Here is a 72089-nt window from a genome sequence, read left to right on the forward strand (position 1 = left end):
TGGGAAAGATATTAGAGATCAACACAAAAGGTTTCCTCTTTCAATATGTATTATGCAGAGAAGTTGGGACAGAATACCACACCAAGCACACACAGCAATGCATCCCCCAAAATTGATTGTTTATTACTTTGTTTCTACAATTCAATTGGTTCGGGAATCAAGAGCATGTTCAAAGAGATCGTTGAAGGAAAGGTGGGGTTACATTCCTATGTATGCAATGAATAAGGATAGTTATTTCTGGAAAATGCCAATTCATTGAATCTATGATATGGACAATACAAATTCACTGTAAAAAATCATGATTGAGAACATTTGACACTTAAGCTTAGTCTGAACCTTCATAACATACTTTCTGTTTACAAGAAGACTTAATGGTTCAAGACTAATACAGTTCCTGGAACCTAGAGACCTCTCTAGCAACTGATTTCCTTGTACTGCACATAAGCTAGTATAATCTACATTTTCATAGAAACATGAACTAAAGAGATGAATTTACATTACCAAAATTGAAGGTGCCACCTTGCAGAGTTGGTTAAAGTTGGTGAGTGTTGATAACGCGAACTGGGTTCAAAATGATCCCATAGCAAAACTCCAGCGTTTTTGTTATTGTAAAGTTATATAATATTTGTAGTTCTCTCAAAATGACTGTCAACCGCATCCTTGATTTCACCAGCATCCCTTCGCTGCATGAAGAATGAACAAAATGTAAGTCTTTCGAACTCAATTAATGAATACGAACTCAAAAATGCAGCATGAATAACAGCAACAAGAGAAGGAACTAATTCGAAACTACATCAAAGTGAGCAATGCATGCACTGACAAGCATGATTAGTAACACAGCCTCTCATAAGAAGTGGGGCTAAGAAAAACAGGCATCTAGAGAGGAGTGGTGCAATTATAATTTTAAGATAAAAAGGAGAAACCTAATGCCAAATGAAGAAGAAAATAAAGAATGCTTAAACATTAAATTGAGAGAAAAGTTCATAGATTATCCTCTTCGCTCATCACCACCTTCTATTTGCATTAATCTTCAGTAACTTCTTCACCTCACCTTTCTTCTTTTGCTATTCACAAGCAAGACTAAAAAAAATATCTTTTAACCAGGAAAAAAAAAACAAGAAAGGAAAAAACCCATATCACCACTTTACTTCACAAGCTCTGAAACCACCTAACATACATTACCAAAATGGCAATCAGGATTTCCAAATTATAGAACAGCAAGAAATAAGTTGAGAAAGAGAGAGGCCTATAGAATCTAGACTCTGAACTAGTCCATCATCTCTTCTTCCCCTCCTCAAATTGATCCGATAAACTATTTGAATTAGCTTTGATTCTTATATACTTCTACTCCATGCAATTATGCATAGAGCTAAGTCCAGTATCTTATTATTTTTCAATTAAACCTCAAAGTTCTATATTTTATTTAAGCCTGCAGTATCTATTCAAGAATCTGATTTCTGAATATCACACCAGCATTTCCCAACATGGTTTCGGCCCCTACAGAATATATCAAAGCCCTAGAGCGGTGACCATGTCGCACATTGTCTGGCAGCTACATCACCCATAATCTAGTGGCCACACCACTTTCCATCTGGCATTTGGAAAGCACTATCTATACAACATGTATGTCGTGACATACATAAATCATCAAAGTAGGATAGCAATAACATTTCTACACCAACTTCCATGTTTAACAAACAACAGATTATTAGAAAAAGATACAGAAGATTCACAACAGATGACATAGAAAGGATAGACATCTACAAGCATGGAGAATATGTACGAATTCATGTTTCATTAAACTATAAAGCAGATTATTAGATCTGTCAGAGATATTTTCACAGGGATCACATGAGTTAACACAGTTTGAAAATATGAAGCTTACCATTCGTTTGCTAATGTAAGGTTGTATCTTGATTGGAGTCTCAGAGATATTGTCAACCTTGGGCAATTTTTGTTTCTCCATCTCAAACTCTTTCCTAGATTCCTTTCGACTGCCTGACTGCCAAACTCTACCAAAATTAGGGAGCCAGTTTGCATCACAATTAGTGACAACCTCTCCTCTCTTCTCCATCTCCAGCTCCATCTTTCTCTTTTCTGCCCAAGCAGCTCCCACCCGTTTTGGGTTCAATTTCTGAGACTTCCCTGACTTATTTGAGGAAGGAACAATGCCATTCACATGTAATCCTGTGCTCACTTGAAAATTTAGTTGATTTTCACCATTCATTTCAAACCAGGGTGGAGGAGCTCCAGAATGTACATTTGCTTTAGGTTCTTCAAGAAACAAAGGTGAAATGTGAGTGAAACTCTGCAACACTAAACATGATCAAACAAACGTGAGATTAACCTGATTGATGACAATGAAAGTGCAAATAAATACAATCGCATCACAGTATTTCAGAACCATGCTACCCAGACACCCGGAAATGAGTACATACAACATACTGTGTCCAAAAGTTCTTCATGTAACTGCCCTTTCATGATGTGATCATGAGAGGTATCTAAATACATAGATTCAGGTGAGAATAAAAGTAACAATAAACTGAAGTGCAAGAGCAGAAGAATACCCTGATTACTGCTCTCTCCATTACTCAATCTTCCAACCTGATATACATGGCAAGCCCAAGAGTGTTACATATTGCAAGTAGATGTAAAATCTATGCATAAATAAACAAACAAACAAAAACCCTTGGCCAAACCTTCAATGTAATTAAACCTTGAACAAAACAACATATCATGCAGGTATACAATAACTGGTAGTATAACTGCAAGCGAAAGCAAGTACTAATAAAGAGTACAAATACATCCTAGAGGGAGCACTGCAAATAAAGAGTATAAGCACAGCCTAGAGGGAGAACTTTTTTAAATAGAGAGCACTCATTATAACATTCTAGGAATTAAGGGAGAAAACAAAATAGAAAAGTGAGGCTTAATGTGAATCTCAAGAAAATCCTGCACGTTGCTCGTGCTCTAGGTAACAATTTAAGGAAATTAAGACAACTGCAGAAGCCATCTATCAGACATTGCAAGAGGAGATGTTGGGAATGCTCTAACAGAATACTTCAAAGAAGCACCAGAACTTAACTCTTTATCATGGTCACCACACAATACTATTAAAGCACATCACTAGGAGAAAATTAATCCAAGCATGCACAGGCAATGCAGTGATACTATATCAACTCACCTGAACCTCTACATGCAAGTATTTTTATCTTATTTTATTTTTTCATAGGTAAAGGGGTTAGTGGTTAGCAAGATGAAGGTGGATTCAAGGAGATTTGAACCTTTACATGCAAGTATTTTAACACAGCAACAGTTTAATCTGAGAACAAATAGGGTAAATATTTGGCCTAATTGGTAGCATGAGTCCCCCCCATAGATTTCTGATTGTAGTTGTAACACCCCATTTTTGCACTCACTTAATCTATCAACTCAGCACCTGACACCCTGTTGCGGAAAATTCCCAATGATGAGAGATCAATCAATAATCAAAGAAAACATAAAGAAAACATAGAGATCGATGCAAAAGAACCACCTTTTTTTATGTCTATTCTTCTCTTTGAGGGAATAGGTTGCAACAACCATTGTTTCTCCCCTCTAGGTAGAATTTTCTCATCTTCTATACTGTTTAGGCCATTAATTTAACGATGTAGACAAGTGATGGTATAGTAAAGACCTAGTTTTGATGAGTGGGATTGTAGCCTAACACCTTCCAATCTCATAATATGATCATTGAATCTGTATATGAATTATAGACCATACCCTTTTCCATGGTTAAGACGATTTTCGATTCCTAGACCGTACAATCCGCGAACGTAGAATGTGATATTGATAGTGGCACCACCTAGTTTTATGCATTCTATGAATCAAAAGTCATTCAACTCAACGATGGAATAGGGCATGGTCTACAATTCAAATTCAGATTCGAAGATCAAGCTATGAGATTAGAACGTATTAGGCACCAATCTCACCTGGCAAAAGTCAGTAATCAAGATGTTACCTAAACTGGAAAAATAGTGTTGGTTGAAATTGATTCCCTCAACGAAAAGAACATACACAAAAAAACAAGATTCCTCATAGTGATATCTAAGTTTTCTTCAATTTTTTATCGATGCTTAAGCTTTAAGGATGAATAATTTCTAACATTTCAACTCTTCACCTTTAATCACTCTGTATTCACTCATCATTCTACTTCTATTACTATCATTTTGACTATTTATGTGGATGATATCATTATTACAGGGAGTGACTCAGTTGGCATTGTGCAATTGAAGGCTCACTTGTTTTCACACTAAGGACTTAGGCCTTCTTCGATACTTTCTTGGAATTGAGGTCACTCGCTCCAAGGAAGGATTTACTCTCTTTCAACGGAAGTATGTATTAGATTTACTATCTGAAACGAGGACTTTGGGTCCTTGTCCAATTGACACACCTATGGATTATTCTGTCAAGCTTGATGCCAAACATAGGACAATTTTTTAGGGCATCGGAAGATACAAGCGGTTGGTTGGTAAGTGTATCTATCTCACGGTCACTCACCCAGGCATTGCCTATGTTGATAGACAAAGCGAGTGCAAAAAAGAAGTGTCTACAGCAGTAATAAGACATTAAATTTTAAAGAGCATCACATAAAAAATAAAAAAAACATAAATTTTTGCTAGATGAGATTGGTTCTCTTGCTCAGTTTGTAAAATTAACCAAGGTATTCATCAGGATCACAAACGAATGGAAGATACGTCAAAGTCAGCACCATAGAAAGTCAGGCCCCATTCAGTTACGATAAACCATTCGACAAGATCAAATAGCATGAAAGTAGTAGAAGCAAAAAATGATACAAACTGCAAACCATAATATAAATATCAACTAACGTGTATCAAATATATTGAAATTCCAAATGACTCCCCAGTTCCCTCCAAGGTGTCAATGTTTGCCTGGACAGCTTCATTAGACAAAATTCTTACTATTAACCATCCAAGCAGCAGCAGTTGGTGAATCCAGATCATGTGCGAAAGTGCAGCGGAAAATTCCAACCATCATTTAATTCATCTCCATTTGCCAACCAGGTTTGGGCCCTCCTTTTCTCATTTTGGAGTTGGATCCAAAACAAAAAATTCACTGTCTTTCTTCGAGGATTTTATTAGAGAAGAAATTGACCACATCCAAAATAAACTTTGCATTGCATGATTGGAGGAATTTAACAAAAGAATTCTCAAGTCAATGGAAGAATCAATGATTTTATAGAAAAGATAAACTTGACATTACCAAACATTTTTACAGGTGCAAAACATTGCCAAGTTTTGAGCATCAAATGCTCCGACCTAACCCAGTGGATTAACTAGGCAAACTCTTAAGTGAAAAATTATTAATATTTCGGTTAACACTTAAACCAACAATATAATCAATTAATCACAAAGGTGACACTCACTTTAATGAATCATAAGATGATAGGAAAACAGTAACACTATCGTAACAAGTATGAAAACTAGATAACAGAGGAAAATGTTCAAATCACAATCTAAGTTCAAATCAAGTGAACAAGCTTCATGAAGGAAGTCACATAAACATAAGCAATCTTACCCCTCCAACACTAGGAGACCATCCTACTAAGCTTTTTCTACTGTTTCCAATCAGAGTGCGTTGGTTGTCCTTGTAAGCTGAGTCATGGATAGAAACAAAGAAATATATATCACTAAAGTAATATACATAATGTAACTGTACAAAGAAATCCCAACTAAAATATCAACTAAAAAAATGATTTTTTTTAATTCATCAAAAAAGATATAACCATAATTACGAAAGACATCTGGTTCATGCGCACCATTCAAATCCTTTGTAGTGCTTTCCGTGACATGAATGCACTGTAGATCCATATTACTGTGCGAACACACCGGCAAAGAAGCAACTTCAAGTAGAAGAGGACCAACATTTGCAACTTCAGTGGCTTCTGGAAAAGATACCTGATGCTTCTCATTCGTAAAAGTTTGTAAAGGCACAAAACCATTTGAAAGACATGATGTAAAAGAATGGATTGCATTTTTTTCAAAGTTATCCATATTATCAGAGCTAAGTTCATTGTGGATATCTTTCGAAGGTCCCAAGAGAGGTCCATAAGATCCTTTGCTCGATGGCATAGTTGCACTCTTCAGCGATCTGCACCTTTTATCCCACTGCATTAAAAACAAATGACCATAGCTCAATATTTTGAAAAACTTACAGCTATTTTGAAAAATGATTGTTGCAACAGAGATAAGACATGCATACTTCCATTGCTGGATTCAAATCCAATCAATTTTTAGGGATAGGCAGTTGGATGAAGTTAGCCCTATGGTATTACATGCACAGACTTCACTGATTTACCACTTACATCATCATCCAAATAATGGCATCGGCAACAACAATCCTATTTCACCACTCTACTCAATTTGAATCATTTCTTCAGTGAAAGCATATATTTTGTCAATAGCTCCATCCAGATCATTTCCAGCCTTCTTCCGACTCTTTTATAGCATTTGAGCTGCATCAAAACGCTCCTTGTCACTGGTGGTGGCATTGGTCTTCATGTTAACTAAACCGTCACAATCGATTTGCTTTTATTCTCTCTCTTGCTAGAGTGATTAATATATTCCTTCTAATATACTCATTTCTGAATTTGTATGTTGGGTTCAAATTTATGAAGGATGAGTTGGATTCATGTATACCACTCTAGATGTACAAAGCATGAAAAAAAAAAAAAAAGATTGCATTTTGATGTGAAAAAATAGGTAATTCTTCCCTAATAGCCAGAGGGCCATATCAGTACCAATCTAGAAGATATTAGGGTACCTAGTGGATCAAAAAAACCAGTGTTACATTGGCACTTGGACACTCATGAATGTGGCACGACACTTCTATGCCATGTACGAAAAGACATAAAATGATTTCATCCAAGTATGTCTCAATTTAACAAGATAAAAGTGACCTGGAATAATTGTGGGCTGTACCAGAACCTACTATTAATGTAAATGTTTCAGCCCTTAAAAACTATTTACATGATAAAGGATAATTTAAATTAGCTGACACACATAGTTTTACTTTTCATTTTTTCGATGAGTAAATTTTCAAATCTACTCCCTACGACTTCCTTGCAGTTTTTTGTTTCATTGAAGCATGCTTATCATATAATACAATTTGCATATCTTATTCCTTTTTACTTATTCCATTGTGCCTTTCTTCATTTTTAAGGGAGTAATAGGTATTCATCGATCTCTAGAATATTTTTTGGAATGTATACATACATTTTTATTTTTTTTTGTACAGCCCTATTGTCGTATTTGAATTTTTAGCTATTGACACGCCGAACACTTGTCAACACCTTGGCACCCATGCCACGTATCTACATAACACTGTTGAAAATGGTTCAAAATTAAAATCACATAAGAACACCATATGAACATGGAACACATTTCCAGGATAAAAAAAACTAGGGCATGTTTGGTTCTAAGCAACCAGACTGCAAACTGGAGTGAGAGTGGGAATGAGGGAGCACCAATGAAAGGGTCCAGAGTGTGCACGATAGAGCACGATTTCCTCCCTCTACTATCTCTATTGCACAATAGAACACCGCTCACCTTAAATATGTGGTAAATATCACCTTGAGGAATAAGTCCTCTTCTATATCTAGTTTGCTCTTTGTATGTATCCAATTAATCAAAATCACAAACCCAATCTTCAAGATAATTGTATATCATCGTGAATAACCACCGATATCTTACCTACACAGCATTGTTATCACAATTGACTATAAATAAAATACATCAATACCTCGAAAAATGTGTTTGATTTCCTAAATAACTCCAAAAATTTATATGGTACCCGGATGGCATTGTTCCTTGTGTGACTTGTTTTTCCCTCATGTTGACTTATCTCATCTCTAGATATCTATCTAAACCACTCACCTAAAAAGTTGTGTGCCACTTTTTTCATCTTCAACCATTCAGAGATCTCAACCACCTGTTTCTTTCTTTTTACACTATTCAACTAACAGTCATACCATGCCTCTCTGGTTTTTCTGAACATAATCAAAACTATTAAGTTGAACAATTCACATTAGCAGCACCAAGACTTCCTGGGTAAAACTACAACAATCACACCAAAACTCTTAGACCTCATCTATGCATGTTAGCCACAGAAACTCCACTCTAGTATATGTTAATCGAAAATTTCCCAACTTCAACAGAATTTTTGCATGTTGACTTTCATTTGATTCAGTTTAAGTAGGATCACCACTTTGCTGATTTGTGCAAGATGTTGGGGAATATATTTCAATTGCTAGGCAATTTTTGTCATGGTTGGATCATTTTGATCATCTCACCTGATCAATTTATTCAAATCAGCTTCCATCTTGGCTCAACTAATACCAAATTGATATGATCCAAAGAAAAACAAAAGAAGATTGTGGGTGATCAATCTTCCAAGGCCAAACCCTGCATTCATTCATAAAAATTTAGCTATTTCATCCATATTTATACTTTTAGACTATAAAACACTAAGCCAACCAATCCAATTTCCTTAAAGATTAGATTCAAACAAACAATTAAACCTATAATATAATCACCAACTAAGTTAAATTTGTAGCTAAATTATGCCACCAATTGAGGTTCCCTAGAATAAATCAAAAGAGATAAATACCTTGGCCAGATCAGTCTCAGAAACCCTAAAAGAATCGACCCGATTCATCCCTCCACCGTACTTCCACAAGAAATCCTTCAAATTTTTCAAATGCTCTGAGCTCGCTAGGTGATTAATAGCGTTACTGCTGGAAAAAAAAATAAAAAAAAAAAAAATTTCAAAACACGCAACTGAAAGAAAGACAAATGAAACCCCTAGAGAAATTAAACCTTACCAGGTGAATGAACTATCAAACTCTTCAATGTCGGAATCACAAAAAACGCACCACAATCGATTACGAGAAGCGTGTTCGGGGAGAAGAAGAGTAGGGTTTTTGAGGAAGAATCGAACGTCAGAAAGCTTTTTGAGGAAACGAGAGAGGAAGGAAGAGAGTGATTTGGTGTGGTTTGGTAAGTAGTTATGGCGTCGTCCTTGGTTGTGATTGAGTTTACAGACCTTGCAGAACACGAACGCCAACTCGTTCTTCTTCTCCTTGTTGTTTCGATTGCGGTTTAGGTTTAGGTTTAGCTTCAGCTTCTTCTCCTCTTCCATGGTCGTGTTGAAAGTGAAGCAAGGACTGCGAAGCTCGCTCGCGCCTTTGATGACATGATCCGTTGGGGGTTGAACCCGAGTTCGATGCGAACTCCTCGTACGATACTCTTACCTACGGCTGTCAACGGATATAAATTGAATCGAATACGGGGGTATCCGAATTCGAAATCCGACAGATATGATAACTAACGATTGAATTCGAATCGGATTAATTTCTCGGATTTCCAATAATATTCGATTTGTTAAAAAAAAAACCTTGAAAAATCTTCGTCTTTAATCTGTACCAGAAGCTATGAGTGCACATGGTTTGGATTGCTTCAATTTTGACAAAATTAGAATTAAACTAAACATAATCGGTTCTACAAATTTAGAACTGAACCAATCCAATTACTCTATAAAATCGAACCAATCCAAATCAACTTTGGTTTGGATCGGTTCTCGATTCTCAATTCTCGTATTTATTATTCTCAATAGTAAAATTAAAATAGTTAAAACTTAAAACTAAGTAAAATAAATAGTAAACAAAACATCACGCATAACACATAACATGCATAAACAAAACATCAACATATTATTTCAACATAAACAAAACATCACGCATAACATATTAAAAATAAAAATCATTTAACACTTACTTTTAAGGGATGATTGAAGATTAAAGACATTCTTAAAATCAAATATTGTTTGTTATTTATTTAAAAGTCGAAATCAAATGTTGTTTATTACTTTGTAATTAAAAGCAAGGGGGCACATTTTTTTTTTTGAGTTTTTGTTAGAAAAAAACAGAGGAGATGAAGTTGAAAACCTTGATGAATTACCTCTAGCACACTAACACAGTTGAGAGAGAGAACATAAGAATGGAACTAAGAAAGGATTTTATATATATAAATGGGACATATATAGGGAGGGGTTCGACGGACGTTATGGAAAACGTCTAAGAAAACCATGTTTCTCATACTTTGGATGGAGAGAAACGGACGGGGGAGATGGGGAGAAACATCACTTCAATGAAAGAAATAAAATTTCTTTATTTTTTTAAAAACTCCCTTGACTTTTCCCTTGTTTCTCTTTGGTTTTTTTTTTAACAAAACCTCTGCACTCTGTTTCATTGAAACTCAGAAATCATACAAACCCATCTCTCCTCTCTATTGCTTAGAAATTGCCCCAAAAGTCTTGAAACTCTTTACAACCCGAGGGCTTCATTGAAGTCCCCCGCTGCCTATTGCCCTTCCACTCTTCATAGTAGGGAAAGCCGTGGCCTTGAGGTCCGCAGGCATTTTAGCACCCGCGTTCTGAAGGTTCTGAACCTCAACCAGGACCTTCTCCTCCTCTTCTTGAGTGTTATCTATCTCAATCAATGGCATTCCTGAGAGTGTCTCAATCACATATTGATTAAACAAGGACTCCTAAATTCGATCAAAGTAGGCACTTACATGAAAGGATGATGCCAGGACCTTAACAAGAAGAGCCTTCACAAGCCATATCAATATACCCAACAAGAGACATCAAAATCTTGGTAACATAAGGAAGGATCTTGTTATTGTTCTCTCGTTCAACTTTCTTGTCGAACAAAAAATGCCAAGCAATCAAAACCAGACCCAACCATAAACAATTCTGAACTGCTTTCCTAACACCATAAACGAAATATAAAACCCATTTTCGAATAAGGAAATTACGTTCTATAAAGAAGACTACAATTCGAATTCCCCAACTAGAGACCAACCTCCCACAGATCAAAACAAGAACTAAGAGCTCCCATTTCCATAGAGGGAGGTCCCATAGCTTCTTCTTGGCAAAGTAAGCTATCGAAAGACTGCAAACGAAAGCTGCCACAATTAAAATGAGATTCAACCATTGAACGATTGTTAACAAACTGAAATTTCATTTCTTGAATTTTGGTGGGATGTCCTCTACCGCGAAAGGATCCTCTTCGTCTTCATCTTTTATTCTACCCAACATACCAGATTTCAATTGCCCTGATTTCGTTGTTTTTCCTGATTTCTTATATTGTTCGTCTAGTGGAGGGTCCATTAACCTCGATTTCAGGTTCTTGGTCTTCAAGAAGCTTGATCTACTCTGAAACGAAGCATTTGAACTGCATCTCAAGACCTCTCCTTTATCACCTCCTTTATCATCACCACTGTGATTCTCCTCATCTGATGATATTTTGCACCGTCTTCGAATGGATTCAGTAGTAATCTCACCATGATTCTGGGAAGATTCTCGAAACGAAACCTTGACCTCTCTAGGTGAAACTTGCTGATTGTTTGGGCTCTCTGAGGAGAGATGGGTTTGTATGATTTCTGTCGAGTTTCATTGAAACAGAGGGGAGAGGTTTTGTTATAAAAAAAAAAAAACAAATAGAAACGAGGGAAAAGTCGAGGGAGTTTTTTCAAAAATAAAGAAATTTTGTTTCTTTCATTGAAGTGACGTTTATCCCCATCTCTCTCGCCCGTTTCTCTCGATCCAACGTACGAGAAACGTAGTTTTCTTAGACGTTTTTCAAAACGTCCGTCGAACCCCTCCCCCATATATATATATATGGGTCCCGTTCAGCAACAAACATTTTGACAAACATTGTGGCAAAACATTTTTCAAAACATGGGTTCCAAGTTTTGGAATGGCTGATTTTTGGTGAGGATGATCTCTACGGTGAGGAGATCATCCTCACCAAAAATCAGCCCATTCCAAAACTTCTAGCCTTGTAAACCATTTTTTATGGGGTTAGAACTTTTGGAATGGGATGATTTTTGGTGATGATGATCTCCTCACCGTAGAGATCATCCTCACCAAAAATCAGCCCATTCGAAAACCTCTAACCCATGTTTTGAAAAATGTTTTGCCAAAATGTTTATTGTTGAACGGGACCCTATATATATATAGGGTCGGGTTCCGTAGACTCACATTACGACCCACATTGCGACACACCGTTTTGTCTTATATGGGAAAAAATGTTTGGAATGGGCTGATTTTTGGTGAGGATGATCTTTATGGTGAGGAGATCATCCTTGCCAAAAATTAGCTCATTATGAAACTTCTAGCCCCATGTTTACAAGTTGAAAATTTTTAGACCGTCCAATTTTTGTAAATCAATTTTGATGGGGTTAGAAGTTTTGGAATGGGATGATTTTTTGTCAGGATGATCCCCTCATCACAGAGATCATCCTCACAAAAAATCAGCCCATTCCAAACATTTTTGCCCATTTAAGTAATAGGGGTCGTAATAACGCCATATATATATATATTGGTTCAGTTCTATTATACTCCTAATCCGAAACCGAAACAAATCAATCGGATTTTTTTTTTACAATTCACACCTGAACCAAACCATGCTCAATTTGAACCAATCTGATCCAAAAGGCTCAGATTGGTTTGGTTTTTGGATTTACCCAATCCAATGTGCACCCCTAGCAGAAGCCCTTCAATTTTTGTTGTCAAAATTAATTTTTTTTCTTTTATTTTATTTCAAAACCCTTTGAGCTGATTTAACTAGCTTGATAGTGAAAATGGAGAATTTTGGAGAGAAAAATCAAAGATTTTGGATTGAGGTTGAAGATATCAGATTATGGTGAGAAAGGCTTTGAAAAAGCAAAATAAAGGATTTTGGAGAAAAAAATCAAGGGTTTTTGTCTTGGGGAGGTATTTAGGGAAAAACATCAAGGGTTTTTGGGTTGAGGACGAAGATGATGGATTTTGATGAGAAAATCAAGGGTTTTTGACTAAAAGTTGAAATGAAAGAGAGATGACCTAACTAGATTCGTTGGAGAGGATGACTGGCCGGAGTTGGTCGCTTGTCGCAGATGGCTTCCATTCCTTGTTTGGAAGCCTTGAAAATATGGAATAGAGAAAAATGTAATATCTAGAGTTTTAACTCGTATCTCGAGGAATCTAATAGTGAACTTTTGGAAAAATTTTAAAAGAAAAACTTAGAGTAAAATACTTGAATTTTGTTATGTTCACTTTCAAGAAAAATTGACTTCGCCATTAGATTCAAAATTGTCGAAAAAACATACATTAGCCTATAAGCACACTCGAATTCAAGTTCAAATGAAAAAGTTATAAAATCTTCGAATTTCATGTTGAGTAGGACCTAAAAAAGTGAAATTTTGTTAGAGCGAGAATCAGAAAATTTTGACATCACCATTAGGTCTGCAATGAAAAATTATTCGAAGTAGAATACTCATTTGTCATTTTCCGAGTCCAAATAATCAAGTTACCGACGAAAATAAAAACAAAGAAAAAAATATATAAAAATACCCCTTTAACCTTTATAAAAAGAACTAAGTCCCTATTTTATTTCATTTTCTTCTCTTCAACTCACAAAGAACCAGCCTACTTCCCCACCCAAGGTTCAAGACATTCTCATCGATATCCATCGCAATCAAATCCGTGTTGGTCGTCGACGAAAAAGAAAAAATCGTCAACATCGACGAGCTCCACATTTTCACCCTATTTAATCTTCACTTTATTTTCTTTCTCTTGATCTCTCACCACAAATAACAATTGGGTTCGATATTACCCACTTGGAGTCTCATCCATTTAAAGGAAGAGTCATTCATCGTCGTAGGAGGAGGAATAACACCTTCACCGAGGGTTTTTGTAATGACTTGAAATCTTAATATATATCTTGAGGAAAGAATTTTAAGTTTTTACGTTGATTTAAAAGTATGAATCTTTAATTTTTAATATTTTAGAAAAATTAACTTTATCAGTAGATTTAGAAGGATCGAGAAATATACTTTAGCCTGTAAACACAATTTAATCAGAAGTCGATCGAAAAAATTACTAAATCCTTGAGTTTTGTATCAAGTAATTACCAAATTAGTAAATGACACTTTAGAGATATAATTTGAGGAATCCAATCATACTATTAGATTCGTGTCGAAAAATCACCCGAAATAAAGTATAAAAATATCTAAATTGGCATTCAGAAAAAAAAAAACTCCTGAAATGACGCGTATGTCCTAACTTAAGTTATAACTATTAGTCCCTAATTAAAAAAATCTGATTTTTCTTATTCTCCTCTCCAAATAAAACTAAACACATTTTTCCTTGAGATTTGCAATCTAGATCTACATCAAACGAGAACGATCCGAGCTTTATCGCAAGAAGGAAAGTTGTTCATTTTGTCGAGGGTTACGTGTGAACGTTAAAAACATATATTTTCATTAGAGGAAAATTTTTAGGCCGGGTGACCATAGTTGCATGGTAGGAAACTGGATATTTATTCCTAACATTGTATTGTTAATTTCTCTTTTATTTTCAAATAAAAATAATATATATATATATATAACTATTTTGTGCGTTGTTAAAGAGTCTGTGAATGTCTAAAGGGATAGTGCGCCATATCATCCGGAGTGGTATACTATTTTAGAATGTACGGTAGGGACCACCAAGCTCATACGTGATATGGGACGCATATAAGAGTGGAGTCACAACTGGAATCCGGGCTTATTCCTCTTTATCTTTATCAGTGAACTTGTAATGTAAAGGTGATCATATACGAATGATTTGTATATTTTGGAATCACATGAACGCCTGATAGGCATAGACAAAGATGATTAGTCAGTGATAATTAATAATCTATAGTAGTCAAACGTTCTGACACATCGAAAAAAGACCCATTGCTTACGGTCACGTTAGACGGTCAGTCTGAGCCAGATAAATGATCCCGCAAGTATGATAAACAGCGATCACCCACAAAATTAAGAACTAATACTTTATTATAAAACATCATGTCCCGACTGGAAGCGATCCAGTCGTAAATCCCAATTCAAATTCCACTACTCTACGATTGTGTATTATGTATCTGTTGCCTTATTTTGATATATAAAATGAAATGCATATTTAATATTTTCATTTGGGTTAATTATATTGTATAAAAATAAAATGTTATTGTGAGTACTGTTGATTGATGTAATGTGAGGTTTAAAATGTTTAGTTTCTCAGCCCTAGCTATATGTACCAATTAATAGTAGTTTCTTTTGTAAAACTTTACATATTTTAAAATGATTCTGTATGTTTATTCGTCTATATTAGGAGAGGTTATTGACAGAAATTGTTTGCTTCCCTACTAGGTAACCATTGTTACTCACCCTTTCCTTCTCTATTTTTTTAGTTTTAAGTTCGAACCTTGGCGAGGCAGGTGTAGAACATGAGTGAGGACTATCTGGTAGGTCAGATAGACGATCAAAGTTCGTTACCTGGTGAGTACTGGGGCTATGTCCCCTAGTGGTATCAGTTCATCTAGAAGTATTATGGATTCTATATTGAGTGTTAAGACTTTTGTTAGAATAAGAAATTTTTGTATAATCTTGTATTTTATTTATCCTTTCATACTCTGATTTATTGTACATTATTAGATGTATATAGGCTTCCGTTTGCATTATATTTTGCATGTATATATGCAGGATAATGTATGTCATTTATCAGGTACTGATTGAACATCTTGGAATGCTAACATAAACAGAGGAGACCATGGTGAAATTTCGAGGCGTCACCTAGTACCTCGAGATCTGACAAGGGGTTTTGTGTTAGTGATTGGTGGGGCGTCACAAAAAATAATCAAAAACATCCTAAAGTTTTCCCTAAGTCCCACTTTCAGGATTTTCTCAAATTTTCATTATTTATTTTTCCTTAAGATACGAATCGAAAACTTGGGATTTTACAAGAAATGTGAGAGGGATGTAGGTAGGGATATGAGAGTGATAAGGGCTGAGAGATGTGGATAGAGGTGAGTGCAACAGCTACGTGAGAGAGAGACGCAAATAGAAGACATGTGGTAGAATGTGAGGGTGAGTGGAGAAGAAGAAGAGCCTGCCTATCTATTGGTGAAAGACCTTTTATAGAAAAAAAAACTTATATTTTTTATTAACACGTTGCTTATTTTCTTTATTTAAAGAATAAGGGTGGTTATCCCACGCTACTCATATCTATGATGGTTTTTGCTTAATTTTCATTTGATTGGTCTATTGAGTCTCAAATTTAATTCGATTGATCTTTTGGTTCAATTGATCAATATTATTTTAATTTGATTTTTGAATTTTAATTTGATTTTGCATTTTAATTGATTGAGTAATTTTTAATTTAAATTTAATTTTGATTTTACATTTTAATTGATTGAGTACTTTTTAATTTAAACTTAATTTTGAGTTTGCATTTTAATTCGATTTCTTGCTTAAATTTTAACTTTATTTTTTATTTGAATTTTAATTTGAGTTTAATTTTTAATTTGAAATTTGAATGGATAGATTAATTTGAAACTTGAAATTTAAGTTGATTTTAAATTTTAATTGGTTGGGTAAATTTTAATTTTAGTTTGATATTGATCTTATTTTATTTAATTTGTATTGTGTTTTCCTGATAATCAAAGTCTCTATGTCAAAGTTGGACATTGAGTGGCATTTTAGTCATTTTTGTGATTTTTCCTAAATTTCTTTATTTTCGTTAATTTGGGTCCCGTTAGACTCGAAATCATATTTTAAATGCAATAGAGGTATTTTCGAGATTTTTTGGAAGTCCAAAATTTATTAGGGGTGTTTTTGTCATTTTTGTGATTTTTGTAGTTTTTTACGAATTTTGACATGAGATTTCTTTCAGTCTCAATGTGATTATTTCTAAGTCTCGAGGCCATATTTTCCTAACGTAGCGAGGTATCTAAATTATCAAACTGTATAGCGAACCTAAGAGTACATGCTTGTTAAATCAGGTGTAAAGTGTAGTGATCCTAAGTGTGCATAAATTTCTATGTCAAGTCATAACAAGTAGGGATATAGAAGGACTAGAAATGAAAAGATTAGGGACAATACTCACAAGCCTTCGAGTTCTTTGTGTTTATCATTAGGAATTCACCACAACCGAGTGACGAATTATTGAATTAGGTAAATGCAAAAAGGGGGTGTGAACACCACTGTACAGAGTTCATTCACTCCCAAATTATGAAAAAATTGGGGTTCCAATGATGCCAATAGGGCCAAGGAAACCAACAAGATAGGTTTAGAGATCGCAAGCTCTAGTTTATTAATTACCTACTTCATGAAAACCTATGAAGGCTAAATCATCGACATGTTACATGTGTGGTTAGGTTGGACATATCAGAAGAGATTGCCCTCCATCACAGCCGCAGATAAGGATTATTCCTAGACCTCAGGGTAAGGTATATCATTTGATTCAAGAGGAGATACATGTTTCTGACAAAATTTTAGAAGGTACGATTTCTATTTATAATGATAAAATTTGAGTTTTATTCAATACTAATTCCTCGAGATCATACATTTTTACTAAGATGCTTGTTACTAGAACTAGAATTTTGATATGCACTGAGTAATAAAATTAACCACATGGTTGGGAGACCATCAGGTATCCCAGAAACTATATCAAAACTGTGTAATTAGAGTTGAAGACCAAGAAGAGATTCTTGATCTCATGATACTAGATTCGTGGTGATTTTGACGTTATCTTCAGGATGGATTGGTTAGTATAGAACTATACCCATGTCAACTGCTTTGCGAGGTCCATTAGTATTAGGAAACCAAGATATTCGAGGTTTAAGGTTTAGGGATCCAGATACAGAAGAGATGGTTCTTTGTACAAATAGTTGGGAAATTTGAGAATATTAGAGATAAAGACTCCAGTAGATCTAGTATAACTAAGTAGAGAATTTGAGAATGTATTTCTAGAATAATTATCAGATTTATCGTTGTGTCGTGAGGTAGAATTTTCTCTTGATTTAGTACCAGGCACGGGGCCTATTTGTATTACACCCTACTGAATAGCCTTGGTAGAAACCCAAGAGTTGAAAGTACATATTAATAAGCTTACAGGCTTGGAGTTTATTTGATCGAGTTTTTCATCCTAGGGAGCATCGGTTCGATTCGTCAAATAGAAATATGGGTCGTCTCGATTGTGCATTGATTACTAGAAGCTGAATCAAGTGACCATCAAGAATAAGTACATTTCCATGCATTGATGATTTATTTGACTAACTACAAGGTGCCTAGTATTTTTCTAAGATAAATTTTCGATTTGGGTACCACCAGTTGAGAATCTGGCAGGCAAATATTCCAAAGACTGCATTTCGGACCAAGTTAGGATACTTCGAGTATCTAGTGATGCTTTTCGATCTGATGAAAACATTGACAACATTTATGGATCTTATGCATTGGAAATTTTTGGAAGTACCTCAAAAAAATGTCATCTTTGGCATCTATGGATGATATCCTGATCTATTCTAAGTTGAGGGAGGATCACGAGAGACACCTTAGAATCACACTACAAATTTTACGATAACATATGTTATATGTCAAGTTCAGCAAGTTTAACTTCTAGTTTCGTAAGGTTAAATTCTTAAGAAACGTAGTATCTAGTAAAGGGATGATAGTAAACCCTTCCAAAGTTGAAGTCATACTGTCATAAAAACAACCAAAGACAGTGACAAATATCAAAAAATTTCTTGAGACGGCAGGCTATTATAGAAAATTTATTAAGGTATTCTCCACGCTTTCAACACTGTTGATAAGACTAACTCAGAAAAATATTAGGTTTGAGTGGAACAATAATTGTGAGATTGCATTGCAAGATTTGAAAAAAGGATTGACTACCACTCCAATTCTAATATCTTCGATTCCGGATAAGGGTTGACGATCTTTATTGAGGCATCCTAGATTGGTTTGGGATCTATATTGATGTAGAATTGAATACAATTTATGGGATGTGATTAAAGAAGATATGTAGGTTTGTTTATATAGAATAGAATGAAAAATATATATATCTTTAATTAGAGGTGATTAGTAAAAAGTTGGGATGCAAAATATGAGTATCAACCATAAAAACTATTTGAAGAATTATATACGATATTGAAATTTTGATGAAGAAATTTTTATTAAGGGAGAAGAATGTAAAACCCTGAATTTTTTATTTGTATCTCAAGAAAAAATAAATAGTAGAATTTCAAGAAAATTCTAAAAAAAATTTATTTGTATCTCGTGTTTTTTATGATTTTTTTAGTTATTTTTAATGAAATCTAACTTCACCATTAGATTCAAAATGGTCGAAAAACATACTTTAACCTATAAGTAGTTCAAATGTGGTTCAAACGAAAATGTTGCAAAATCCTCGATTTTTGAGTTGGACTAGGCTAAAAAAATAAATTTTTACTAGAAAAATAATTTTTAAAATTAGATCGCATTATTGGGTTTGCAATTTTTTTAATATAAAATAAAGTATTTACTCGTCATTTTTGAAGCTTGTAAAGTCGAATTATCGTAAAAAAATGAAAACAATTTCAATTTTCAGGTCCAATCATACTGAAAAAGTTAATTTTCGATAGAGAGAGAATTTTTAGATTTCAATCGTGCCATTAGATCAGTAATGAAAAAGTATAGAAAATGGAGTATTCACTTGTTAGTTTTGGAGCTCAAATAGTCAACTTATCATTAAACGAAATAACATTGAAAATACCGATTTCGTCCCGCCAGCTTGTATAAAGATTTTTAAATAAAATTCACTATTCACTGTCTCCTTAACCGATCAAAACCAGTAGTCATATGTTTATTTTTAAAATGTTGAACGACTTGTCACTGTTGATACATCGTAAAAGGGAAGTCATTGACGCCCGACGAAGAAGGAAAAACGTTCGCAGCTTCAAACTCTATAAACTCTTACCATTTTCTTTTCTTTTTTCCCTTCTCTTTCTCCATGTTTCATAAAAAAAAGTCAAAAATATAACGGGGGTTTCCCTTCAACCTCAAATTTCATCTACTTTTATATCAATCATCATCCGCCGTAGAAGGGAAAAAGGATAGCGTCGTTGAGGTCTTTGAAATCATCAGGTCCGATTTAAAAATCATCAATTTTCATGTCAAATCTATCATGATTTCCATGTCGTTCACCTCAATTTTTGTTTACGTTCTTCAATTCTACTGCATAGAGATTGGTAGGGACTTATAATTCTTACTAGTAATCATAGATTGTGAAAATGGCATTTAAGAATTTAACGAAAATGTGATGTGTTTTAAAAACATTGAATTCTTTTCATTATTTCAAATTCATGCCAAGACCTTCATGTTTAATGTGCTTAATTGTGTTTTATAACAAATTATACGTAAGTGGGACATTTAAACAAATTATTTCTGTCAATTTGGTCATGTGCACTGCTCGGACCTCATTTTGATCTAATTTTTATAATTTTTCAATTTAAATAACATAAATAAATTTTAAGGTTTAAAAAAACTGATTTAATATTCAATGAACGTTTTAACACATCGAAAAAATAGTTATTGCTTACGGTTACGTCAAACGATCAGCCTAAGCTGGATAAATGATCCCGCAAGTGTGGTAAACAACGACCAACAACAACATCAATAACTAATTCTTTATTATAGAACATCATATTCCGATTAGGAGAGATCCAGGCGTAAATCCTAACTTTCTAATTTCACTACTCTACCATTATGTATTATGTATCTGTTGCCTTATTTTGATATATAAAATGAAATGCATGTTTAATATTTTCATTTGATCAATTAGATTTGTATAAAAAAGAAAATGTTATAGTGAGTACTGTTGATTGATGTAATGTGAGTTTTAAAATATTTAGTTGCTCATCAATGACTATATGTACCAGTTAATTATTATTTATTTTGTAAAATTTTGCATATGTTAAAATGATTCAGTATGCTTATTTGTTCATACTAGAAGAGGTTATTGATAGGAATTATTTGCTTTTCTACTGGATAACCATTATTACTCATCATTTTCTTATTATTTTTTTAGCTCAAAAACTTGCAATTGGAGAGGCAGGTATAGAATGCAAGTAAGGATCATTTGGTGGGTTCGATAGATAACCAGAATCTGTTACCTAGTGAGTACTGGGGCTATATCCCTTATCGACGTCAGTTAGTTCAAATTATATTATAGATTTTGGGTTGAGCATAAGGACTTTTGTTAGAGGGATGAGTTTCAATAAAATCCTGTATATTATTTATTTTCTTCGCACTCTAATCTATCTTAAGTTGTTAGATGTATATAGGCTTCCGTTATTATTTCCATGTTGTATATATATAAAGGATATAATGCATATTGTTTATTAACTAAAACAGGTATTTAGTACTTAGGAATACTAACATAAATAGATGAAACTATGCCAAAATTTTGAGACACCACCTAATACCTCGAGATTTGACATGGGATTTTCTGTTAGTATTTCGGAGGCGTCACAATAACATCATAAATTTTTTAAAAAAAATTATTTTGATTGGTTGTCTCTCCATGTGCCTATTTGATCGGTTATCAATTGTCACATAGAAGAAAATTTCCAACTTCGAACTTTGAATTCACAAGTATTTGAGCCTTCCTTTATAATGAATTCAATTTGATGTGCCCAAGCCTTGAATTTGAGACGAGTTGATGATGTAAATTTGATGAAATTGAGACAAAATCTCAATTTAATAATCGAGAAAATTTGGTAAATTGAGAGAATTTGTAGATAATTATGGGAATAAAATGAGATTAGATAGAACTTTGATAAATTTAGAGAATTTGTAAAGAGTTGAGAGTGGTAAGTGTTTTGAGAAGTATGGGGTATTATAATGTTAAGAACATAACATAAATAATGTAATAATAATAAATATAATTTTTTTTGTATGTTTTTTAATTTAATGAAATTTGGGTTCAGGTTGACAGTTAAGGGGGAATTCAAAATATTTTGAAAATTTTGATATTTTTTTCAAAAGTTCAGGTTTTTATCAGTTCTTTAGGGTTCAAGCTGATTTTTGAGGGGTAAACCTAGACTTGAACAGATTTTTATCAGTTTCGATCTTATCTAAACCCATTCGAATTTGATCCAAGTGCGATTCACATTTTCAACCAGGTGATGAGTTTTAGGTAAAATGTACGTCCCTAGACCAAACTACATTTTTTTTGCATGGTTTTTCATTCTTATGTAGGTTTGTTACCAAATCACATACTTGACCCACACATATGTATACACATGAGATGTTTGTTTTGCCTTTCTACTCAATAAAATTTGATTGATGCTTTTTATTCATACTCTTAGCTCTAACTCTAAAGATTTTAGGGCTACATACATGAAATGGTTGTTTCTATGCATTTACGTTTTATATGTTGAGTTCCTTATCTCGTTGCTCAGTTTACTGCTTGATGTTGTATCTATTTGTATTACCATGAACATTAAATTGTAAAATGAAAAATAACCTAGGGGATTTGTTAGATCACCCATTTTGTGTCAAAAAAGATATTGTCTAGATTGGAAATCTTAAGAGTATCTTATTATGCCACAAATGATGGTCCAAATAGGCCCTGAAACTCGGTTGAATACAATGTTCTATATGGTTTTCATTGATAGCAAGTCCGATCTTCCCATATTTAGTTTTATTTACAAATCTATTCTAGATATGTCACTCTATCCTCATTAAAGGTGGGAGAAAATCTAACGTCGAAATCCAAATTTTGTTTATTAGGAACCTACTTTGTTTCCTCTTTTGTGTTATTTTACTTCATGACTTGTTTGATGTAGTTCTCAAATCCATAATTTATTAGTTATTTTTTTAAGAATCAATCAAATATATACAAATCCAAGAAACTAGAAAATTGAACTTTAATAAGGTTAAGCAAAGAAATTTATCCAAATAAAAACCTTGATTGCCTAAATCCCTTTCCGAACTAGGTGATTCTTGAATAGGAAATTGTCGAATGAGGTAACATCCAAACAAACCCTTTAACTTTTGCGTTTCTTGCCAAAAATGAAACATTACCCACTATGCCAAGTATTTAAATTTCAAGATTTTTCGTACTAATAAAAGTAAAAATTTCTTGGAAGTTTCTACAATTTGTTATAAGTCGAATATTCTAGGCGCCTCTTGGCATTTGCAGAGTTGTATAAATTTGAAGGTCCTTGGCCCCATCTAGCATACACAAAGTTACATAAATTTCTCTTTTTTTTGTCTATCTGTTATGTCTTCTTGGGTTCTTATCTAACTTTTCATAAATTTTATTTGTTTTCTTTGCTTGATTTGTTCACATGAATAATCAAGCCACCAACGGTTGTAGCTCGAAAAATTGTTTTTTTAGTTCGAAAATCACAACTCAATCATGGCACCGAGAATTTCATCTTTGTCGCTCATGTTACAATTTTATGAGTTCTCGAGCTATGGCTCCTCAACGTGAGTTGCAAGCAACAAAAAGCCATGGCTCACAGGCCTTTGACCGTCACCAAAGCGTCCACCAACAAGGAGGAAGTCCGGATACCCTCACATTGGGGGTATCACCCTCTATCATGCCACCTACTCACCAGCAATCACTTACGCCAATGGGCATCAATTTGAAGAGATCAAGGGAGGTGTTTGAAGGTGTAAAGAGCCCTGAAAATACTCTTGAGGAGCCTAATTTGACATTTAAGTTCTGAGCCAATATTGTAACATGGGGGTTTGTTGACTTCTATTGTCGAGCATTGTTCAATCTATCTAGATATGTAGTTTCACTTTAGGTTTAATAAAATAAAAGTGTGATTTTTAATAAGTTAGAGAAATAGTTTTTTTGGTATTTTTATATGTTTATCTTCGTTTTGTTAGCATAATCTTATTCTGGTATTTTTCTATAAATTCGAGTGATTCTAAGCATAATATTCATCACAGTCTGTGTGAGATATGGAGCCATATATACTCAGTACTTCATCTTGTGAAGGAAACTTAGTCGATAAATATAAATCGCCTATGATCAACATTTACCTTGTGATCAAGGGTGATCTATACAAAAAAGGAGAAGCTTATACATGCTTTATGGCCTCAAGAATTATTTTTGTTTTAAAATTGAGGTCACTTTAGCAAAAGATTTGTATTCAAAGATTGCCCTAATAATATGATTCATATTATAATCAGCTTAGGTATAATAGCAAGATTTTTCTCTGTTTTTTCTCTATTGTTTTTTAATTTTAATCAAATTGTTTGGTGAATAACAATTGTGGCAAGCAAGTTTATTTGGGTAAGATATTAATTTGTATTTTTTTTATTGAATTTCGTTACTACTCAGTCCTATTTTTTGTGGTATTTTTCTACAAATTTGAGTATTGGTTTGTTAGGTGAATTTGATATTGCACATGTTGTTGCTAGATTACATTTGATTAAAGTAGAAATATGTGTAATTGGGCTTGTTTAAGGAGAATCTTTTATTAATTTCCAGGGATTTTAATCACAAAACATATGATCGTCACTACAAAATATGATGCTGTTGGAGGTGGTTTTAAACTGCCTCCAAAATCATGAAAAACGCCTCCAAAAGGTTTAAGGGCAGTTTACCAAAACGCCCACTATAGTGGTATCGCTAATAACTTATAGCGACCAAGTAAAGGCAGTTTTAAAACCACCTCTTACTCTATACATTTAGCGGCAGTTTTAAAACTGTCTAATGTATATGATTTAAAGAAGGATGTAATACTTTTAGAGGTGGTTTATATCTGCATACAATTGTGTTTTTAAAATTAAAAAAAATACCCAATTGTTGAAAACTACCCCTAAACCTATGTTAGTTTTATGAATGACTGATTTTAGACGGTTCAAAACCGTTCCTAATATTGTTAGAATATTTTAATAAATTTTCATTTAAAAAAAAAACCCTGGACTTATATAAAGAAAGAGAGCTACTATTGGCAACCCAAATTTCTCTTATCACACATCAATTTCTTAAGAAATGCTATTGGCATATGAAAAAAATAATATCCAACAAACAAAAATAATTTTTTATGCCTCCCCAAACTAGAATATTAAACCATTTACCTCAAAATCCCAAGGATCTTTACTTCCACCTAAATACAAGCTATTTAGAATGATTGAGGCTCACAGAGCTTACACGATTCCAAGCATTATTTGTGCCTGAAGAAACATTTGAAAATTAAAAAAAATAGTATTTTAATGCTCTTTTAATATCTGGAAAATATATGAAAATTAAAAAAGATTGAATCGTCGCTTATAACAAATAATATAGTTCAATGGCAAGAAAATATCAATGCATATATGAAGTAGTTTAAAACCTCTCAAAATGGAGAACTCCATGTGCCTCATTTGACCTACGCAAAGCAGTCCATACTAGCTGCACAAATTGAACAAAAATGCACCCAAGATAAGTTGTAAGAAAAAAAGAAAATATACAAAAATGCACCATCACAATCAGTTGTGAAAATTACAATTAAAATTTCTAAATTTGTGTTTGACACCATAAGATCTTTGGTTCTTTGTGATAGTTTGCCATACTTCCATTGGATTGTCTTGAGATACCCCATGTTTTCAAACTGATCACATTTCCCTTTGACATTGGTCTACTATGACAGACTACGAGAAAACTACTTAAGTGCCCTCATTCTCAACCTTTAGTGAAAAAACCTTGATATTTCTATAAAAAAATCCATCCACTTCACGTTCTTCAACCTCTAGGATAAATTATTAACTTATTTTACCTTGTCTTCAAATTATTAATGAATCCTTGAATTTTCTACCCAAAAAGCAATTGTCTTATACTTTTCCAAAATTCCCATCAAGTTTGTTTGAAGAGGGGTAGGTGCAATTCCAATTCCATGGTATTGACATTTTTTTATACTATCAGTAATTAAATCTGGGTCCATGTAATTAAATAAATTAGAAAACTTCGTCTATTAGTAAACTACCGTCGAGGTCTGAAAGATGATGACAGAGAGAAAATTGTCGAAGACTTTTCTGGAGAAGATAAGAGAAGTAGAAGCTAGAGAATTCAGAGAGTCCCTTGCCCACATTGGCCTGCCTACACACCACCCCACTTAACAAGGGTTGAGTCCCCATTCTATAGCATTTCTGAGGATCCACAGATAATGAAATTGTAACTACATACCATGATACCAAGCGGGAAAAAATTAGCTGAACCATATACATATGCAACAACTTTCTTAACTTTTTAAAACTTAATATTCATAGAAGAGATGATATAATTGCCAACAGTCCATGATTCTTAAACAGGCTAGATCAAGTATATGAATACATGAGAATAATCCAGTGAACATGATTAGAAACCATGATACAAAATTTGGACACAAAATTCCATAAATATAATACACATGAATCATTTGGTCACCATGATATTGGACGTGAAAAAACACAAGAGGTGCTCATTATAAACAACCATTGACTGCTGTGGGGAAAAAATAATTTATATTTACCAAACTACTTGGAAGAAAATTACATTTAAGCAAAAGCTATAAGCTTAGTGGAAAGAAAAACCATCCCAATACTAATAGCAATGAGGACATAAAATTCTTCAATGCCCAAGCCCATGTTCTTTTGTACTAGAAGAACGGATGGGAATGCACTCCTTATATAAATAAAATACCACTTCATAACACATTATAACTCATTAAGACAAAGTTTTCTCAGTGAGAAGAAAATAAAGGAAACTCCAATGTTTGGATTCTAATAGATCTTCTTTCACAGGTATGGGATAATAAAATTAAAATACCCTCTGAAGCAAAAGATGGACACTACATAACAATAAATATTGAATTAGATAGGAATCATCAACCACATTAGTAACATTAAAACAGTGAACCCATAGTTCACTAGACCCCAAAACAAAAGAAAAATATAAAATCCACCAATCAGCTTGCTTTACTTCATATTACTACGCACATTGAACTTAACCATAGTCAACTAATACTAGTAATACTAAATACAGAAAACCACAATCCTGGGAAAATCCAACTACCAAAGGATCTTGACTTAAATATTCAAAAGGCCAACAAATTCTACAAGTAATGATAAAGACGCCCCAAAATAATAAACAAATAGAAACTAAAATCACATAAACATTATTCATCATAACATGGAAGAGTATGCCTAAATCTCCCAAAAGAATAGGATTAATAACATGGTTTTTCAAGTACAATTTGATGGGATCCATATTTTTGACTCGGGAGACCTATTTGGTGGGGCTTACTAGAAGGCAGGTTCAATGAAGCTTAGGTATGTGTCATGTATGGTATGTCAAAGGGGACAATTTCTACACAATTCACTTCCTACTCAAGTATTAAGAATACTTGTACTTCATTTAAAACAATCTTAGGCCAACAAACTATTATAGAACCTTAATGAATTGCATAGGCATCAATACCAACTGCCAACAAACTATGATAGAACCTTACCAATATGTATATTTAGATATGTCAATTGCCTTTAAGGAAACAAGCTCCAAAAGTCTGTCAAGAGTGGAAACAAGGAACTCAAGCTCACAACTCTTTAACCTGAATGAGGAATAAAAAAAAGTTGTCAATGAGAGAAGAAAAGAAAAGGAGAATAAGGGCAGAAGAAGAAACTCCAGCACTGATGTTTTAGTTTGGCAGTCATTTGCAGCACATGCCTGAAAGAAATGCCATACATACATATGTAGTATGTATGTAAATACTATATTTCTCCATAAAGGGAACATATTGAACACATAACAAGAATGTTTAGCATCATATATATACCTATTGGCATGCTCATTAGCAGTGATATCTTACATAGAGAAAGGGACCAATCGGAATAGGGTGTAGGATGTATATTACAGTGATATCTTACATCAGTTCTTATTATTTACATATGCTATTTGAATAATCTAAATGTTCATCTGCCAATCTATGTGGAGACTTAAATATTTGGTACTTATACGATAGTACTTTATGTGAACTAAAATACTTAAAATTGGAAATAAAGTACTCCTGGAACAAAAATAAAAAATAATTACCCTCCTATGATAAACTCATGCTTAATCATATGACACAACTGCAAAGGAAGCAGTATGAAGAACTGACCTTTCACCATCCTTGGCACAAACAACACATGTACTTGTTGGTGTAGTCTCATCCTCATAATAATGAACCTGATTGAGAATAGGTATCGTGTTAAAGTCCGGATACGCTCACATTGGGGGTATCACCCCTATCATGCCACCTACTCACCATCAATCAATTACGCCAATGGGCATCAATTTGAAGAGATCAAGGGAGGTGTTTGAAGGTGTAAAGAGCCCTGAAAATCGCTCTTGAGGAGCCTGATTTGACATTTAAGTTTTGTGCCAATATTGTAACATGGGGGTTTGTTGATTTCTGTTGTCTAGCTTTATTCTATATTTCTAGATATGCAGTTTCACTTTGGGTTTAATAAAATAGAAGTGTGATTTTTAATTAGCTAGAGAAATAGTTTCTGAAGTATTTTTTTACGTTCATCTTCCTTTTGTTAGCATAATCTGATTCTCGTATTTTTCGATGAATCCAAAGTGATGCTAAGCATAACATTCATCATAGTCTGTGTGAGATATGGAGCCATATATACTCAGTGCTTCATTTCATAGAGGAAGCTTAGTCGGTAAATACAAATTGCCTATAATCAACATTTACCTTGTGATCAAGGGCGATCAACACAAAAAAGGAGAAGCTTATACATGCTTTATGACCTCAAGAATGATATTTCTTTTAACATAAATCAGTTCAATTACAACAAATTTGTTTATTACAAAAGGCGCATTGTGTCATGGGGTGGTAAGCTACCTGTGGTTTTGGACGGCATCTTTCGAACCCAGCTCGGGAAAATTGCAATTATGCAACCCACTCCGGTTTGCTGCCACAATTCCCAGGGCGAAACTGAGCCTAAAGAATCGCCCGCATTTTTTTGTTATTCTTAAACTTTGAGAATGTAGAAAATTAATGGGTTACTATGAAAAATCTAATATCTTTTGGCAAGATGACCGACCTGCGATGACATGCAAAATACTTCTTATACCTTCTCCACACTTTTCTCCTTTGGGTTGGTTAATAAAACTGCGGAACATTAATTGTTCCTACTGTTATTCCCCTTTAAGAACGCTAAGCTGTGGAAGACTAGACTATTTTTCATTTTGTCCCATCTTTTTCATGAATGATATTGAGATGACTCCATGAAATATGTGGTTATCTCGAGAGTTTTTTCGCGCTTTTCTAAACCAGAAAGTAGAAGAAGAAGAAGAAGATGCCAATTAAATCTTGAATCAGCTAGCTCAACTAATTTTGAAAGATTTGGTCGTTGTGCCTACATGGATTGACACATTGGCAATCCAACAACATATTTATTTAGAGCAATTAAAAAAAGAATAAAATAAAAAAGAAATATTTTTCTAAGCTTCACCGAAAACTTTGAAAATGGACAACCACCAAACTCCAAAATTCAAAATTAAAATCCAATGATGAAAAAAAATTATAATTTTTTTTATGAGAGCCGTTCGGGTGCCACCGTTTTGGCCTACATGGATTAGAAGTTTCGCAATTGGCGGATTTTTTGTGAAGATGATCTGTATGATGAGGAGATCATCCTCACCAAAAATCAGTCCATTTCAAAACTTCTAAACCCATAAATAAAAAAATAAAAAAAATGATGATCCACGATTCTTCAACTAGTAAACATGGGGTTAGAAGTTTTGAAATGGACTGATTTTTGGTGAGGATGATCTCCTCATCACACATATCATCTTCACCAAAAATCAAACCATTCCGAAACTTGTCGGCCATACATATACCAAAATAGGTATCCATCTAAGCATCCTTTTTTCATTGAATATACTTTTATAAAATAAAAGATATATAAAACATCACCACCACCATCATCATTGAAGCCATGCCCAAAAACCCCAGGTGGACTAAACAAAACTTTTACGAGGTCGTAATTGGCTCCCAATACCATGCACCTAATTCAATCTGATTATAGTCAAACATTGCCGGATTGGATTTGATCCAATGAGTAAACAAAAGTTATGTAAAACATCACCACCACCACCATCATCAATGAAGCCTTGCCCAAAAATCTGGGGTTGATTGAATGAAGCTTGTTTGGATTGGGTCCTAATGAAATCCTATAACCTTAATCCAGACCCTGAATTATCAAATTGATTTGTGTCGTGTACCATTGACAACAGTAGCTTCTACAACATGATGATTTGACTTTTTCCCTGACAGTCAATATAGCTCAAGTTTTTGCTGAAAATTTTCATTTTAAGTATACTCCTATGGTATCGATACTATACCCCCAATGAATAGGTATCCCACCCATGGTTTTAAAACTCATTTTGACATCTTGTCTCGTCCGTGAATGAGTCATCTCGGATGAATTTTCTGATACGTTTGAGATGTCTCGTTCAACAATGAGAAAAATCAACGTGAGTTTTAAATCTCGTCTGATACATTGACTTATTCGTCCATCTTGTTGATGGGTGATACCAAGACGACTCAGGCGATACGTCTCAGTCTCAGACAAGTTTTGAAGCCATGATCCCACTAATGCAAGACGCTATCATTTATAAGATGGTGTAGTCAAGAAAATTTCCCTACTAGCTAATTTTATAAGAAAAATACTTTTCTTAAATCTTCGCTCTAGGGTCGAATCTTAAGAATTCATTTTTATAAAATATTTATAAGAAATGAATATATTATTTTTTATATACCAAAATAGGTATCCATTTAAGCTTCCTTAATCTCAACTTCATTCTTTATTTTTTATATAAATCGTTGACATAAACAAAAACCACACATCTAAATATTCAAAATTAAGAATATATATATCATTCTCCATTCGTCATTCCCGATAGAAAATCGTCGAAAATGATCCCAAGATTTTTGCAATGACAATTGGAAAATCTAACTACGGAAAGATGATGAGAAAAAGTAGTTTGGGTATTTCAAAAATATTATAATGAGAGATGTGCTTTAGGGACTACTAAGGAAAGAAAATTTTACAAAATGGACTATTCAAATTAATATGATGCCACCTAAGACTTGAGACTATTTAGAAAAGAACCCTTTTGCCAGGTTCCTTCAAGTAATTTTCCATCCTTTAAGTAATTTTCCCTAAAAAAAAGATATGATTCGAATAATAGGGATTAGTTGGCTCAATAAAGAGGAAAACATCACATTTTTTATTTTTTTTAAACATGGTATCTCCTTTAATAGGGTACCAGGACCCACTCCATCAGGCAGTCCACGGGACAGGTCCAACCCATGTTTACTAATTCATGACCACATGCACTACTCACAAACACATGTGACATTTGAATAAAGAAATGGTCCTCACTTTTGAACTCACAATGTAGAGGAGTAAACACTAGTTGTTTGTTTGTGTTTATAATAAAAATGGCAAATTTACTCCCCAATGGAATATGGGTGAACTCTTGAGTTGAACTATTCGAAAATGATAAAGGCTTATTGGTCAATCGTGCTTATTGCACCCTAATATAAGAAGAAAGAATGCAAATTGTTCCCTCGTGCACACCGATTTACTATCATTTACAATGATTTTTATTCTCTTCCTGAATGTTATACAATTTCAACATTACTACTACTTTTTAATGCAGAAATGGATCATAGAATCTGATGGAGTGGTCATGTAGAATTTCACGCACAGATGCATTTTCTAGATCAATTGATCTTTGTTAGAATCTAATTTGCAAAAGTATATGATGGCACGCTAACTTATTGTTTATGGTCTTCATTTGCTTCCATTGTGATATTTAAAAATAAATAAAAACACAAAAAATGGAGAAAATAAGTAATTAACTTGTATAAAGATAGTAAAAGAGAGCTGATCTTTGCACCCCCCCCCCCCCCAACTTTTACTTATTACAACCCAATCAAAAATAAAGAAATTAGGTAAAAGGTTGAAAATAAGTAAAAGTTGGGGTACCAATAGAAGCTCTCTCAATTTTTTTTTGCTAGATTTCTATTTTTTGGATTTTAAATTTTATATGAGCCTAATCATAATCATAAACAACTACTAAAATTGCTTGAACGGGTGTTATAAATTTTGAGATTATAATTTGAACAAAACCTTTGTAATATTTGAAGAGTGTTTTAATTTTTAATTGGGTGTGATAAATAATTTAAGAAATTGGGTATAAGAAGTGAAAGTTGGGATGCCAATAGCAGCTCTCTAATAAGACTGGGGAGTTTTACAATTTCAACCGTACAAGTTTATCCGATTTTGTCAAAGATATATTTGCATAAACACACAAATTCTACATCTTTGTATATAGTTTTTTTTTTATCTACATGTTACATAAATGGACCATTAGTTTTATCTTTTTCTTTTTCTTTTTCTTTTTCTTTTTTTAACAAATGTATTTTAACTTATTTTTAAACTCTATAAAACTCTAGTCTAAATTGATTTCAACTTGTTAATTAGGTTGTTAATGGATAATTGAAGATATGAACTCGTATTAGAAAAATCGGATATAACACGAAAATTTCAAATATCGGATTTGATTTTGGATATTTTATTATAATATATTTGAATATATTTCAAATATAGATTCACATGTTGATACATTCTATAAGATTTATCGTAAATAAATTTAATTTTTACATTTATTTTATTATATATGTCACCCACTTGAAATTGAAAATAGAGTTATTTTCAATTTGCAACAATACATCCATCTTCCTCCTTTAATTTCTTCGCTTCAAGAACTTTGAAAAAAAAAAAAAAAAGAGATGGATCGATACCCTCCTCCTTCGTCAACAGACCAGCATACTTTATAGATACCAATATGGATGCTTTTTAAGTTATATGGATATAAAAGTCGACATGGCCATGTCTCACAAATTCTTTAAATCAATTGCATAGTTTGATTCCACTTGTAAACACTAGTTCAAAAACTCGCTCTCTCTTTCTCATTATCAGTGTTGAATGTCCTCAATTTATTCTTAGAATCCATCAGATTTTGTTTCAATTATTTTGATTTTTCTTGATTCTTTGCTCAACCTTATGTCCAATCTATTATTTTAAATATTCCTTTTAATTCTTTATACAAAATCAATGATTTTTCTACCTAAAATTCAATCGTTTTCTACTTCCAAAAAATCATATCTTATCCAGAGGTTTATAAGTTGGAAGTAGATAAAATATTAAAATTAAAGAAGAATAATTTTATAAACGAAAAATAAAATAATTTGAGATGACTAGTTTTGAAGGTAAAAAAAAAATACGGATTTTAACCATGGGATTGAAGACAAGGCATTCAAGTCATTTTATTAGTTTATTAGTCCATCATGAAATAACTGCGGTCAATGGAGGTATCATGAGTTCAAATTTTGATTATTATTCGAATCCATTTATTTATTGGACGAATCAGATATTTTTAAGAGTCGTGCCGGAGTGACCTCATATAGCACATCTTGACGTGAAAGTAGATAGGAACCATAAATGCTTTTTCACTCGTATCTTGAGAAAAAATATTTATGATTCCCATACATTTTCACATCAGGATGTGCGATACAAGTAGGGATGTCAACAAGTTGGTTTCAATTCGGTTCCTATGAATATTATAATTATAACTACTATATTTTATTGGTTTTGGTTCTTGTTGGTTCCGATTCCAATTTAAAAATAAGTAGAATTGAAATCGGAACTATAAAAAATCACAAATACCCATCGGTTCCAATTCTTAAGAGTCGAATAAGAAAACTTATTTCTAAATCATTATAAATAAATAAAAAATTCCTTCTAAAAAATAACATATTATTTGTAAAATATCAACTTGATAACAATTTGTTCCACAAAAAAAGATGATTTAATGATTTTATTTTTTAAAATTAAAATTTATTACTTGTAAAAGAGATAACCTTGTGGATTTATCTCTTTTATAAGTAATAAATTTAAGAAGAAATGACCTACTTTAAGATCAAATATTTAGTTTATATGAAATTTGAAGAATTTTTTATCATATTTGTTAATTTGAAAATATAAAATAACCTTCAATCATGTATAATACAAAAATAAATGACAAAATAAATTAGTTCTCGGTTTCGAGTACCCACGGGTACCTATTAGATTGAACCTAATGATTTCAATTCCTATCAATTTGATTTCATATTTCAAAATTAGGATTTTCGATTTTAATTTTAGTTCGATTCCAACTAAATCGGTACCCATTGACACCCCTAGATGCAAGATCCAATATTGAGGTCACTTCAGTATTATTCTAGTTTACATATTCGATAAGGTAATCGAATTCAAATTTGTATACGAATTATAATTTTTTGAATTTTATTAATTTGAGTTGACAAGTACAGTTTCCCTAGTTTGAAACTTGGGCTTACACGCGTGTAAATGAGTCAAGCTTTAGTGAACTTTGTGCTAACCTCGTGGATTGCACATCCCACACATGCATGTTGACCTAGTGTGTATGCATTCCACGTGCGAGACGACCACCTTTAGCTGTACTGTACACGTCCCGTATGTCGCTTGCTGGGACCCATCATGGATATGGAGATAAGATCAAAGCCCTATATCACAACCTATTGGGCCAAGCCCAATATTATAAACAGATTTGAGTGAGATGGGCAAAAGTCCACTGAGACAACATAGATGACATGGGTTGACCCAATCATGTTTTGAGACCAAATATTAGACGCCATTTGTGGCTCATTTTTGACCTCTCAATAATTGATTCTAAACTTTTGCAGCACTTTCACGTGAAAATCAGTCTTAGGCGTTTTCCTCTGTCACTATAATAGAAAGTAGAGACTCAAACTGAAGGACTTCTTTGGAGAAGAAGAAATGTAAAAGGGTTGCAACAATAAAAATAAGATCAAAAGACTTACCGACATCCCAAACATTAATTTTGTTTATAAGCTTGTTAATGAGACACATTCTAGGGATTCCAAGAAAAATAGACCCTTTGAAAAGTTGTACTGATCCCCATGAAACTTTTGTTTTTTTCCTCAAATCTCAACCATACCTTTTGAGATTAGAGAAGTCTTTAGTTAGTGTGTGATAATAAAAGGTGAATTAAACAAGTTCCTCCACATTATAGTCATATTTCAGATACCTCTTGAATTTTCAAATTGATGACATGCACTTGTGGACGACTCGTCCTAGAGTGACTATGCAAGACACTACATTAGACATTGAGCTGACGTAGAGGTGTCCATAGAATTGTAGATGCTTCTCACCTGTATCTTGAGAAAAAGCATCTATGGTTCCACACCAGCACAGTGTCTAAGACATTATCTTGCACAATTTAACAATTTTTTTAAAAAAAAATTAGTAATTAATGATTAAAATACTATCAAATTCAACCTCTAATTGAAAAACACCTAAGATTAGTCGTCAACGATCTATCTTTTACCCTCATTTTCAATCTTAATACCCTATCTTCTTCAACCCTTAGACCTCATGAATAAGGTATAAGTTCTAAAGAGTAGAACAAAATATTTTTGAGTAAAAAATCAAGAGTTTCTACAAACATTGAAGATAATGGACTTTTGAATGGAAAAAATCTTGCCACAAGTTGAGATTCTTTATTTATTTATTTATTATTATTATTATTATTTTATTTTTCAAATCTCAATAACAAACTTGGATATTTTGAGAAGGATATACTTTCGGATAGAAAAATAAGGGTTTTACAAGACATCAATTATGAGATTGAATAGGTCGAACAGATTTTACCGTAGAAATTAACAAGAGTCGTGCTAGGGTGACACAAGATTTATTGTGCTTCTCACAAATCTAACATGGACATGCATACATAATCGTAGATGGTTTTTACTTGTATCACGAGGAAACACGTCTATGGTTACATGCACATCCCACGTCAAACTTGTGAGAATCGCAGTAAATACTTTTTGTCATTTCAGCACTTTCTAATTAACAAACGTACGGGGTTGATAATGAAGACAAGGGTAATTAAGTAATTTTACATTAGTCTCTCAAACAAAACATAAGTCAAGGGGGCATGCCTTCAATTTGAAAACAGTAGGTATCTCTAATATCGATCGTTCGAGGGGTTTGTCTAGATCAAACAAAAAAATCAAATACCCCTCGAAAAAATCCAAACAACTAACAAGAGGAGTAGAAGAAACGCAGAAAAGAAGCCAAAAACAACTCCACAAAAATCCAAAATTCCGACTTTTTTCGCAGCCACGAAACGCTTTCCTTCTACGTGTACAACTCAACTTCCACTTGATCTCCTCTCAACATAAAAACACGCATTTACTTCCAAAACCCGGAAGAAGAAAAAAATCTCACCCTTCTTGCCTCTACTCCTTCTTCTTTTTCTTCTTCAACCAGAAATCTCGGCTTCTTGGAGAATCGATTCTAATGGGTCCGATCGTGGCTTATCAGCTTGCAACGGGTCTTGGGGTGTTAGCCGGGGCGGTTATTGTGAAATCAGTATTGGAGCAGAAGCCCATGGCCGGGTCATGGCCGAGATGTCCGAGTTGCAATGGAACTGGTCGAGTTAGTTGTATGTGCTCGCGTTGGTCTGATGGAGATGTTGGGTGTCGAACTTGTGCTGGATCAGGTCGCAAGGCGTGTAGTAGCTGTGGTGGAACGGGTACGGGTCGACCCATACCAGTTCAAATCTCTGTTCGTCCTCCTAATCGTCCCTCTAACTAGATTCCTATTAGAATCTTAATTAGTTATGTTGTCCCAAATTTGGATTATTTGTATTTCTTCTCTTCTTTCGAAAACATGTAACAACAAACCCCAAAAATAGTGGAATATATCAGTCGAAATGATATGTGTAAGGGTCTTATAGTTAAATATTTTATTTAATAGAAGATTCATAGATTTTATTAATTTATTTGGTTATAGTCTTTGTAGAATTGTAGAAATGTTTCCTTACTATTTCTCTCATTTTATTATAAATTTATGATTTAAATTTTAACATGTATTAGTGGGTTACTCAATTAATCAAAAATTATGCTTGAAATTGAAATTGAAATTTGTTATTTAGATGTTTGTGTCAATGGGTTGTCAATAAATTATCGATATTTGGAGCCAAAATTATTTGAATATAATACATTTGTGTTCAACTAAGCCGATGGACTAAGAATTGATGCAACAGTCATGGAGTGGTACTGAGGTTCGGAAACCTTTTGATGTGTTTTATGTGAGGTGTACTGGAAGTCTGGAACCATAGTTTTAAAATTCGGTTTTTCATCTCCTATTGAAACAGATTTGACTTGTTCAAGATCCAACATTTATTTTAAAAGTGATTTAATTTTTATAAAAAAATATTGATACTTAGATATGTATTTAATTTTAAAGTAAGGTGGATTAATAAATGCTCAATCAATAATAATCTTATCTTATATCCATAACGAACATTCAAATAATTAAAAATTAGAAAACTAATTGACTTAGCCGTTTTTTCATGAACTCAGTTGAGATTTTCAAAATATTGAATGAGTCTTCTTCGATTTGAACCAATCAATGGGATGGATGATTTATAGTGTTTTTTTCGATTGCTTTCGTCATCCCGATAACGAACAAGTTTTAAAGCCATGACTGGAGCCACCCAATACTGTTGTTAGAAAGAATATGGCCTAAAAATTTAAATTAAATTACTATTGGAATTATATTTCTAACAAATTTTGATACATGTTTTCTTGTTGCATGTCCAAGGGAACAATCGGCCTATAGAAAAAAAAAATGTAACATTAGAGTTTCTTGGTCCACACTTACAATTGTGGATTACAACATAAAATCAGAAAAAGAAAGTATATGGAGGAGTGATATTGAAATTAGTAATGTGGAGAGACCTTTTTGTTCTAGTTTAATCTTCTCTATCTTAAGTTCTAATGTGTTAGAAAGTACAGGTAAGTTCAAGGGCGGAGTCAAGATTTTCTTTTAGTGGGGGCAAACTTATAGTTAATTGGAGGGGGAGGGGGCAAACATTGGAGAAAGATAAGGGAGTGGGGGCAACAGGATCAAACTAGACAAAATGTAGGCGTATCTCAAACTTAAGTATAACTTTAAGGGTATCTAACATGCCCAAAAAAGTTGAGTGGGGGCAATTGCCCCCAATGTCTCCTTACTAGCTCTGCCCTTGTATTTGGGTAAGTTCCTAATAATTTTTTTTAAACTATGTTTTTCTAACTAAAAATTTTTTACTCGATTTGTATGCGATTGACATGGCAAGGGCACAGAACAACAGATTTTTTTTTTTGGATACACAAGAAAAAAGATTAACGATTCTGTGCCCTTGCCACATCAGCCAAGCACATATCGAGAGAAAAAAATTAGGAATTAGTTCCTATTAATTAAGCACAATGAAATGTGTAAGACACATAAAACCATATGGCTATCAAGTAGAAGAAAATGCTTCAACGATCCAAATCGAAACTTAAAGAGATGGGCCCGTTAAAACTTTTATTAAAAAAAAGGTTGAACTTTTGACTAAAATAAATTATTTTCATCATAAAAATCCCACATATGAGTCGCAACCGTGTCCCATAACCTAAATTCAAGCCCGTGTCGTGCGTGTATGAGGGTCTATTTATCGTAGTCCTTGACCAACCACAACTTTATTGAAGACTAATAAAGTTGGCATTTAAGAATGTCGTGAACTTTCTTTTATTGAACAACAATGTGGGATTAAATTATAATCAAAGAAATGAGAAAATTATTTTCTTGAAGTTTTTTAAAACACTACATTTTCTTTATCAAACATGTTATATAATTTATCTACAATTTTTACTAAAATGAAGGCCCTACCAACTGTTCCATATGTTACCAATTTTCCCGACCAAAACCATTTATATTACTTGCACTTTATGCAGACTTCAAAATCAGAATCTTACGCTATTGAAGCAATTGGACTCAAAATTAGAACCCAAGAATATATATATATCTCCACTACTAAAGGATATTGGGTACCCATTTCTTGCATTAAAAATCAAATAATGATTTTCTGACGCCCCCATTTACACATGCCTCCTGACGTGGTATGTGCTACAACTATAGATTCTTTCCTTGGGATACACAACTACACTTATTTATGGGGATGTACAATTATGTATCCCGAGGAAATCTATGGTTCTAGCCCATGTTATGTCAGGTGGCGTGTGTCAGAGGGGGTGTAAAAAAATCACGACTCTTAAAAATTCATTGTAGAACATTTGCAATGCAAATGTTTTGTGATGAAATTCACAATTGCTTGGTAACCACCGGGAGAATCCCTTTCGAAATTATTTCTTGCGTTTGGTTGATCTTTGTAGTCCTCTTTTTTTTTTTTTTTTGGCAATGATTATTGTTAAAATAAAATGTGGAAACAATTTTAACTAATTCGGCCTCATTAAAGATGATTCAAATAATTAAAATACCCTTGTTTGTTGCTACATTAACATGCATGTGAATTTACAATAATATCACTATCAAGGGAAAGTAATCAGCATATTGGAATGTACAAAAATACCTATCATCAAAGAAATTGATTAAACTACGAAAATATGTTCAATACTTGTTACAATAACATATATGAATTTACACCAAAAAAATAGTCAGGGATACTTTTGTAAATAAAAGTTACTTTTGAAATTTTCATATGCAAGTAAATGTATCTTTGAGGGTTATTTTTGTAATTTTAATATGCATTTTAATGTATCGATCTTTGATGAGGGGTATTTTTATAAATTTATGTGGGTATTGTTGTAATAAATATTGAGGGCATTTTTATAATTTGATTAACTTCTTTGGTGAGATAAGGCATATTTTAGTTATTTTGATATACATAAGTTGGAATCGGATAATTTGCAAATGATTTGCAATACTTTTTGTGCTGCAAATTATTTGTTGAAATTTCTTATGAATTTAGGTGATCCATGCAAATTTTCTCCATACAAATCATTTGCATTGTGTAACCAATCACCTACAAAATTGATTTCAGAAAAATTATTTGGATCGTAGATGATTTGCACCAAACCAAGCATGGCCATCGAAACGAAAAAAAAGGGGGTGATTAAGTCATGGCCTTCCACATTTTGGTCAACCTTAGAGATACTTAGAACCATGGTGACAATATGCAAAGTCAAGGTGTTCAGGAATAATTCAACAAGAGAAAATTTCATAAAAAGTCAGAAAACAAAGGATAAATTAGAAAGAACAAAATAATTGTTTTAAGTATAAGAAACAAAAATGTATTTTATATATTAAATGAAAAATTAAAGTTAAAAATTACTAAAATAAAAAATAATCCATGATTTTTTGAAAAAATCGGGATTAAATCACGATTAATCATGATTTTTGAAAAAAAATCGCTATTTTTTTAAAAACATGTGATTTAATCGACAACTATTAAAGTCACAAATTTTTGTCACTATGTTTAGAACTGATGACATGCCTCATTTGACTTAGGTCTTTATGAGAGACTAGCATAAATGACATAAATACACTCATCTTCAATCTCTAGCTAATCTTCTTCTCCCAAACCAACCATCTTCAGCCTCAAGATATAGCGTTGTGCCTTTATTCTTTAAGCTTATGATTCTATCTTCTTCAACCTTAAAAAAATATAGGATTTTTGGCAAAGTAGAAGACCAATGGAAGTTTGTAAGAAAAATCAAAGATTTTTCAAGACATGGAAGATAATGGATTGAAGATAATATCGAATAGGTTAAAAATAGATTACCTTAAAGGTTAATAACTTCAAGATAAAAGATTTTTTAGTACTTTTGTTTTCAACCTCAATATTTTAGAGAATTATTATTGCCACACCAACTCTTACTAGTGCCAAACCAATTCCTACATAAATCAGTAAAGAATTGCACACAGTTGGTGTGCATTAGTAAAGATTGGTGTGGCAATAGCAACTCTCATATTTTATCTCCTTCAACTTTCAAATCTCAAGAAAAAGATGAGATTTTTGACAATGCTCTAAGAGACTTCGTGACCTCAGCTCCATTGTAAAATCAAGTTTGGACAGTGAACACGTCAACGATGTGCCCATCGAAATGAAATTACTATAGAAAGAGATTTTCCCTTTTAACGAACATGGTAGAAAAAGATAACAACATCGAAAATGAGAAAGAATAGGGAATGAAGTGTTGGAAATAATTATAAATCTGATTTATTGAAACAATGAATTATAAACAATATTATAATGTAAATAATTCGATGAAATTGGAAGAACTTATCGGTGACTGAGGCACGGAGAAGCCGTTGTCCTTAAAACCAATTTCGTCTCCTTAGGATTGAATTCTCAATGCAATCGGTTCTGGCGTTTGGTTTCCAAGATTCAACAGTCACTGTCTGTTAACCGTGCACTCGGAAATAACAGATTTACGGTGAACTCGATTAGATCAAACTTTTTACAAGCAGCAAGATTTGTATTTGGAGAGAACATAAAATTTGAAATCGGAGAAGAAGAGAAATCAGAAAGTATTTCGTTTTTGTGTTTGAATAAAAGGGAAAAAACTAATTTTATAAACAACAAGCCATCAGTTCATAACAGACCCAACTGTTCACAATTGTAGTCCAAAACGGTAAAAACAAATCAACGGTTAAGATTAAATAAAAGTTTAGCAAAAACGGGCCTATCAAGCGCACCCACGTGAGGCTTAAATCCCGAAATCTGCACCCCCCTGCGCACACATCGTATGCACACACACGCACTAAGGGTTTCCTACGGGTTGGCCCCAAACTCAATGGGCTGCAGTCCCACAGTGCCTTGGACCCCCATGTGCGCGTGAGGCCCAGTCTCTATCTCTCTCACACTCAAGCATTAAAGAGAGAGGGAATATAAATAAGTTGAGAACTTTCCTTGTATTTACCGATGTGGGACTAAAGAAATAAGAGATGTTTTTACAACTTTTAAAACCAATAAAGTAAAGTAAAACAAAAAAGAAAAGAGTTCTTTTATGTTTCACCAAAAAAGGAAAGTACTACTTTTTACAATAAACCACTCAAGAGGTCTTGAGTTCAAAACTTATTCTCAACAATAAATGAATGAAATATTATATGAAAAATTAAACTATGAATTTTACAAAAATCCCCCACAAATTCATAGTAAGAAGAGAAGGAATTGTTACTCGTACAAATTGAAATACCGGATACCTAATATCAATGTCTTTGTCTTTTGGACTTAATCGATATTTAGTATAGATAGACAGAACTCACAGGGACCTGGTGTAACTAGGTTACTTAACCATTTCCCTTTTAATGTAAGTTTAACTATCATATCATACATATCTTTCTTTCTAGGATTGATCGAGTTCTTATGATTTGACACTTTTCAGCTATGTGTCGAATCTTGGTAATTCATGAATGCTTTAAAATAATTGCCCATATTATTCATAAGAAGCGACCCCACTTCTACATTCACATAGGTAAATCCATCAAGTATGTTTTATGACTATTACACATCACCCAATAAGGCTATGGATTATATTAAAAACTTTTGTTCATCCTTAACTCGTCATAGATAAACACTACTTAACATCATAGGAAATGGATCAAAAGTTTGTCAACTCTTTTTCACTAGTGCTTCATCAATTAGTTCAGTGACTTGTTGTTACCCATTGAATCTACTTCTTGGGATCTCCAGTCATATAAATTGGGTTTCCATTACAGATTAACTATTTATATAGGCATTAGTCACATTCCCCTGATGATTTACTCACTAACCCTCTAGTTAATGGTTTTGTTAACGGATCTGCTAAATTACTTTCTGACCTTACAAAGTCAATAGCAATCACTCCATTCATTAATAATTGTCTGACCACATTATGTCTAAGACAAATGTGTCTACTTTTACCATTATATATATTATTTTTAGCCTTGACTATAGCAGCTTGACTATCACAGTGTATAAATACTGATGGCATTGGTTTCTCCCATAAAGGAATACCTATTAATAGGTTTCTTAGCCATTCAGCCTCAGTTCCTGCTAACTCTAATGCAATAAACTCTGATTCCATTGTAGATTTAGCCATACATGTTTGTTTAAATGATTTCCAAGAGACAACCCCTCCACTAGTATAAAAATATAACCACTAGTGGATTTGGATTCATCAGATTCTGATATCCAGTTCGCATCACTATACCCTTCTAACACATTTGGACTTCCATTAAAATGTAAGCCCATGTCTATGGTTCCTCTCAAATATCTAAGAACCCTCACTAATGTTGTCCAATGGTCTCTACTAGGATTACTAGTGAACCTACTAAGCACCCCCACAACAAAAGTTATATTTGGACGAGTACAGTTCATTAAATACATCAAACTTCATATGATCCTAGTATATTCTTTTTGTGACACACTATCACCTCTATTCTTTCTTAACTTTATGTTTGGATCTAAGGGAGTCAAGACAGGTACACTCTCAAAGTGTTCAAACTTTTTTAATATTTTCTCTACATAATGGCTTTGAGACAATACAAATCCTTCATCTTTTTTAATTATTTTAATCCCTAATATGATATCAACTTTTCCTAAATCCTTTATCTCAAATTTGGATTTTAGGAAAGATTTAGTTTCATCTACTATTTTTAGATTTGTTCCCAAAATCAACATATCATCTACGTACAAACAAATGATTACACCAATTTTACCACTAAATTTGCTATACACACACCTATCACAATCATTAAAAGTATATCCACTAGACTTAAGCACAGAATCAAAATTATCATGTCATTATTTAGGTGCTTGTTTTAGTCCATATAAGGACTTTACTAACCTACAAACTTTATTCTCTTTGCCATGAACTATACACCCTTCAGGTTGTTCCATATAGATTTCTTCTTCTAAATCGTCATTTAAAAATGCTGTTTTGACATCCATTTAGTGAACTACTAATTTGTAAATAGAAGCTAAGGCTATTAAAACTCTAACAGTTGCAATCCTAGTAAGTGGAGAGTACGTATCAAGGTAATCCATCCCTTCTTTTTTGTCTAAATCCTTTGGCGACTAATCTTGCTTTAAATTTATCTATTGATCATCTGACCTTAATTTCTTTTTAAATACCGATTTTGCATCCAATAGGTTTGGTGCCTTTAGGTAACTCCACTAATTCCCAAGTATGATTTAACATGATTGACTCTAATTCACTATTAATGGCTTCTTTCCAAAAAACAGCATCAGGAGATGTTACGGCTTCTTGATAAGATAACGGATCATCATCTACTAAATAAGTATAGAAATCCTCTCCTAGAGTGGTTTCTTTTCTAATTCTTTTACTCCTTCTAGTTATATTTCTTTAGAAAAGGATTCGAGAATTGGCGTTTCTCTTCCTATTACCATTTTTCCTTTGTCATTAGAACTTAAAGAATTTTTAACCTTCATAGGAAAAATTTCCTCAAAAAATTCAGCATCTCTAGCTTCAATGATGGCATTGCTATCAACACCATCTTCATTAGATTTTAATGTTAAGAATCTATATGAAGTACTATATTCAGAATATCCTAAAAATGCACAATCAATTGTTTTAGGTCTTATCTTTCTTTTTTTGATTTTTGGGAGTCCTACCTTACATAAACACCCCCACACTTTAAAGTAATTTAAGTTAGGTGCATAACCTTTCCAAAGCTCATAAGGAGTTTTTCCTAATTTCTTATGGGGAATCCTATTAGTAATGTGACATGCAGTCAATATAGCTTCTCCCCACATATTATTAGGCATTCCAGAGTTTATAAGTAACGCATTTGTTCTTCCTTTCTGCTATTCCATTTGACTCAGGTGAGTATGGAGGTGTGACTTCATGAATAATGCCATTTTGTTCACAAAATTGACTAAGGAGATTAGAATCATATTCTCCTCCTCTATCAGATCTTAATCTTTTAATTTTCCTATTTAATTGATTTTCTACTTCATTTTTATATTTTAGAAACATATCTTCTGCTTCATTTTTATTTCTAAGAAGATATACTCTTGTGAATCTAGAAAAATCGTCTATAAAAGTAATGTAATATCTTTTACCTCTTCTAGACTCAAGATTTCTAAAATCTCCAAGATCAGTATGAATTAGACTAAGAAGTTCTGAAGATGTTCTTGAAATGTTATAGTGTGGTTTATGTGTAAATTTAGATTCTACACAAATCTCGTATTTATCTAACTCTTTAATTTCTAGATTAGGTAATATACCTAAATTCTTCAATTTCTTTAATTTTCCTAAACTGGTGTGACCTAATCTAGCATGCCATAAATAAATTGACTCAACAAGATAAGCAGAAGACGATGCAATTTATTCATAATATTAAGTACAAACAAACCCCCATTACAATATTATTTTCCTAGAAATACCCCATTTTTAGTCAATACTAATTTATTTGACTCAAATACAAGTTTAATCTCAGTTTTATTCAAAAGAGACCCAGATACAAGATTTTTTCTAATGGCAGGAACATGAAGAACATCAGTAAGTACTAACATCTTCCCAAAAGTCAGCTTAAGGGTCACTTTACCTTTTCTAGTAACTTGAGATGTTCTTGAGTCTCCTAAATAGACCATTTCGTCTCCCACAGAATTGTAGGAAGTAAACATCTCCCTGTTTCCACATACATGCCTCATAACACCAGTGTCAACTGCCCACTCTTTAGGATTTTCCACAAGACTGACTTTGGAGAGAACTGCAATAATAATGTCATTATTAATTTCAGTTAGATTCACATGATTCCCTTTTGATTTTTCTTTAGTTTTCCTGAATCTGCACTCAACTGCATGATGACCAGGTTTACCATACACAAAGCAACTACCTTTTGACTTCTTGAAGCCAACACTATTCTTAGTCCTTAGTACCTCTTTTTTAAACACTTTCTTAGGTTTAAACCTATATGGCTAAGAATCTCCTTCTATGAGATTGGATTTGGTAACAAATTGTTTAACCTTACCATTTTTCTCTCTTAGTCTACTAGTTTCTTCTATGTTAATGTGGACAATGAGGTCTTCAAGAGATTTATCTTTCTTTTTCTGCCTCAAATTAGTTTTGTATTCACTCAAACTTTCGAGAAGTTTCTCAATTAGAGATGATACCACAAACTGTTCTGGCAATTTAATGCTTTCATACGTCAACTCGTGAATAATGTTTTGAAATTCATTTACTTGATCTATAATCGACTTCCCATCGACAATTAAAAATTCTAAGAATGTTTTAACTACATATTTTTTGACACCTGCATTTTCTGTTACGTATTTCCTTTCTAATGCCCCCCATAATTTTATAGAAGTATCATACACACAATAAATATCATACAAAGTGTTTACAAGACAAGATAAAATATAATTCCTAAAAATTCCATCTCCTTTGATCCAATTCTGCATATTAGGGTCTATATGTATATGTTTTTATATTTTGAGTATGAACAATACATTAAGGACTTTAAGGAAGAAGAGCATTTTTTGGCTCCATCTTCGATAAAATTTCCCATTAAAAGGTTCTAGTTTCAACAAGTCAGGTTTCACATGTCCGGGTCTAAAATCCATGTTTTAAAGTTCAGAAACAGAAACAAGATATAGATATTGAAACAGGATAAGATTGTTGGAAATAATTATGAATCTGATTTATTGAAACAATGAATTATAAACAATATTATAATGTAAATAATTCGATGAAATTGGAAGAACTTATCGGTGACTGAGGCACGGAGAAGCCGTTGTCCTTAAAATCAATTTCGTCTCCTTAGGATTGAATCCTCAATGCAATCGGTTTTGGCGTTTGGTTTCCAAGATTCAACAGTCATTATCTGCTAACCGTGCACTCAGAAATAACAGATCTACGGCGAACTCGATTAGATCGAACTTTTCACAAGCAACAAGATTTGTATTTGGAGATAACATAAAATTTGAAATCGGAGAAGAAGAGAGATCAGAAAGTATTTCATTTTCTGTGTTTGAATAAAAGGGAAAAAACTAATTTTATAAACAGCAAGCCATCGGTTCACAACAGACCCAACTGTTCACAATCGAAGTCCAAAACGGTAAAAATAAATCAACGGTTGAGATAAAACGGGCCTATCACGCGCACCCACGTGAGGTTTAAATCCCGAAATCTGCACCCCCCTGTGCGCGCATCGTATGCGCACACGCGCACTAAAGGTTTCCGACGGGTTGGCCCCAAACTTAATGGGCTGCAGTCCCATAGTGCCTTGGACCCCCATGTGCGCGCGAGGCCCAGTCTCTATCTCTCTCACACTGAAGCATTAAAGAGAGAGGAAACATAAATAAGTTGAGAACTTTCATTGTATTTACCCGATGTGGGACTAAAGAAATAAGAGATGTTTTTACAACTTTTAAAATCAATAAAGTAAAGTAAAACAAAAAAGGAAAAAGAAAAAAGAAAAGAGTTCTTTTATGTTTCACCAAAAAAGGAAAGTACTACTTTTTACAATAAAACACTCAAGAGGTCTTGAGTTCAAAACTTATTCTCAACAATAAATGAATGAAATATTATATGAAAAATTAAACTATGAATTTTACAAAATGAAGCTCTTTAAAATAATCTAGAGTTTTATTTTCTAAAACCTTGATCATCTACTTTTTCCCTTTGTTTCAACTAATCTCTCTTCTTTCAATTAAATTTGGTCCTCATCATTTATATATAAATCAAATTTTCCACCATCACTAGACTTACTATAGATGCAATTTCTTACACTACCTCAAGATCTTCAACTTCTGTCTTGAATATGTAAATCCTATGCTTCCGAGCATGCCTACAACACAACCTCTCTGATGCCTTAGTTAGATTTAGTGTAAAAATTTTCAGTGTTTCCCTATGTAAAAAGAATAACCCTGATCTTTTTGTATCCTCTACTGATGTCATTTTCCTATAAATTTGAAGTTTTTGTTGGAATGTATCTCCTTTTGAATCACATATGGATTCATTTTACTAAATTTATCAATGAATTCTTTGTATCTAGAATAATCCCTAATTTTTCGTCAATTAGATCCCTTATATTTTGGAGTTGGTTTATCTTGAATTTTTGATGTTTGGGGCATTGACTTTATGGGATCCTTCTCCATTGCACAGATTCCAATATATCGTAGTCGTAGTCGACTACGTGTTTAAATAGGTAGAAGCAACAACGTATTGGACCAACGACCACAAAGTTGTTGTGAACTTTCTTAAGAACACCATATTTGCTCACTTTGATACTCCTAAGGCCATCATTAGTGACAGAGGTAGGTATTTTTGCAAGTAAGTCTTTGAAAGTCTCATGCACAAATACGACATTACTCACAAGATCGCCACTCCGTATCACTTATAAACGAGTAGACAAGTCGAAATATCCAATCACGAAGTTAAAATCATTATTGAAAAGATAGTAAATCCTTCGCGAAAAGATTGGTCTTTGTGGGTAACCGATGCCTTGTGGGTCTATCGTACAACTTTCAAAACTTCAATCAGCATGTCCCCCTATTGCCTCACCTTTGGGAAAGAATGTCACCTCTCGGTCAAACTCGAGCATCACGCCTATTGGGTTGTCAAACATCTAAACTTCGATTTTGCTAAGATAGGAGAACACAGAAAACGTCAACTCTCTGAATTATAAGAATTACGTAATGACGCATATGATAATGCTAAATTATACAAAAATCATGCAAAAGTCTGGTATGATAAATATATTCAACGAAAATCCTTCCATTTAGGTCAAAAGGTGTTATTTTATAATTCTCGCCTCCATTTCTTTCCTAGAAAATTAAAATCTCGATGGACAAGACCCTTGTGGTTCATAAAATTCATCCACATGGCAACATTGAGATTCTTAATTCCACGGATAATAGGATCTTCCAAGTCAACGATCAAAAACTCAAACATTTCTCTATTTCCCACCACAAGAAAAAGATTCTTTTATGAGGGATCTTGTGTACTAGGATTAGCCTCACGTTGTTGTCTGACTGAAGACAATAAACTTAGTGCTTTTCAAAAGGCAACTCTTGATTAAAAGGTTTACAAAGTGCTTTTGCATCCATATAAGACTTAATTTTTCACATTTTTTCTCAATTTGAACTCACCATTAAGGATTAAAAAAGGTATAATTGTGCAAATTTTCATTATAAAATTTTCTGACTTGAAAATTTGTAGGAAAATTTATTTTCCAAGGCAAAAAATCTATTTTCTTGAAAAATTGTACACCTTCTTTTAAAAGAATTTAACCTAATCCTTATCTCATTTCATCTTCTTCCTCAAGCCTTTACCTCTATTTTTATCAAGTTCCAACAATTTCATCGAAGCAAATCAAATCGTTCAATTTCAAATCAAATCGGTTCAATTTCATTTTCTGCACAAAACGATCCATTTTCAGTCTCCATACTACGTTTCACCACTGTCCCACCATGCCGCCCAGCCTACCCACCATGCGACGATGAACGTGGGGCCTACTAACTCCATCTTTTGACAAAAACTTCTCTTTCTCCCCCTCTTTTGATCTATGGCCCCAAAAATCATATCTATATTTTTGGAGGAGGTCTATTCTGATACATTTGATACCCCCCAAGGATTGTGGTTCCGTAAAGAACTACTCGTACGTGGATGAAGTCGATTGTTGTATGAGAGAAACGAGCAATTTAGCGTATGAGATTTTTATGGCTCATATATCTTCTCCGATCCATTCGTTTCGTCGATCATAATTAATTTTCACAGCATTACATTCACGACCGAAGAAAACACTTAATACTTATCCTATAGTATTGCCTTGATATATTAATCATATACTTTGAATTTCCTTTCTAATAAAATCGATTAATCTTCCAATTCACAAACATTAGTTTTGTTTAGTGGATTGAGATAAATAGAGGGTCGTAAAATCATTAATAGAACTTGTGATGGTGGATTAGTTTGATCTAAACTTTTTTATAGTATTTTAAGTCTTTGAGTTTCATGTTTTTTTAGATAATTTATTTTTGAATTTTTTTTAAAAATTGATTACGTAAATTTGAAGTAAAAAAAATACTGGATTAACGTTGTCTCTGTGGATTGACCCATTGCTTGTCAAGGTAGTTTTGTTATTTTATTTTCTTATTAATCTACATCTCGAACAAACCGAGCCACCTCACCCTCTTTGAAGACGAAACGAGTTCCAGGGATCCGAAAATAGGCCTTGTTTATGGAGGAGGCCTAATGAGGAAGTTATGGAATCCAAACTAATACGAAGAGCGGGAGGTTAGAAGATATATGGCATAACCTGTAAGGTTGGAATCCTCACCAATTTCACCGATTGTACCAAATTCGTTATTTTGTGAGATTTAGATACCAAATCGACAGTTCCCTCTATAGATAAGAGTCGAACCGAAAAAAGAGAGAGGAGAAAGTCAAAGAAGAATCACATTGCAAAATGGGGATAAGGACGATTCAGGAAGTATTTTAAAAGTAAAGATTGATGTAAATCTCTATTAAAATTAAAAAAAAAAAAAAGGGACAAAAGGGGGGAGGGGGGGCTTCCCTCGTAGAGGTAGATAAGAAAATTGAGAAAAACCTTATTTTAATTTTCGAAGTTCTTTTCTGACTTGATCGTTAGAATAGTTGTGGTGCACGGGTCACAGACAAGAAAAAGCACCTAGAGCATGACGATCTTTAGAAGAAGCACAGATCTCGAGATGAGTCATAAAACTGACCTCTGCAATATTTAGGTTGTTTTACATTAGTATTTGAGATAAAACCTTGGTCAAGTGGGCATGTCATCAGTTTCAAAACACGGGTAAGTATCATCATGAAAGCTTCCCCATCTTGAAACAAAGAAAATCGAACGGCCTAACTTCACAGTTACTATAGCTCATAGAATGTCTCCATGGACTCGAACGCATGGGATCATTCATTTGAACACACAAAATACTAGACAGCGTTTGTTGCTCAGAATCTTTCTTCAACCACACTTTCCCGCCTTTTTCACTCGCGTAGGCTTAGATTGCTCTTTATCATTAACAGAGAAAAATTTATAGGGTTTCCCTCCCATTTTCTTCGATTCTCGCTTATTGTCATCCATGAATTCTAGAGATCTAGCTCTGGTCTCCGCATCCACCATTATCGGTGCTGTGGCCTCTGCGTTCTCGATTCGTTACTTCTTCAACCCTAAAAATCACTCTTCTCGAATCGAAGCTTCACAGGAGGGAATCATCGAGGAGAAATCTTCGTCTCAGAGTCCTTTCGATTCCTCCAAACGCCAAGGGTTCGACAAACTAACCTTCAATCTGTTTCAAAGATATGATTTTTTTTTTCCTATTTTTTTATTATTATCTCCGTTTCATGATTCCATATAAGTTAAACGGTGTTCATTAGGATTTATTTCGATATTTATTTCAAATTGGTTCTTGATCTCTCCAGTTTTTTTTACTTTATACGCAGATATCTTTCATGGGATGATTATTTCATGGCAATTGCGTTTCTATCAGCGGAACGATCTAAGGATCCAAACAGGCAGGTATTTTACTACGAAAAATGTTTAATTTTTTAGTCTAAATCGATGTGGTTTCTGATATTTCAGCTACATTTTAGTTTTTTTTTTTCATGGTTTAGGGTTTAGAGATACCAATCAAGTTGTTGCTTGTGATGTAGTTGTAAGTTGTATGTAGAAAATAAGCAATGGGAATGAAGGGAAATTAAAACAAACAGCTTAAAGACAGTGTTTCTTCAATAATTTGCCTTGTTTTACAGTTGTCTCAGATTTGGTTCTGTTCTTTTTTATTTTAGTTTTTGGATGTTTTATTGGATCAGAACTTGGTTAAGTTCCTTGGGCTGTTTGCTTCAAGTGTTAATAGTGTGATTTGATTCTGACATACATTGCAAAAGATTTAAGTTTTCTGATTCCTGTTGTCTCTGCTTCTGATGTAGGGATTTTTTTTATTAATTTTTTTTTTCTTAAATTTAATTTAGTGATTTGGGACCAATTTCTCTTTATATGGGTTTTTGTAGGTTGGAGCATGCTTGGTTAGCAATCAAGGGATAATACTTGGTAAGATCAAATACAAACAAATGTTTGAACTGAGTATATTATATTGCACATGTTGTAGGCACAGTTTTAAATCTCGCCCGAGACATCCGATTTGTATTTGTATCGTCCACCAACGAGACGGGTTGGCAAGTTGTCTCAAACCTGATGTATTTCTCAAAAGTCATTCTATTGTGTCTCAAAAGTTATTCTATTGTGTCATTGTTGAACGAGACGTCTTGAATAAATCGGACGACTCGTCCGAGATGACTCAGTCTCGTTCATAGACGAGATAAGACGTCAAAACTGTTAAACAATCCAAAGAAAAAGAGGAGGCTACTATTTTATTGATTCTGCATAATGCAATTGAATACAAAAAGATCATATAACCTAAATACAAAGACTATATATAGGCTAAATCAAAGAAAACTGAAAAAGACTATTCTACCCTTAATAAACAATAAAATAAAATAACCCTATATTTCTTAATATCTCCCCTCAAACTCACGATGCGGCAGCTACAAGCATCGAGAGTTTGCCAACTAGAAAACAAAAACGAGAAATAGAATGCGACTTGGTAAAGAAATCTGCAAGCTACAAAGAAGAAAAAACAAAGGGCAAAGTAATGGTGTCATGCTTAAGATGATGACAAGTAAGTTGACAATCGACCTCAATTTGCTTAGTTCGTTAATGAAAAATTGAGTTGTGAGCAATCTGAATAGAACTCTGGTTGTCATAATACATAAAAGTGGGATGAGAAAGAGAAATTCCCATATCTGCAAGTAACCAACGTAACCAAACAATCTCTTTAGTAGTAGATGCCATAACACGACATTCTATTTCGGTTGAAGATTGCGAAACAATAGATTGTTTCTTGCTTTTTCAAGACATAAGAGAATCATCCAAAAAGATACAAAAACTAGTAACAGACTTGCGATCTGTGGGATCATTGCCATGATCAGCATCAGAGTATGCACGCAGCTCAAAGGAAGAGGTGGATGAAAGTAAAAGACTCTGAAAGACTGTACCCCAAAGATATCGCAAAATACGAAGAACAACTGTCCAATGAACTGTAGTAGGAGAAGCAACAAACTGACTAGCAACATGAACAACATTTGCAATATCTGGACGAGTAATAGTGAGATATACCAAGCTCCCAACAATAGTACAGTATAACGTAAGATCTGACAAAGGTAAACCATCAGAAGAAGAATACTTTCCGTTAACCTCAATGGGAGTATCAACAGTCTTATTATCAGTAAGTCTAGCCCGCTCAAGAATATCTGCAACATATTTTGATTGAGAAAGAAGATAACCTCTGGGTGAGCAAGCTACCTCAATACCCAAGAAATATCGTAGAGAACCTAAATCCTTCATTTTAAACTGTCTAGCTAACTCTGTCTTCAAAATTGAAATACCATCAATATCATCACTAGTAATAATCATGTCATCGACATATAAAGACAAAATGATACGACCTGCATCAGTGCATTTAACAAAAAGAGCAGAATCATGACTACTAGAGGTAAATCCAAGGGAAGATATCACAACAGAAAATTTTTCAAACCAAGCACGAGGTGCTTGTTTGAGACCATATGACGCTTTTTGAGCTTGCAAACATACCTAGAATCATATGAAACACCAGGAAGGGCCGCCATATAAACTTCTTCTTGAAGATCTCCACTCAAGAAGCCATTTTTAACATCAAGTTGAGAGATATGCCACTGGCGAACCGAAGCTACGACAATAAGAGTATGAATAGCAGTTATTTTTGCAACAGGAGCAAATGTTTCCTCATAATCCATACCATACTGTTGAGAGTACCCTTTTACAACCAACCTAGCTTTGTATCGCTCAATAGATCTATCAGAATTAGTCTTGATCTTATAAATCCAACGACAACCAACAACACTCTTACCAGGAGGTAGAGGAACCAAATCCCAAGTACCTGTCATATGCAAAACAGAAAGTTCATCATCCATAGTTGTTGCCATAGAGGATAAAAAATTACCTCTTTATAGGAAGAGGGCTCAAAGAGACAATGAATAGAAGCTAAAAAGGAAGTAAAAGATGATGAATAACAAGAATAAGCAAAATCTGGTAACTTTGTAAACTTACGAATGCGTATGGATTGACGTAGAGGTGGATCCACAATCTCAGACGGAGTTTGAGGGACCATAGGAGAAGAGGGAGTTTCAGGTGTACCAGAGAGCAAAGTGTCAGTACCAACATAATGATCTGTACGAATTGGTTGTAAAGATAACGGGGTAAGAACATGAAAATGAGTATTTGAAGTACTAGGAACTTGAGATGACAAACTATCAGAATCCTCAGAAAAATGATCTATACGAATAAGATCAAATCTAGTCAAATTATGACTAGTGGATGGAATATAACAGAAAGGTATATGCTCGAGAAAAACGACATGACGAGACACATAAAGTTTTTGAGTTATTGGATCAAAACAACGATACCCCTTTTTACCTTCACCATAACCAAGAAAAATACAAATAGCAGATCGAGAGGACAACTTACTGCGTTCTACATGAGGACAAAGAAGTAAACAAGTACAACAAAAAACTTTACAGAAAGAATAATCAGGAGCATACCCATACAACTTTTCGAAAGGAGAAAAACCTGAAATATGAGAAGATGGAATTGTATTAATCAAACTTACAGCAATAAGAACAACTTCACCCCAAAACACACTAGAAACAGAAGCAGACAACAAGAGAGAACGAACAGTTTCAACAAGTGCCTATGTTTTCTTTCAGCAACACCATTTTGCTCAGGAGTATCTGTGCACGAAGTTTGATGAACAGTTCCATCTAAGGCAAGTAACTCACAAAATTTATTAGAAGTGTATTCCCCACCCAAATCACACCTAAAACATTTGATAACAACATAATGTTGAGTTTTGACAAGAGCACGAAAGGCTGAGTATATCTCAAAGAATTCAGAACGATGTTTCATTAAATAAACCCAACAATAACGAGTATGATCATCAATAAAAGAAACATAATATCGAGAACCTCCTTTGTGGCAATAGGAGAAGGTCCCCATACATTAGAATGAATCAAATCAAATGGAGAAGAAGAAACATAAATACTTCGATTAAAAGGTAAAGCTGAAAATTTTACCAGTTTACATCTACTACAATCAGAAATATCAGAAGTTTGCAAATTTCCTAAAACCCCTGTAGAAGCCAAAAATCTCAAACGAGAAGACGAAACATGAACTAGGCGAGAATGCCATAAATAAAAACTAGAAGAAGGACTCAAACAAAAAGAAGACAAATCAACACTAGTAGTAGCAGTAACTGACACTTTTAACTCATCCAAAATATATAGTCCTCCCTTCCTATGGCCTGTCCCAATCAGCTTTTGAGACTGTAGATCTTGCACATAACAAGAAGAGGAGGAAAATGTGACTCAATTACAAGAATCACATAATTGACCAACAGAAGCAAGATTTAATGTGAGTTTAGGAATATGATAAACATTAGAGAGAGACAAGTGGGGTGTGACAATAGAACCAACACCTGCTGAAGGCATAGTAGTGCCATCAGCAGTCATGACATGAATAGAAGTCGAATGAGACACAGAAGCAAAATATGAAGAATCTGGAGACATATGATGTGAAGCACCAGAATCCAAGACCTATACAGAATGTGACATACCTGAAGAGCCATGATGCAATTGACCTACAGAAGAAGAAGCAGACATAACTTGTGGTTGTAAGGAGAGAAACTTTTGAAATTGCTCAGCTAGAGTACTAGGATCAGTGAAAGGACCTGATGAAACTACTGCTGCAGTATAAACTGTGATGATTTATAACCCTGACGTGGCCTATGAGCATTAGATTGTGACTGGTTGCCAAGCTTCCAAGCTTGAGATTGCTGCTGCGATTGATTCTGCTGTTTCAACTTAGGACACTGAGCCTTCCAATGTCCTTTCTGCTTACAGAAACTACACTCATCAAAGGCAACTCTTGTGTAAGGCTTATTTTGATTATTAGAGAGGGACTTAGAAGGTACTACTAACACAGAAGGACTAGAAGTAGAAAAAATTCCCTTTTCAAAATAAGATTTAAGACGTACTTCTTCAGCCAATAACTCACTAACAACTGAGTCAGCAGAAGGAAGTGGAGAATGATGCAAAATTGAACCTCTAAGTCCTTCAAAATCACTACTAAGGGCCGTTAAAAACTGTACCAACCGTTGCTGCTCTCTACGAGCAATATAGGCACCATATGCCTTTAATTCTACCGATTCTGTAAGAGCCAATTGATCCCAAAGATCTGTCATAACAGAATAAACTCTTGAATACTCATGTTCTTCTGCTGAAGAGCTCGTATGTCATTTTCCAATTGATACTGTCTTGCAAAATTTGACTGAGTGAATAACCTTTGTAGATGATCCCAAACCTCCTTTGTTGTCTCATACTTCGCCAATTGTGTACTTATGGAATGCTCAACAGAATTGTTAATCAAAGTAATAATTTTTGCATTGTTTGCTTCCTAGGTATCTATTAAAGCAGCATAACCCTCATCGGTATCCTTAGGTTTCACAGGAGTTCCACTAACATATCTCCATATCTTTTTACCCTTAAGAAAATTTCTCATCACGTAATTCCAATACGAATAATTCTTTCCATCCAACCTCACACTCACAGACTGAAGCGAATCGTCTCTTTCAATAGCCATAATTAAAATAAAAAAAGATAACCAGATCGCAAAAGAAAGGAAAACGAAATACCAGATTGCAGAAACTGAATCAAAATCCTATCGAAATCGTCTCTTTTCAGAGTGCAAAAATGGAACAAAAACCTTATCAAAATCGTCTTTTTTCAGATTGCAGAAATTGAACGAAAACCCTCTCGAAATCATCTTTTTTCTCAAAAAAAAAAAAAAAAAATTCGGAGCTCCACCCTGAACCCCAGCAAGGGTGCACTGCCCCCTACAACCCCTAGCCAACTCACCACGGAGTTGGATCCACAAAAACTCTAACTAAAATTAAATCTCGTTCCATGAATGCTCTGATACTATGTTAAACAATCCAAAGAAAAAGAGGAGGCTACTATTTTATTGATTTTGTATAATGCAATTGAATACAAAAAGATCATATGACCTAAATACAAAGAGACTATATATAGGCTAAATCAAAGAAAACTGAAAAAGACTATTCTACCCTTAATAAACAATAAAACAAAATAACCCTATATTTCTTAACAAAAACAAGTTTTTTAACCATGGTTGTAGGGGTTCATGTCAAAATTTTGCATACATATTAGACAACAATGGACTAGCATATTTATTTGCACATGTTGTAGGGGTTGATGTCAATTCCTAGGTGTTCTGAAATTTTGCATACATATTAGACAACAATGGATTAACAAAGACTTTCCTGAAAATGAAAACTAGGTGTTCTGAAATTTTGCGTACATATTAGACAACAATGGACTAACAAAAACCTTACCTGAAAAGGAAAACTAGGTGTTCTGAAATTTTGCATATTTAAGAACATTTCTTCTTCGCATTTCTTGTGTTGCACATGATTCATATGTTGTGTGCTTCTTTAATCAGGCATTGGCTATAATGGATTCCCGAGAGGTTGTTCAGATGATAAGCTTCCATGGGCAAAGGTTGGTCTATGTGAAATAAAATGCTTTGTTCTTTCATGTGGACTTCAGCCCTAAATATTTGTCTTTATCTAATATTCCAGAAATCTAAGACTGGGGATCCTTTGGAGACAAAATACCCGTAAGTCATGGCTTTCTTGGAAATATATTATTGAATTTAGTTAGACAGCATGTACCATTAGGCCCTATTTGGCCATTGCAAAAATCATGTTAGTTGTTCCAAATTGGTTTTTCCCTTGAATTGGTAGTGGTAATCCCTGAACCAGACTGGGATCCATGCTATTTGTTTGACATCGATCCTGGTGTGTTAGGCTATGGTCTTTTTGTATAACACTGAATCTTGTCATGGGTTTAGTTGTATGTTGTTTGTCTAACACTGGTGCAAATCCATTCTCATATAAACTAAATACACATGTAATTTTTTTAATTCCAAAATTAGTATCACAAAAATCAATTTTAACCCAAAAATTCAAACAATAGATAAAAGTAAGAAAAACATTTCATTGTTTTGAAAATTGCTCCACTGTGCTTCTACTTTTGATCTTTGAAGTAATAAGTTCCAAGTTTTCCACCTTGTGATTTCAAGCATTTAGTTTTTCCTTTAGTACTTGATATAGCGTAAGATTTATGAAAGATCTGTCGGTGGTGTCCAGTTAGCTTGTAGGTTGGCTATTGGGTGATTTTTTACCCTTTCTTAAACACAACCTAACTACAGAAAAAAATAAAGAAGAAGACCATTTCAACCATCCACGAAGCAATAACCAGAATGCATGAGGAAAAAATATTCAAGAAAAAGATAGCAAAGTCCATGCGAAGATAGATAGTTAAAATTTTGAAAGAAATGGAAAAACACACATAAAGGAGAGTGCTAAGTTAATAATGCAAGAAAGAAGTGCCACTTAGCTAAGTGGTAAGACTTGTTGAGGTTGTTCCCAGGTCCTAGGTTCAAACCCCTTGAACCCATACATATTCCTGTACTAACCAAGCATTTACCTATCAAAAAAAGTTAACGATGCCAGAAAGAGAGTGAATGGGTAGAAAAACCTACTCTCGAAACGGTACCTGCTTCTCCTTGTTGTCATCACTTCAAACCAACCCCACCCCCCTCCCCAACACACACACACACACACACACACACTCACACAAGCACACCTTTTCCATTTTTATGTCACTTGGCCCTCTCCTAGATCCCTCTTTCCCCCATTCATTATTAAAAAATAGGGACTCAAATCAATGGAGATATGTTGTCTGATCCTAGCATCAGAAAATATGCACAAGCAAACAAACAAAGCCTTATGATTGGGTTTATTATTTTTTTTCACTCTTAGTTTTCCCCACAAAAAAATTCTACTCTTGGTTGCCCCCACATGGGCAAAATCCTGGCTCCGCCCTTGGGTTGGATTGATGCGAATAACAGAATGCATTCTTTCTCTCAATTGATATCCATCATTTCATCTACTTTGTCTGTATTTTAAATCAGCTTGAAGTTAAACAAACTTTACCTACACAAATATTCGCCAAAAGCAATGTCCTCCATTTGGAAGTGTTGAACTGCTCCACATGGAGGCAGTTTCCTCCAAGCGAAATACTAGGTTCAAGTCCTCCATTTGGAAGTGTTGAACTGCTCCACATGGAGGCGGTTTCCTCCAAGCGAAATACTAGGTTCTCAAATTTAGCGAAAATGAAGTTTTGGTATATAAAACTTGTATAGGTTTTAATTTTGGGTGAACTTCATAAGAATGTATAGAATATATTTTTTGCTTTCTTTTATCATTTAACACATCCTTGTGCTGAAAACCATTTGGTTTGAAAAACATTGTTATCATTTTCCTTTATATCTGTATGATTATGTCAACAACTAAGTTATATCTTTACTTATAAAATATATGTATAGAAGTCATATATTCTTCTCATTTTCCTTCTATCTTGTAGTTATGTCTGTCATGCTGAAGTGAATGCTATTTTGAACCCAAGCACACCTTTTCCATTTTTATGTCACTTGGCCCTCTCCTAGATCCCTCTTTCCCCCATTCATTGTTAAAAATTGGGACTCAAAACAATGGAGATATGTTGTCTGATCCTAGCATCAGAAAATATGCACAAGCAAACAAACAAAGCCTTATGATTGGGTTTATATGTTTAGAAATACTTCGGTTGGATTGATGCCTTATAAACCTATGAGAATAACAGAATGCATTCTTTCTCTCAATTGATATCCATTATTTCATCTACTTTTTCTGTTTTTTAAATCAGCTTAAAGTTAAACAAATTTTACCTACACAAATATTCGCCAAAAGCAAAGTCCTCCATTTGGAAGTGTTGGATTGCTCCACATGGAGGCAGTTTCCTCCAAGTGAAATACTAGGTTCAAGTCCTCCATTTGGAAGTGTTGAACTGCTCCACATGGAGGCAGTTTCCTCCAAGTGAAATACTAGGTTCACAAATTTAGCGAAAATGAAGTTTTGGTATATAAAACTTGTATAGGTTTTAATTTTGGGTGAACTTCATAAGAATGTGTAGAATATATTTTTTGCTTTCTTTTATCATTTAACACATCATTATTATCATTTTCCTTTATATCTGTATGATTATGTCAACAACTAACTTATATCTTTTCTTAAAAAATATATGTATAGAAGTCATATATTCTTCTCATTTTCCTTCTACCTTGTAGTTATGTCTGTCATGCTGAAGTCAATGCTATTTTGAACACAAACCATGCATCTGCTGCAGGGCAGGTTAGCTCCCAACTTCTCTTATTTGAAGTCATGTCTGGTTTTAACTAGACACAAAAACACAGTATTTCAAGTTGCAATATTTTCACCATTGATTTTATTCAAAATTAAACTGTTTGGCAGACCATATTTATTTAGTTATGTCCTACATGCAATGATTATTCTTTACCAATTACTACCTCTCTCTTTTTTTTTTTTTCTTTTAAATCTTCTTGTTTTTAATTTGTGGTACTAAGTGAGCGAACTCTATCTCTTGGTAATTTGTGCAGAGACTTTACGTGACAATGTTCCCTTGCAATGAATGTGCCAAGATCATTATCCAGGTCTAATATTTCACATTCTCTTTATATCCTGCTTGGAACTTTCTAGTAAACTGGTCAATCTTAGGTTATTTTGGTTACAACTTTGTCCATCTCCTTCTTTGGATGTTCTAGTTTCCTTAAATTAACAGAGTGGCAGTTGAGGTCATGGGTTATAGTTCTTTGATTTAGAGATTGCAATCCCTTAATACATGTAACAGGCTTTTGGGCCATTGGTGGAATGGGAGCTTCTTGTACTTAAGTGGTGGGAGCTTAAAAGGCTTAAGTGAGGTTTTTGTAAAGTTTAAAGGGGGTTTAGCCTAATATGGGTGAGCAATAGAATGAAATCCGGTCTGGTGTGTTGAGTGTTGCGTTATCCGCCTCCACTCTTGGGTGTTACGTATCGTGCCCTAGTTTGACCGGTGACCCTCTTATATTCATAGTTGTGCCTTCCCCATCAGATCGGTCTTTTGGGGTAAATGGTTTGTCAATAGTTGTGATGAGAAGTTATGCAGCAGTTCTCCTTGGTTGTAGAGGTTGGTTCTTATTTCCTAGAACACTAGTAAAGGGACCGTAGTGAGAAACAGAATTGAATGCAAGTATTTCTATCAAAGGATTGATCTACTATATAATTTTTTCTCAAGATCTCAAACACAATTCCGAGTGTCATTTTGTTTGATCAGATTAATGATCCAAAACTATCTGATCAAAAACTTATCCTACTAGGAGGCTCCTTAATCGCACGTAGTCTCCAATTTTCTGAGAGGATTGTTCCTTACTTCATTCAGATTTTTGTTGCAAGTTGACTATTACACCCTCCTTCCCCCCCTTTTCTTTTCCCACTAAAATAAGGAAAGAGCATTGCTTATCTTTCTATTGCAGGCCGGTGTCTCTGAAGTGATCTACTTTGTGGAGAAGAGGTTAAATAATTCAAGCACGACATATACTGCTTCTCACAAACTACTATCAATGGCTGGTATTAAGGTAAGCCTTGGCTCTTTTCATCATTTGATTTTTTTATTTGGACAAGTGGTTTTATTTGCTGATTGGGATCAGTCGAACCATCTTTTAGCCTACCGAGTCTAAGATTTTTGACTTGGATGGGTATAAAATTTGGTCAAAATTTGCTAAGCTTCCCTGAGTTGTTGCATGATCAGCAGCTGACAGGGGTCCACAATGGCTCATAGCACCTAATATCATTTAACTGAATACAACTAAATTAGCTTTTGCATTTACCATAACTCATTGAGACAACTTGCACGACTCTAGTTTTATTATTTTAATAGTGGAGAAAAAATAGACATCTGAGTTTCACCACCTTGGTTTTGAGATGATTCCCTTTTACTTCCAGGTCAGGAAGCATCAACCACGGATGACCCAAATTTTGCTGAAGTTTGAGGATCCCTAAAATGTTTCAACGATGTCAGAGTCATCATTATCTTTTTAAGGTATCTTCTAGATTAATTAACTGATTGGTAGCTGACTGTAAGATTTCTCAATAGTTTTACTTGTGTTCAAGCTTGGGTGGTATTCCATTTCGGAATTGGTTCTAAATACGTTTCTGTTTTGACGTAATTGTACGTTTAAGAGTTGATGATGATTTCTACAGGGATAGCGTCTTTCTGAACTCCGAACAATTTTCTTATTTGTAGTAATGTTCAAACAGCGTGTTGTAACAAACTTTACAGCAAGCAACTTTGCAAGACTTAGAAGTTCCATTATATTTGGGTGATTTAAAGGTCAAAGACAATACCAAACATTAGAGCAGAGTATCAATGTATTGGATGTGATACTCAATTTTGTATCATCGTCTTGTAGGAAATGAAGAGTGGCATATGTTTCTTGTACCAGTGTCCCCCATATCTATATGTGGGCATCTATTTCAAAGCCTATCTTAGGAGAGTTTTAATGAAAGAAAATTTCCTATATGAAATGTTATGTGATTGGTTTGTTCAATCGATTTACTTTTTTTCTGAACTATTTACCATTTTTTTCTAACAAGCATGATCTTAAGGTTGTTATTAACGTGAAAAGTTGTAGCTTATGCTAACAAATTTCTATGCCTACCTGTTAAGGCCTTATACTGTAGTACAAGCTCTAACATACAAATAAACAAGCTGGTAGAGGTATTTGTACATTTCATGACATTAACAGAAGACAATGCTAGTTTAAAATGATACAGACATCTATTGGAACGATGTCTCTCAGTCCCACTCTCATCCTTACATAAGATTTATCCCTTCATATCTCAGTTGATTTTCTTCCATGCTTTCTTCACTTGGGGGTGAAAGCCTAGCACAGAGCAGAAACAGAGTTAGTACATAGTAAGTAAACACACTTGCATTGGATGTGTATGCATGTATTAATGTAGCAAGGATGTGCAAGTTTGTATATAACATATAAGGGTATTAGAGCTGCACTTACAGCAAAAATGGTGGCATGCCCAGGATCGGCAAGGTGAGCAAAGAGGTTGTCAATAGGGCCTGTGCCAGTGTAAATGGCTTGGAACCATGCACCCATCACAGCCAACATAGCCAACCTCCCATTCTTAATCTCCTTTGTCCTCAACTCCTTGAGCTTCTCAGGAGATCCAGTTCCCCAGCCGAGAGGGTCGAACCATAGACCACCAGGATATCCAACGTCAGTCCCCGTGAGCTTATTGTTGGGGAAGATCGGATCAGTGTTCACGCACCCAGGCTTAATGATGTCAGCCCATCGTCTCCCTTCAGCCCAACCGATGAGGATGAGCTCAACTATGAAGAGAGTGGTTTTGTCTGTAAAATAGTCCAGTTCTCCAGCGGTGTACCACGAAGGGGTGTTTAGGATTCCAATCTTTGTTAAGAATTCAGGGATGAAAATACCGGCAGCACCTAGCATTGCCCATCTGCAGTGCACAAGCTCTGATTGTTGGTTCCATCTCAGGGTTTCTGGATCAGATCCTGTTAAGAAGACCCATTATAGTAGGTTTGAGAAAATGAAATAAAAATGGATCAAGACAGAACGTGGTCCATCGATGGTTTGACTTTGACTGACCAAGACCAAGAGGATCAAATCCAAAGTCGCCCGGAAGGCTGCCATCAAGCCATGGGGGAGGAGTGCTGCCTGGGAACCAGAGTGGTCGATCAGCATCGGCCGCTGCTGCACTTACAGAGACAGAACGTGGTCCTGTTGCTGATGCTGTGAACTTCCTCTGTTGAAGTTTTCTCCCAACCACAAAAGAAGCCTTTGTTGCTCCCAAACTACATCCACTCTTCTGAGAACTGTAAATCTCAACATATAAAATTATAATCTATCTAGCTCTAATTTCAACATAAAAATGTTTGAAATAATTCTAATCTCTTTAACATATTTATTATATTATCTGTCTCTGTAGATCTACAACTGATGAGCAAGAATTTGCATCTTTCCTCTTTCTGGTAACACTTGAGTTTATATATTCACACCAATTTTTTTTAATCACACACCAATTAATGAATTTAAATAACACACCATAAGAGGATTAAGGGTAGGCACACTAAAAAAGTGTTTCAAACAAAAGAAAAAAAATGGAGCATCTATAGTGATAAAGATTAAGATGTTTAAATGAATCCTAAAGCACAATTTAATTTGACTTTTAGGACCTTCAAGGACTTTGGATCATCTTCACATCAGTCATTCTGTTGAATTTCAAAGATGCAACTCTGGACCGATTATTGGTGTACAGAAGTAACATTAGATTACATATGATGTCTTCTTACATATATACACATAGATAGAACAATATTGAAGGGAGGGGGTGAGAAAACTTGCCTGGAAGAGGAGATGGCAACAGTTGCAATGGCAGAAGAAGCACAAACAGACGCCATTACAGCCGAGTTTTTGTTTTAGTTTGCTCTCTCTTTTTGTGTGTGTGTGTGTTGTTCTTACTATTTGGGCAGAATTTGGAGGGGTTCAAGTTCAAGTATTATAACTACGAGAGACCAGTTTAGGTACGCTGGAGCTTATCTTGATGGATAGGATGATGGGTGTTCTATTGGCAAGTGCGTTGCCACATGGCATACAGAATCTAACAATATTCACTCTTCATCTCTTGATTTTTTATGACCTGGAGACATTTAAACCTGGTGGTTTATATTAGAAGCACGTGTGGTCGTTTATTTGATATTATAAACAAGGCGTGTGGAGGAGGTTCGAGTGGAAGTTTCGCATGTGAATTGCTTAAAATACCCTCGTCACTCTCTAAATAGAATTTCTATTACCACACTTAACTTTTACTTACAAAGCACCATTTTCTTGTAATAAGATTACAAGGGACATCATCACCTATGTTTTCTTAAGAAACCCAAAAGAAGAATTTTGGGATGTTAATGGGTACCAATTTAATCGGAACCAAAACCATTAGTTCTAGATCTCTCTCCTTTTTTGTTTTTAATGTATATATATATATATAGGTCCCTTTCAGCAACAAACATTTTGACAAACATTTTGGCAAAACATTTTTCAAAACAATGGGTTAGAGGTTTTGGAATGGGCTGATTTTTGGTGAGGATGATCTCTACGGTGAGGAGATCATCCTCATAAAAAATCAGCCCATTCCAAAACTTCTAGCCCCATGTTAACAGGTTGAAAAATAGTGGACCGTCCATTTTTTGTAAACCATTTTTGATGGGGTTAGAAGTTTTGGAATGGGCTGATTTTTGGTGATGATGATCTATTCCCTGTAGAGATCATCCTCACCAAAAATCAGCCCATTCCAAAACCTCTAACCCATGTTTTGAAAAATGTTTTGCCAAAATGTTTGTCAAAATGTTTGTTGCTGAACATTTCCCATATATATATATATATATAATATATATATATATGGGGGGCGTTCAATGGCCAACTTTTTAGCAAACTTTTTGGCAAAACATTTTTCAAAACATGAGTTAGAGGTTTTGGAATGGGCTGATTTTTGGTGAGGATGATCTCTACGGTGAGGAGATCATCATCACAAAAAATCAGCCCATTCCAAAACTTCTAACCCCATCAAAAACAGTTTACAAAAAATGGACGGTCCACAATTTTCAACTGGTAAACATGGGTTAGAAGTTTTGGAATGGGCTGATTTTTGGTGAGGATGATCTACTCACCATAGAGATCATCCTCACCAAAAATCAGCCCATTCCAAAACCTCTAACCCATGTTTTGAAAAATGTTTTGCCAAAAAGTTTGCTAAAAAGTTTGCCCTTGAACGCTACCCTATATATATATATATATATATATATATATGGGAAATGTTCAGCACCCTAAGTTTTACCACACACTTTAACAAACGTTTTTTGTCCTACATGGGTTCGAAGTTTTGGAATGAGCTGATTTTTGGTGAGGATGATCTCTATGATTAGAAGATCATCCTCCCCAAAAATCAGCCCATTCCGAAATGTTTAGCCCCATGTTTACACGTTGAAAAATCGTGGACCTTCCATTTTTTGTAAATCAATTTTGATGGGGTTAGAAGTTTTGGAATGAGCTGATTTTTGGTGAGGATGATCTCCTCACCATAGAGATCATCCTCACCAAAAATCAGCTCATTCCGAAACTTCTAACCCATGTAAGACAAAACGCATTTGTTAAAGTGTGTGGTAAAACTAAGGGTGGCGAACGGGACCCTATATATATATATATATATATATATATAGGGAAATGTTCAGCACCCTAAGTTTTACCACACACTTAACAAACGTTTTTTGTCCTACATGGGTTAGAAGTTTTGGAATGAGCTGATTTTTGGTGAGGATGATCTCTATGATTAGAAAATCATCCTCCCCAAAAATCAGCCCATTCCGAAATGTTTAGCCCTATGTTTACACGTTGCAAAATCGTGGACCGTCCATTTTTTGTAAATCAATTTTAATGGGGTTAGAAGTTTTGGAATGAGCTGATTTTTGGTGAGGATGATCTCCTCACCATAGAGATCATCCTCACCAAAAATCAGTTCATTCTGAAACTTCTAACCCATGTAAGACAAAACGCATTTGTTAAAGTGTGTGGTAAAACTAAGGGTGGCGAACGGGACCCATATATATATATATATATATAGGGTCACGTTATTACGACCCCCTTTGCGACCCCCTTTGCGACACACCTTTTTGTCTTATATGGGCAAAAATGTTTGGAATGAGCTGATTTTTTGTGAGGATGATCTCTATGGTGAGGGGATCATCCTGGCAAAAAATCATCCCATTCCAAAACTTCTAACCCCATCAAAATTGATTTACAAAAATTGGACGGTCTATAATTTTTCAACAAAAATCGGACGGTCTAGAAGTTTTGGAATGGGCTGATTTTTTGCCAGGATGATCCCCTCACCATAGAGATCATCCTCACAAAAAATCAGCCCATTCCAAACATTTTTGCCCATATAAGACAAAAAGGGTGTGTCGCAAAGGGGGTCGCAAAGGGGGTCGTAATAACGCAACTCATATATATATATATATATATAGGGAAATGTTCAGCAACAAACATTTTGACAAACATTTTGGCAAAACATTTTTCAAAACATGGGTTAGAGGTTTTGGAATGGGCTGATTTTTGGTGAGGATGATCTCTACGGTGAGGAGATCATCATCATAAAAAATCAACCCATTCCAAAACTTCTAACCCCATCAAAAATGGTTTACAAAAAATGGACGGTCCACTATTTTTCAACCTGTTAACATGGGGCTAGAAGTTTTGGAATGGGCTGATTTTTTATGAGGATGATCTCCTCACCGTAGAGATCATCCTCACCAAAAATCAGCCCATTCCAAAACCTCTAACCCATGTTTTGAAAAATGTTTTGCCAAAATGTTTGTCAAAATGTTTGTAGCTGAACGGGACCCATATATATATATAGGGAAATGTTCAGCACCCTAAGTTTTACCACACACTTTAACAAACGTTTTTTGTCCTACATGGGTTAGAAGTTTTGGAATGACCTGATTTTTGGTGAGGATGATCTCTATGATTAGAAGATCATCTTCCCCAAAAATCAGCCCATTCCGAAATGTTTAGCCCCATGTTTACATGTTGAAAAATCGTGAACCGTCCATTTTTTGTAAATCAATTTTGACGGGGTTAGAAGTTTTGGAATGAGCTGATTTTTGGTGAGGATGATCTCCTCACCATAGAGATCATCCTCACCAAAAATCAGCTCATTCCGAAACTTCTAACTCATATAAGACAAAACGCGTTTGTTAAAGTTTGTGGTAAAACTTAGGGTGCCGAACGGGACCCATATATATATATATATGAGCCCCGTTCCCCACCCTAAGTTTTACCCTACACTTTAACAAACGTGTTTTGCCCTACATGAGTTAAAAGTTTTGGAATAGATTGATTTTTGGTGAGGATGATCTCTATGATGAGGAGATCATCCTCATCAAAAATCAGCCCATTCTAAAACTTCTAACCCCATAAAAAATGATTTACAAAAAATGGACGGTCCACGATTTTTCAATTTGTAAACATGGGGCTAAATTTTTTGGAATGGGCTGATTTTTGGTGAGGATGATCTTCTAATCATAGAGATCATCCTCACCAAAAATCAGCCCATTTCAAAATCTCTAACCCATGTTTTGAAAAATGTTTTGGCCAAAATGTTTGTTGCTGAACATTTCCATATATATATATAGGGAAATGTTCAGCAACAAACATTTTGGCAAAACATTTTTCAAAACATAGGTTAGAGGTTTTGGAATGGGCTGATTTTTGGTGAGGATGATCTCTATGGTGAGGAGATCATCATCACCAAAAATCAGCTCATTCCAAAACTTCTAACCCCATCAAAAATGGTTTACAAAAAATGGACGGTCCACGATTTTTCAACTTGTAAACTGGGGCTAGAAGTTTTGGAATGGGCTGATTTTTGGTGATGATGATCTCCTCACCGTAGAGATCATCCTCACCAAAAATCAGCCCATTCCGAAACCTGTAACCCATATTTTGAAAAATGTTTTGCCAAAATGTTTGTCAAAATGTTTGTTGCTGAACGGGACCCATATATATATATATATATATATATATATATATATATATATATATATAAGGTCCCGTTCGGCACCCTAAGTTTTACCACACACTTTAACAAACGCGTTTTGTCCTACATGGGTTAGAAGTTTCGGAATGGGCTGATTTTTGGTGAGGATGATCTCTATGGTGAGGAGATCATCCTCACCAAAAATCAGCTCATTCCAAAACTTCTAACCCCATCAAAAATGATTTACAAAAAATGGACGGTCCACGATTTTTCAACTTGTAAACATGGGGCTAAACATTTCGGAATGGGCTGATTTTTGGGGAGGATGATCTTCTAATCATAGAGATCATCCTCACCAAAAATCAGCCCATTCCAAAACTTCTAACCCATGTAGGACAAAAAACGTTTGTTAAAGTGTGTGGTAAAACTTAGGGTGCTGAACATTTCCCATATATATATATATATATATATATATATATGAGTAGCGTTCAATGGCCAACAGTTTGGCAAAACATTTTGGCAAACACATTTTTCAAAACATGGGTTAGAGGTCTTGGAATGGGCTGATTTTTGGTGAGGATGATCTCTATGGTGAGGAGATCATCATCACCAAAAATCAGCCCATTCCAAAACTTCTAACCTTATCAAAAATGGTTTACAAAAAATGGACGGTTCACGATTTTTCAACTTGTAAAATGGGGCTAGAAGTTTTGGAATGAGCTGATTTTTGGTGAGGATGATCTCCTCACCGTAGAGATCATCCTCACCAAAAATCAGCCCATTCCAAGATCTCTAACCCATGTTTTGAAAAAGTGTTTGCCAAAATGTTTGCCAAACTGTTGGCCATGGATAGGGACCCTATATATATATATAGGGTCCCGTTCGGCACCCTAAGTTTTACCACACACTTTAACAAATGCGTTTTGTCCTACATGGGTTACAAGTTTCGGAATGGGCTGATTTTTGGTGAGGATGATCTCTATGGTGAGGAGATCATCCTCACTAAAAATCAGCTCATTCCAAAATTTCTAACCCCATCAAAAATGGTTTACAAAAAAAGGACGGTCCACGATTTTTCAACGTGTAAACATGGGGCTAAACATTTCGGAATGGGCTGATTTTTGGGGAGGATGATCTTCTAATCATAGAGATCATCCTCACCAAAAATCAGCCCATTCCAAAACTTCTAACCCATGTAGGACAAAAAACGTTTGTTAAAGTGTGTGGTAAAACTTAGGGTGCTGAACATTTCCCATATATATGGGAAATGTTCAGCCAACAAACATTTTGACAAACATTTTGGCAAAACATTTTTCAAAATATGGGTTAGAGGTTTTGGAATGGGCTGATTTTTGGTGAGGATGATCTCTACGGTGAGAAGATCATCATCACCAAAAATCAGCCCATTCCAAAACTTCTAACCCATCTAAAATGGTTTACAAAAAATGGACGGTCCACGAGTTTTCAACTTGTAAACATGGGGCTAGAAGTTTTGGAATAGGCTGATTTTTGGTGAGGATGATCTCCTCACCGTAGAGATCATCCTCACCAAAAATAAGCCCATTCCAAAACCTCTAACCCATGTTTTGAAAAATGTTTTGCCAAAATGTTGGCTAAAATGTTTGTTGCTGAAAGGGACCCTATATATATATATATATATATGGGAAATGTTCAGCAACAAACATTTTGACAAACATTTTGGCAAAACATTTTTGAAAATATGGGTTACAGGTTTTGGAATGGGCTGATTTTTGGTGAGGATGATCTCTACAGGGAATAGATCATCATCACCAAAAATCAGCCCATTCCAAAACTTCTAACCCATCAAAAATGGTTTACAAAAAATGGACGGTCCACTATTTTTCAACCTGTTAACATGGGGCTAGAAGTTTTGGAATGGGCTGATTTTTTATGAGGATGATCTCCTCACCGTAGAGATCATCCTCACAAAAAATCAGCCCATTCCAAAACCTCTAACCCATGTTTTGAAAAATGTTTTGCCAAAATGTTTGTCAAAATGTTTGTTGCTGAAAGGGACCCTATATATTATATATATATATATATATATATATATATATATATAGGGAGGCGTTCGGATGCATTAGTTTTAACAGTAGTTTTAACAAAAGTTACCCGACCGTTGGATATTATTGAATCGGACGGCCGAGATTGTCGATTTCGTTTAACTTATAAGTTATGGGCTTTTTACAGCGCCCACCCTCATGTTTGGCGTTATTAGTGCCACCTCCCCGAGTGATTTACAACGACAGATCTCTTCTCTCTCGTCTGTTCTCTCTGTTCTCTCTCGTTTGTTCTCCCTCGAACACACCTCTCTCTCGCTCTCTCTCTCTCTTGTTGAAACCCTCGAGCACGAACGACTGCTATATACTCGCTCTCTCTCTCTCTCGCTCTGCTGCCAACTCCATCGACGAAGGAAACGGAGGATATGACAACGGAATATCCGGCTGAGGTACCGGAGGATATGACAACGGTGGTGGTTGGAGTTCAGTTCATAATAGCAGCTGTGATGGAGATTTTGAAGATCGATCAAGTTTTGAAATTATTGGAATTTTCTTGAGTGGTTGGAGATCTAGGATTTCTGCAGATCCATAGTTTCCTTTCAAGGTTTTAATGGAGGAAGTTGTTGGACTTAGTGCTTCTGTTGTTGGATTTGCAGCTGGACTGGTTGGGATTTCGATTTCAAATGAATTGATTAAGATGAGGAAGAAGATGGACCTATTGATCGGGTTTTAATTGAAGCAGGGAGGTAGCACTAATTTATTCTATTTCAAGGGATGGCGCTGTAAATAAGCGCATTCTTTATAACTTAAACCGTTCGGTTGAACTTTAAATCTCGTCCGTTCAATTACCTTATATCCAATGACTGAAAAGTGTTTGTTAAAATGGCTGACGAAACTGATGCCTCCGAACGGGACCCATATATATATTATATATATATATATATATATATATATATATATATATATATATATATATAGAGTTGCGTTATTACGAACCCCTTTGCGACCCCCTTTGCGACACACCTTTTTGTCTTATATGGGCAAAAATGTTTGGAATGGGCTGATTTTTTGCCAGGATGATCTCTATGGTGAGGGGATCATCCTGGCAAAAAATCAGCCCATTCCAAAACTTCTAGACCGTCCAATTTTTGTTGAAAAATTATAGACCGTCCATTTTTGTAAATCAATTTTGATGGGGTTAGAAGTTTTGGAATGGGATGATTTTTTGCCAGGATGATCCCCTCACCATAGAGATCATCCTCACAAAAAATCAGCCCATTCCAAACATTTTTGCCCATATAAGACAAAAAGGTGTGTCGCAAGGGGGTCGTAATAACGTGACCCATATATATATATATATATATATATATATATATATATATATATAGGGTCCCTATCCGTGGCCAACAGTTTGGCAAACACTTTTTCAAAACATGGGTTAGAGGTCTTGGAATGGGCTGATTTTTGGTGAGGATGATCTCTACGGTGAGGAGATCATCCTCACCAAAAATCAGCTCATTCCAAAACTTCTAGCCCCATTTTACAAGT

The 72089-nt window shown here is 34.4% G+C and overlaps 4 protein-coding genes and 1 pseudogene across 9 annotated transcripts; 2 read left to right on the forward strand and 3 right to left on the reverse strand.

The window, feature by feature from the left end:
• Positions 1-269: 269 nt before the first annotated feature.
• Positions 270-9302, reverse strand: LOC147398492 (coiled coil protein). 4 transcript variants are annotated; one of them, XM_086447710.1, is made up of 7 exons: positions 8882-9302; positions 8668-8791; positions 5819-6167; positions 5578-5654; positions 2568-2604; positions 1886-2316; positions 270-683 (listed from the first exon to the last, which is right to left on the reverse strand). In XM_086447710.1, the coding sequence occupies exons 1-7, from the start codon at positions 9196-9198 to the stop codon at positions 615-617; spliced, it is 1404 nt and encodes a 467-aa protein (XP_086303836.1). In that variant the 5' UTR covers positions 9199-9302; the 3' UTR covers positions 270-614. The 4 variants fall into 4 exon arrangements, with proteins under 4 accessions (XP_086303836.1, XP_086303837.1, XP_086303835.1 ...); XM_086447711.1 differs by having other exon boundaries at positions 1886-2274; positions 8668-8794; positions 8882-9301; XM_086447709.1 differs by having other exon boundaries at positions 8668-8794; positions 8882-9301.
• An 804-nt stretch (positions 9303-10106) lies between these two features.
• On the reverse strand, positions 10107-11508 carry LOC147398493 (mechanosensitive ion channel protein 8 pseudogene; annotated as a pseudogene).
• A 24733-nt stretch (positions 11509-36241) lies between these two features.
• LOC147398494 (uncharacterized) lies at positions 36242-36816 on the forward strand. The gene has a single exon (XM_086447714.1). It carries the CDS (start codon positions 36333-36335, stop codon positions 36627-36629), a length of 297 nt encoding a protein of 98 aa, XP_086303840.1. The 5' UTR covers positions 36242-36332; the 3' UTR covers positions 36630-36816.
• A 13772-nt stretch (positions 36817-50588) lies between these two features.
• Positions 50589-63485, forward strand: LOC147398495 (Cytidine/deoxycytidylate deaminase family protein). Of its 3 annotated transcripts, none has more exons than XM_086447718.1 (10): positions 50589-51113; positions 51290-51365; positions 51857-51896; positions 57456-57514; positions 57595-57632; positions 60186-60249; positions 60516-60569; positions 61428-61529; positions 61897-61993; positions 62155-63485. In XM_086447718.1, the coding sequence occupies exons 1-9, from the start codon at positions 50929-50931 to the stop codon at positions 61951-61953; spliced, it is 675 nt and encodes a 224-aa protein (XP_086303844.1). In that variant the 5' UTR covers positions 50589-50928; the 3' UTR covers positions 61954-61993; positions 62155-63485. The 3 variants fall into 3 exon arrangements, with proteins under 3 accessions (XP_086303844.1, XP_086303845.1, XP_086303843.1); XM_086447719.1 differs by having other exon boundaries at positions 62198-63485; XM_086447717.1 differs by having other exon boundaries at positions 50594-51113; positions 61897-63485.
• LHCA2 (photosystem I light harvesting complex protein) lies at positions 62649-64499 on the reverse strand. Its single transcript, XM_086447715.1, has 4 exons — positions 64335-64499; positions 63579-63805; positions 62970-63484; positions 62649-62837 (listed from the first exon to the last, which is right to left on the reverse strand). Exons 1-4 carry the CDS (start codon positions 64388-64390, stop codon positions 62820-62822), a joined length of 816 nt encoding a protein of 271 aa, XP_086303841.1. The 5' UTR covers positions 64391-64499; the 3' UTR covers positions 62649-62819.
• Between the last annotated feature and the right edge of the window lie 7590 nt (positions 64500-72089).

The sequence above is a fragment of the Akebia trifoliata genome, chromosome 7 (assembly GCF_017979445.1).
Source record: "Akebia trifoliata isolate Shusen 1 chromosome 7, ASM1797944v1, whole genome shotgun sequence".
Taxonomy (NCBI): Eukaryota; Viridiplantae; Streptophyta; class Magnoliopsida; order Ranunculales; family Lardizabalaceae; genus Akebia; species Akebia trifoliata.

Bases quoted from the DNA above. Each gene is read 5' to 3' on its own strand.
- LOC147398492 (XM_086447709.1), bottom strand. From the start codon at position 9,198: ATGGAAGAGGAGAAGAAGCTGAAGCTAAACCTAAACCTAAACCGCAAT. The intron at 6,168-8,667 runs GTATTTATCTCT...TTTTTAATGCAG, and splicing joins CTGAGACTGATCTGGCCAAG to TGGGATAAAAGGTGCAGATC. The intron at 2,317-2,567 runs GTATTCTTCTGC...GATCATGTTTAG, and splicing joins TGGAGAGAGCAGTAATCAGG to TGTTGCAGAGTTTCACTCAC.
- LOC147398494 (XM_086447714.1), top strand. From the start codon at position 36,333: ATGGGTCCGATCGTGGCTTATCAGCTTGCAACGGGTCTTGGGGTGTTA.
- LOC147398495 (XM_086447718.1), top strand. From the start codon at position 50,929: ATGAATTCTAGAGATCTAGCTCTGGTCTCCGCATCCACCATTATCGGT. The intron at 60,570-61,427 runs GTCTAATATTTC...TTTCTATTGCAG, and splicing joins GTGCCAAGATCATTATCCAG to GCCGGTGTCTCTGAAGTGAT. The intron at 61,530-61,896 runs GTAAGCCTTGGC...TTTTACTTCCAG, and splicing joins TATCAATGGCTGGTATTAAG to GTCAGGAAGCATCAACCACG.
- LHCA2 (XM_086447715.1), bottom strand. From the start codon at position 64,390: ATGGCGTCTGTTTGTGCTTCTTCTGCCATTGCAACTGTTGCCATCTCC. The intron at 63,806-64,334 runs GCAAGTTTTCTC...TGAGATTTACAG, and splicing joins GTTGCCATCTCCTCTTCCAG to TTCTCAGAAGAGTGGATGTA. The intron at 63,485-63,578 runs GTCAGTCAAAGT...TCTTCTTAACAG, and splicing joins ATTTGATCCTCTTGGTCTTG to GATCTGATCCAGAAACCCTG.